The sequence below is a fragment of the Budorcas taxicolor genome, chromosome 1, assembly GCF_023091745.1.
Source record: "Budorcas taxicolor isolate Tak-1 chromosome 1, Takin1.1, whole genome shotgun sequence".
NCBI lineage: Eukaryota > Metazoa > Chordata > Mammalia > Artiodactyla > Bovidae > Budorcas > Budorcas taxicolor.
In genome coordinates this window covers 147,025,587-147,095,821 of record NC_068910.1, presented here as the reverse complement: position 1 = coordinate 147,095,821, position 70,235 = coordinate 147,025,587, and the positions used below count along the sequence as shown (strand labels likewise).

Here is a 70,235-nt window from a genome sequence, read left to right as displayed (position 1 = left end):
GGCAGAAGCTAGCCGAAGGAGGCTGGCTGACATCTGTTGACTGGGTCATTTCACCTACTTGGTTATTCTGCGCCTCTTCACTAGATGCTCTCTGGTGGGTGTTACCATGTAATACCAAGATCTGCACACTTGGGCCCATTTTCATGTGTCTGCTCACATCCTCTGCCCAGCCCTTATCTTCCAATCTTCTTCCTTACAGGCCGCTGACCAGTAAGCCAAGCCATCAATCACCGCCTATGCATTGTACATATTCTAACTTCAGGACACTTCTCTTTCCACACAAAGGGGATGATGAGATGTACCACCTGAAACACTACCTGTTTATTGGAGGGCTGCATCCCTGTTTTTCAAGGCCACCCTAGAGGAGGCTGTAGTGTGGCTAACATCACATTCAGTTTACACATGTATAGGAAGCTGGCCCATCTGTAACCCAAACTCAGGCTTTTTCTTCCTCCCCTGGCTGGCTGGCCAGGAGTCCCACCTGGGAGAGAGCTGAGGGCAGTGCACTGGGGCCACAGTGGTGGGCGCTGTGCAGCAGGCCTGTGGCTTCTGGTCCTGCCCCTGCTCAGCCCTGGCTGAGCCATCTCCACCTTACAGTGGACCGATGCTGGGCCTACCAGATCTTACAGCTCGGAGGGCCTGACAAGACCCAACTCACAGTGGGCAGTTCTGGCTGCTCGGCCTCATGCATGTTTGTTTTGTTTTATTGGTGGATGCATAGTTCTCTGCTGCAGAGAACATAGCCTTGCTAGTGAACCCAGGGGTCTCATTGTGAGTCTCCCTAGAGCTTGTCCCCAGCCCCACAAGGCCCCTTTTCCCACCACCAAGGACTTCAGCACTGCAGTGTCAGCTGGGTCACATGGCTCAGAGCTGCTTGTGTTGTTGGGTAACACAGGGCCACTTGCAGATACTAGTGTGGGGGGTGGGCACCTAAAGGGGGCTTCCCCTTCCTTCTCAGGTGAGGATCTGCAAGCTCAACGTGTTAAGTTCTTAGAAAGACAGAACCAGAAAGAAAATGAAGTTGCTCTTTTTTGGCCCATTGTGTGTTGGTTTGGATCATTGTATGCACGTGTCTCCCAACTAGTTCTGGCTTGCTTTAGGGCAGACTTAGGATCACAGCCCCTCTGCCCACCTAGCTCTGGGATCCTGGGCAAACCACATCACTTCTCTGGGCCTTAATGTTCCCCCTCTATAAACTGGGGATAACGTCAGAGCCCACCGTGGTGCTGTGAGCATTAAGAGAAAGAAAACACACAGGCCCCCAAATGGTGTCTGCACACAGAAAGCCCCTTTAAGGGCTGGCTAGCATTCTTCCCTGTGACCCTCTGACAAAAAGCCCACCCCTACCCCAGTGCTCAGTAAATCTATGCTAATGTGTTAGTGGGTGTCGATGAGTTCATGTAACCGTTGGATCATATGTGGTCAACATGGGTGTGTTTTAATAGGCTTGTTTACAGTGCTTCTAATGATGTGTGGATTCTTTAGGGGCTAGGGGGTTGTTCTCTCAAGCTGTAAACCCGGCACTGCTCTGCTCCACACTCGTCTCAGTGTTTCCAGCCCACCTGCTCCATAGCCTGCGGTCTCACGGACACCCTGAGCCCAGGACTGCAGGGTGTATGTGTATGTGGTTTGTGTGGTTTGTGCATGTGTGTATTGTTTGTATGTATGTGTGTGTGCTCTTTATGTGTGGTATGTATGCATGTGTCCTATAGTTAAGTCCCCAGAAGCAGGAAAAAGTCACAGACTGACCCTTCCTGGGAACAATCCTGGTGCCTTATCCACCTCTGAGGACACCGAGCCCCACCCTGCTCTCCCAACTTGACTGGAGACAGCATCTATGCATATTTTTATATACAAATATAATATTGTAATATTTGTATCTCAGCATCTAACCTAGGGCTCTGGCTAAAAGGTTGCTCAATTCTGTAGGTGCTTCTGTAATTCAATAGGTGAAAAAGCAGTCCTGGAATGGTCTATTCTGGGCAGTGCTGCAGTGCCCTCTAGTGGATTCTCTCTGAACTTCATGAACTCTGACGTGGTAACACTAATCCTTGAGCTGGAAAGCATAGAAGTTTGTCCTCAGAAGCCAGTCAGGCTTGGCCTCCATTACCGCTGGTCATTCTTCTGTCATGCAGAGAGCGAGGCTCAGCAGGAGCTGAGACTGTGTGGGTTGAGGCTGGGGTCACACTGGGGAGGGGGTTGAAGTCAGCCAACCAGATCTGAGCCCTCCAAGGGCAGGGGCAGAAGAAAGCCAGACCACAGCTTTCTTCCCAACCCTCTCTTCTCTTTCTCTTCTCAGGCAAAAATGACTGAACAGATGCCTTGATTCTGTTAGCTAAAAAAAAAAAAGGTATCTAAGGCAAGATGGCACACAAAGATAAAAATTCTCTCCTATCAGCCTAATACTTGACACCCACATCTAATCCATCAGCAAATCTTGTTGGTCCTGAACCCAAAACACATCCCAAACCCATCCCCACAGCCAGACCATTGCCCGAGCCACCATCGCCTCCAACTTGACTTATCCCCACAGCCTCCTGGCACATTGCCTGGGTTCTGCTCTTCCTCCCCTACAATCTAGACTCCATATAGTGCCAGGAAGTTCTTCTAAAATCATAAACCAGATCACATTGCCAGGCCTTTAAGAAGGCTTCACTTGTTCCTCATTTCACTTGAAATAAAACCCAAACGCCTCCCTGTGGCCTATGTGTAGAAAGATGTCATCACAGAGGGTGGGCCCAGGACCAAACGGTAGGAGTGGCAGAGCTTGAACTCTGACACAGGAAGGGAGGCATTTTCTAATAATCAAAGCCATTCGGGTTGCCTGCTCCACAAGGGGTAAGGTCCTGCTGGGGCCGTGCAGAGCTGGTTCTGAGAAGATTTCTGTACGAGGCTGACTGGGGGCTGCAGTGGGTCATCTCCTGCTGCCTTCCTGTCCCAGAATTTTCTATCTCTGGAAACAAGAAATGTGAGAAGGAAATCCCCGCTTTGTTGGTGGTGGCAAGATAAATAGAATCTGAACACAGGCAGTACCCGTTTAGGAAGGGTCAGCCTCTGCTTCTTCTGGAACACTTCCTCCCGAGAGGAGCACAGAACTTGATGGGCAGCCCTTTCTTCCTCTTCAGATGCTGGGCAGGCCAAGTCTGTCTGCCTCTTGGCAACTTCCTTGTCTCGGTCCCTCTTCTTCCCTTTGCAGAGTTCTGATCACTCCTCCAAAACCCTGCTGGAGATGATGCTGCATGTTGGGAGAATAGAGATGCAAGGTGTAAACTCTGTGTCAAGAAAGTTCACAGACTAGGGGATCTGGGCTGGCAAGGAGTTATAGCTCCTTGAGGATGATGCTGGACTAGGGTGGAGGGTGAGGGAAGGGCAGAGCACACATGAACTGGAGAGTGTCAAATCAACGCTGGCCGGCATCACTCACCCAGGGAGCCACATGGTCGTGGTATCTGGAGAGTCCAAGGGTGGTGTCCAGGCTTGGGTGGTTTTTAAAGATCCTCAGGTGTTTCTAAGATGAGTAAGGGTGCGGGTCTCTGATTTCACTGGGAAGAATTTCATCTTCAAGACACCTGGATTAGAATCCCAGTGTTGCCTCTTGACAGCTGTGCCTGTGGCATCTACCTCTGTAGTGCTGGAAATGATCAGCAGGAGGAACAGGAAGGAGGGAGGGATAGAGGAGACGAGCAGAGATTTCTTGGGCAGTGTGCCTGGCCAGAGATCACCAGGCTGCAGGCAGGTGTCTTTGCAAATGGCCACATCACACAGACACTGCTGCACTCCAGGCCCGGGCACAGTCGTGGGCACCCACACATTGCAGTTGCCATTTCTGGAGCATCTGCCACCAGACTTGTTATAGAAGGAACTAAGATGGCACCTTCACATAGGGAACACAGTGCGTCCATACATTCATGCGTGCAGGCTAAGTCGCTTCAGTTGTGTCTGACGCTTTGTGATGCTATGGACTCCTGCCAGGCTCCTCCGTCCATGTGATTCTCCAGGCAAGAATACTGGAGTGGATTGGCATGCCCTCCTTCAGGGGATCTTCCCGACCCAGGGATCAACCTGAATCTCTTATGTCTCCTGCACTGGCAGACAGGTTCTTTACCACTAGCATCACCTGGGAAGCCCAGACAACACAGTAAATCCTTGCAAAACGTTATGGAAGGGACCTTCCCTGGTGGTCCAGTGGTTAAGACTTTGCCTTTCAATGCACAGGGTGTGGGTTCAATCCCTGGTTGGGAAGCTAAGATCCTACAAGCCTTGCGGCCAAAACACCAAAGCATAAAACAGAAACAATATTATAACAAATTCAATAAAGACTTTAAAAATGGTCCATGTCAAAAAAATCTTTAAAAAACCCAAAAACATTATGGAAGGATTTTCACCACCACTCTGTGACATGGGTACCATGAGTATCCACTACAGAGAAAGAAATGGGTGCACCGGGTTAAGTGGTTTCTCTAAGATACCCGAAGTCAAGTCTTGGACTGAATTAGAATGCAGACCTGTCTCAGGCAAAAGCGTAGAATGAGTCTGCCTTACTCACTATCCAGCTTAAGAAATAAAATATCATAGACACAATTGAAGCCTCTGTAGTCCCCAACTGAACTCCTTAACCCTCTCCTCTACAACCATTCTCCTGAATTTGGTGTTTATCATTTTCATGCATCTTTGTATAACTTTACCATACATGCAAAAATTCATAAACATTACATGGTATTCTACTGCATGTTTTGAACCATTTAGTGTCATAGCAATGAAAACCTCTTGCTATTGGTGTTTTCTTCTCAAAATAGTTCTTGACATTTATCCATGTTGATTACATGTATCTCTAAATTATGTTTTATCATCACTTAAATTTTTGTTTTTTAAGTTGCGCTGGGTCTCCGTTGCTATGCCTGGACTTTCTCTAGTTGTGGGGAGCAAGGGCTTGTCTTCATTGCGGGGCTGGGTTTCTCGTTGCGGTGGTTTCTCTTGTTGCAGGGCACAGGCTCAGGGGTTCTGGTGCATGGGCTTTGTTGCTTTGCCGCATGTGGAATCTTCCCAGACTGGGGATCAAAGCCCTGTCCCCTTCACTGACAAGCGGACTCCTGTCCACTGTACCACCAGGGAAGTCCCCAAAATTTTTACTTATGTATTTTGAAATTTGAGATATAATTGACATATCACATTGTATTAGTTGCAGGTGTATGACAATGATTTGATGTTTGTCTGTATTGTGAAATGGTCACCACAATAAGTCCAAGTAACATCCATCACCACACAGAGTTATGGATGTTCTTCTTATGAAAATTTTAAAAAATTAATTTTTTGGCTGTGCTGGGTCTTTGTGGCGGCACTTGGGTTTTTTCTAGTCGCAGCAAGCAGGGGCTGCTCTGTAGTCGCACTGCGCGGGCGTCTCATTGCAGTGATCTCTCTTGCTGTGGAGCGCAAGCTTGAGGGCACGCGGGCCCAGTAGCTGCGGTGCTCGGGGTTAGTTGCTCAGAGGCATGTGAGATCTTCCCGGGTCAGAGATTGAACCCATATCCCCTGCATTGGCAGGCAGATTCTTAACCATGGGACCAGCCGGGAACTCCTGATGGAAACCTTTAACACCCACTCTTAGGGCAGCTTTCGAATGTGTAATCCAGTCTGATTAGCTGTCCTCATGCTGTATGCTCCATCTCCAGGACCTGCCTTATAACCTGGAGTCTGTCTCTTTCGACCACCTTCACCCACTTTGCCCACCCCTCACCTCCTTCCTCTGGCAACCACAGTCTGTTTTCTGTATCTATGAATTCTGCTTTTTTTTTTTTTTTAAATAAGATTTTCCATATGAGCAAGGTCACACAGTTCTGTCTGACAGTTCACTTAGTATAAGATCCTTAAGGTCTATCCGTGTTGTCACAAACAGGAGACTCTCCTTCTTCCTGGGGCTGAACACCACCCCATTGTGTATACTTGCCACATTGTCTTTATCCATCTGTCTGTCAGTGGACTCTTAGCTTGTTTTCATGTCTTGGGTATTGAAAATAATGCTGTGAACATGGGGATACAGATATGTTTTTGCATTTTTTAAATTTCATTTCTTTTGGATAAATACCCAGAATGACATGATTTGCTGGGTCATATGGTAGTTCTCGGAGAAGGCAATGGCACCCCACTCCAGTACTCTTGCCTGGAAAATCCCATGGACGGAGGAGCCTGGTAGGCTGCAGTCCATGGGGTCGCTAAGAGTCAGATAGACTGAGCGTCTTCCATTTTACTTTTCACTTTCATGCATTGGAGAAGGAAATGGCAACCCACTCCAGTACTCTTGCCTGGAGAACCCCAGGGACGGGGGAGCCTGGTGGGCTGCCGTCTATGGGGTCGCACAGAGTCGGACACGACTGAAGCGACTTAGCAGCAGCAGCAGCAGCATGGTAGTTCTCTGTATAGTTCTATTCTTAGTTTTCTGAGGTATCACCATACTGTTTTCCACAGTGGCTGCACTCATTTACATTTTTCTCTACATCAGCATTTTTATCTCGTTTTTTTTTTTTTGTAATTACCATTCTAACAGGTGTGAAGTGGTTTATCACTATGATGTTGATTTGCATTTGCCCAGTGATTAGTGATGTTGAACCTTTTCTTTCTTTTAAAAGTACAGGCATACTTCATTTTATTGAGCTTCACTTTAGTGCACCCTGTGGATAGAGCATTAAACATTTTTTTATTGGGGTATATTTGATGTGCAATATTATATATGTTTCAGGTGTACAACATAGTGATTCACAATTTTTAAAGGTTATACAGCATTTATCATTCTTACAAAATACTGGCTATATCCTCTGTGCTGTACAATATATCTTGGTAGCTTCTTTTATACATCATAGTTTATCTTCTTAATCCCTTACTCCTAATGTACCTTTCTGTTTCTTTTTTGTTGTATTCATTACTTTGTTTTATTTTTTAGATTCCACATGTTGGCAAGATCACACAGTATTTGTCTTTCTCTGTCTTATTTTAGTTAGCATATTACCCTCCAAGTCCGCCCACGTTGTTGCAAATGGCTGTGAGCCTTTTCGTGTGCCTATGGCCATCTGTGTGTCTTCTTTGGAAAAATGTCTACTCAGATCCTCTGCCCGTTTTTTCTATTGTTTTTACAGTCACTTTTTAAAAGTCATGATTCTGTTGATGGCCCCTTAGGTTGCTCTCAATTTTCCGCTATTATAGACAGTGCTACCACAGACATTTCTGTATGGGTGATCTTGTGCCGGCATGGGAGAGTTTCACAAGGGTGGGTGCACACGCAGGAGTGGAGCTCCTGGGCTCAGGGCATTGTGCTCTTCAATTCCTGTAGTCTATGTGCCAGCTATGTGCCCTATGCCCTCCCCCACATTTGGTGGAGCCAGATCTCACGTGTACAAGCCTACCATCCTATGCTGGGCTGAATAGCCTTTTGTGATAAAAACAACAGAACAGCCACACAGGGAATGCATCTAGGCCACGTTCTTGGCTGTTAAGTCCTCAGCAAAGCCTGGATGGAGGTCGCTAAGGCAAGCTGTGCCGTTATTAATTCAGGAAGAACATCCTGTTGGGAAACATGGAGTGAGAGACGTGGAGTGTGCTGGGACCTTGGACGTGCCTGTTGGCCATCTCCACCAGCAATCTGCTTCAAGGCACCATCTTTTTGTCTTGACCTTGTGTTTGAGGGAATAAACAGGGAGCTCAATCTTCTGGGTTTGCCTGGCATGATCCTAGTTCATGCCAGTTGTCCCAGCAAAAGTATTAATAGCATCTTCTTTGACTCTTCAAAGTGCTTAGCTTGGAAAGATAAATTACACGGTCACCCTAGCTATAAGAGCGACAATTCAGATCAATTTCCTACCCAAAGTGTTCTGATTTTTGCTACTCTGCTGGGATTGATGCAGAGATGATGGAGGACTTTGAGAGCCTGGGGGCTGTGAATCCTGGGGTCAGAGCCGCCACTGTTGCTGCAAAAACAAGATTGAAGATGGAGGTACAAGCCCTCAGAAACTTTCAGAGAGCTGACCACAGCCCCTTCCCCTGAGAAGGTCTGGTGTGCTCACTGAGGAGGCCTGGCCTTGCTTCCCAGGCACTGCCCATGGGACGGCCAGCTCAGCGGCAGGTGGTGCCGGGCAGCCTGGCAGGCCCTCCCCCTCCCAGGCTCCTCAAGATCGGAATCTGTTCCAGGCCACCAGACAGTGCTCCCTGCCAGCCCGTTCACAAAAACGGTTCCTGGACGTGCTTCGTGAGTTGTGGCCAAGCTCTTGTGACACCACCTCCTGGAATTACAAAGAGATCCTTTGTGGGCAGCCGGCTCCAGCTAACAGCTTGTGGATGGCTGGACTCCCCCTGGCACTTTCTTTACTAGACAGCCCCCTCACTCCTGTCCATTCACTTCCAGACAATCTGGGATCCTAGATGGATAATTGGGCCATCTGATCAACCTGAAGAGGTAGGTCAGGGCGGCCTTCCAGTGTTAAAGCTTCCGGAGGAAATGACAGGGCACAATGGGAGACCTGTGGTGGGAGACAGCTCAGGGCACCGGCATTCAGGGGTTCTCTTCCAGCACTGGGCCACCTCCCAGGCACAGGCCACCAGCTTAGCAGCATGCTCATGTGACAAAGGCTTATCCTTAGAAATAAGTCCACATGGGATTTCCAACCGAGCCGCCTCAGCAGCTGAGTCTCTTACTTTAAAGAATAGACCCACTGAGGATAACTCCTACCAGAGGCGTTTCCAGACACCTCTGGGGTTACCACCTCCATGAAGTCTTTGTTGAGCTGCCCCACCCCCACCTAGGCCCAGATAATAGTGTGCCCTCTTGCAATTGTGCCTCCCCCATGATCCGTGATGACTGTAGACACACACACACACATGCACACATGCCTATCACAGCAGAATTATTCCCCCAAGGACAGTGACAGGATCTCATTTAGTTCTGCATTCCCCTTTATGCACTAGGCGCTTAGTACAAGTTTCCTGAATGAAGAAATGAGTCAATCCTGCACCTAGAGGGCTTGATCCCGGAAGCTGACTGGATAGAGGAACTCAGATGATAGGTCAAGTCTGTTTTTCGTCTTCCTCATTTTTGTTTCTCAGTTTCTGCTGTGCGGACAGACTGTTTCCATGTTCGGGGAGGATGGTCACCAGCAAGCCCTAATTCTTAGCACTTCTGCTCTGGGAAAAGAAGGCAGCTCCATGGCCTTCCCATAGTCCCTCAACTACCCCTGGGCCCATGATGGGCGGGGGGCAGTCCTCTGACTGGAAAGCCCACTAGAATCCTATGGTTGCACTGGGGAGAGACAGCTCCCCAAAGTGAGGGGATGGAGGTGGTCCTGAAAAGACAGAGTTAATGGACATCCAGAGCACAGCACTGAAGCTTGAGGAATTCCTAGGAAGAGAGATTCAGAGCTAGAGGACTCTGGGAGCCTCTAATAACAACAGCCAAGGAGCTTAGGCCTGGCCAAGTTTTACAAGGACATCCTCTCTGCAAGCACAAGAAGTTGTTATACCTGCAGGTTCTGGACATCAGTCAACAGTGAGTGGATGATAACTGAGGGCCTGCTCAATACCAGACACCATGCAGGCCTGGTGGGGGGTGGGGCTCAGTGGTCAGCAAACCTGACACGTCCCCTACCTTCCCATGGCTGGCCATCTATTTGACGGCTATGTCCACTGAGTGGTCTCCACTGAGTCTCACCTCCTAGCAGGCTTTGATTCCAGGATGACTGGGGTGGGGCCAACTTCCCAACAGCTATCATTCTCAGAACTGGCCTTGACAGCACAGCCCCATTTTGTTCTGGCAACAGTGCTATCTGTAGATTTTAGGCCTCAGAGTCAGAAACAGGTTCTAACTCAAGAAAGAAAAAAAAAACAAACCACGAAAACAAAAGACAGGAGAGAGGAAATGCGAGGGTGGAAAGAGAGAGAGAGAACCGGAGAGTCAGTTCACCGAGATGAAGGAAACCGTGGACAGGCCTGCTTTAGGGTGGGCTGGGATGGAACCAGGACCTGCAGTGGCTGTATGTGGACTCTAGAGGGTGCTGCTCCACGGGCTCAGCATCAGCTACCTTCTGTCCCCGCGACTTCTCTCAGGCCTCCAATGCCCAGAACAAGGCTCTGACTGACCTGACCTGGGCCGATGCCCATCTCTGGGATGGGGGTCAGGTTCTGTGATTGGCAACCTTGCCCTGTGGAGTTGAGGAACGGCAGGTCACCCAAAGGAAGGGTGAGAGGGAGGGAAATGTATTGCGTGAGTGTGTGTTCAGTCATGTCCTACTCTTTGCAACCCCATGGACTGTATGTAGCCTGCCAGACTCCTCTGTCCATGGAATTTTACAGGCAAGAAAACTGGAGTGGATTGCTACACCCTCCTCCAGGGGATCTTCCTGACCCAGGGATCGAATCCGTGTCTCTTATGTCTCCTGCATTGGCAGGTAAGTTCTTTACCACTGAGCCACCTGGGAAGCCCAGGTGGTGTATTGGGGGTGGACAAAAACAGCAGCCATGTACCGTCTAGATGCTGTTATTATCTCCACCTTCTAGGCTTAGAGAGGTTAAAAGGCTTGCTCAAGGTCACAGTGGTGGTGAGTGACAGGACCTAAACCCAAACTTCTTGGCTGCAGAGCCCACACTCTTAATCTCTATACCATGGGTGGGGGATAGTGGGGGTACCTCACTTGATCAGAAACAGTAGTTTAACAGGATAACATAGTGGTGAAGAGTTTGTGGACCAGTTAGAAGGGAATCACAATCAAACAGGCCAGAGAGGAAGGACCAACTTACATCAAGGCAGGAGTTAAGACGGATGGGAGGACATGAATGACTGGAGAGCAGGAAGAGGAATGTTGAGGAGCTAAGACCTGTCACAGTTGATAACGAATGGGATGAAGGAAAAAAGGAAGAAGAGAAGTCTGTGCAGCCGCAGGTGTCCTGTGTGGGCACCTGGTGGACGGCACTGTCCTTCCTGGAGCAGAACGCAGAGGAGGAGGTAGGGGGTTGAGGGTGGTAGGGAGATGAGTCTAATTTTGGACATGTTGGAGTTGAAATGCCTGAAGAACACCCCAATGGAGATGTCCCGGAGCCCGTGGAGATGGGGTCTGAGTGTGGGAAAGAGCCGCTGGCATAGCTGGTGTCCCCCAAGGGTGCCAGGTAGCATAAGACTCCCAAAGGCAAGCCTGGGGGTTGCAGCATTTAGGAGCCATTCAGAATACTTCCCAGGGACTGGATTTAATGAGAAAACATCAGGGAAGGGCTCTCATTTGTTACTGCCCATCAGTGCGGTTCTTTCTGCCCCACCGCCTCTCCCCACCGTGCCTCACCCAGTCTGTAAGTCAGTCCTTACGTTCCAGTGTCCAGAGCATTTCCTGAGCAGAGCCTGATCTGGCCTGCCGAGTGCGCTTTGTGGCGCTGCAGCGCTTACTATATTATAGCAACTTAATCAGGTCAGTAAATACTTGCCCTGCTAGACCTGAGCTTCCATGCAGGCAGGAGCCGTGCCTGTCTCTCTGGGGTATCCTTGTAGGAGGTGGAGACACTCCCCGCCCTTTTCCAGGGATGTCTATTTACGTGGTTAGTTTCTGAGGCTCAGATGGGGACTGGGTTTCATGTATTAAAACTCACTCACATTCCTGTGGCCCTTCTCTCCCTTCCTTCACCTATGCCCCTGAATCCATGGACAGCCAGGCTATCCTGGGAGCTGGTGTCTTCTCCTCTCCTGTTTTTCTGCACAAGTACAGGGCCCCTGGGAGGGCTCTGCATTTGGGCCAGGGCCCCTGATAAGGCCCTGGTCTGGACTGTCAGGCTGAGGAGGTGCTCCATCGGCTCAGAGAGACACCGAATCTGGGATGTCTCATATACTCACTCAGCTAATATTAATAATAAAGAGGAACCTTGGTTTCTCACTTATTTTTATCCTCAGTGCCTTGGGAACTTTATGGAAAGGGAGGCTGATGGGAGGGCAAGACTTAGCCACCTACTGGACCCCTCACCTCATTTAATCAGGGAAAGAAGGAAGGCAGATCTGGAAAGACCAGAGCAGGCTTCTGGCCTCCAATCACAGCCGTTTATGATGCTCTGTCCCTGGGAAGACAGGAGACAGAGATGGCCAAGTCTTGTCCTACCGTCACTCCCCTTCCTATAAAGTTCCCAAGGTGGGGAGGATAAAAATAAGTGAGAAACCAACATGCCTCTTTATCATTAATATCAGCTGAGTCAGAGCATCGGTCTCGGAGCTCTGAATGCAATGCAAATCCTGGGCAGTGTTCTTGTGCGCAGTCCACACACCGTGCCAGACGACAGTGACATTACAACAGTCCCAGGCTTCATCCTGACGCATTTTTGAAAGGCCCCTGTCGGTCTGCCAGCAAGTAGTGGTGTAAATATCAAGAATGGGGTGTAAATATCAAGAACGGAGCAGGAGTCCAAAGGTCCGCAGGGCCGATTAGGTAGGTAGCATTTCCTTGGCCAATGAGTAGCCTCCAGCTCTGATAAAAGTCTCTCAAACTGCCTGTGTTCTGCGTTCAAAGTAACGCTACAAGCTGAGCATCCTGTTTTCTCCTTGTTCTACAACTTTTGCTCATTTAGCAGAGCATCCAGCACTAGCAATAATAATTAGCACTGACTAATAGTAGTAAGTGACCCTACCATTTATTGATGACTTATTGTGGGCTAGGTATTCCATTCAGGCTTTTACATGTTTCTCCTAGGAGGTCGGTGTTATTATTTTAGGAATATGGAAGTGGAGATTCAGAGAGAGGAAGAGACTTGCTCAGGTCACAGTGCTGAGGAGAGGTGGAGTCCGGTTCATAAGCCAAGTCTGGTGGACTCTGAAGCCCCGTTCTTTCGCCGCTGTACTGCTCTCCCTCCGGCTGGGAGCAATAGGTGCCGTGGGGACTCCGAGAGTAGCAGCAGGGACCCAGACAGGCCTGACGACACACATTCCCAGAAGGAGGAAGCTAGTGGGTCTGACCGGAGAGCGGTAGCTTTGGCAAACAGGGAGAAGCAAATGTCTCACCTGTCCAGTGACTGCAGAACTCGGGCAGGTCAGGGGCCATTTTCAGCTGGGCTGGAACTGGATGAAACTGGCCAGAGCCAGTATCAGGGCAGATACTGGGGAACGGGGACAAGCGGGGAGAAGGGGCTGGGGATTCCAGTGACCCCTCCCCACCTGGGGCAGGTACAGAAGACTTGCACTACCCAGAGACTCAAGGCAGGATCTGGCGAGGGCTTGAGCTCTGCAGAGGAAAGGAGAGCCCCTGGCGGGGGCCAGGGGGTGGAGAACCACTGACCCTGGTGGTCCCAAGTGGGCCTCTCTAGGGATCCTTTCATATCAGGTGGAGGTGAAGGGAAGAGGAGGGGAAATGCAAGACGCAAAGGCATTATCTTGTAAAGCAAATGTAACTGATCGACTTCTCTCCCTGAAACCTTAAAACCTATGGGGACTTCCTATCTTCCTTGGGGAGAACTCCAACCTCCTTCACATGGCTGCTGAAGTCCTCTGCAGTGGAGCACTGCTGACCCACCAGTGACTCCTGGGCTGTCACCACCCCCAACACCTACTTTATGACCTGGTGTTTCTCCTGACCTCCCTCCGACATTAGGCTCAACTTTTTATTTATTTATTGAACTTTTATTTTGTGTTGGGGTACAGCCCATTAACAACGTTGTGATAATTTCGGGTGAACAGCAAAGGGTCTCAGCCATGTACGTACATGGATCCATTCTCCCCTAAATCCCCCTTCTGGGAGCTTCTAAGACACATCAGTGCCAGGCCCTGCCCCCCGCTGAGATCCCTAGACATAGGCAGCCTTCATTTTTAAAAACTGCCCAGGTGATTCTGATGTGTGGAAGCTGAGAACGCCTACTGCTCAGCATTCTTGTCTGTCACCCTCTACTGGCCAGCTTCTCTTATTCACCAGGCCTTAGCCCTGTCTCAGCTCCATGCCTGCCTCCTTAGGAAAACTTCCCTCACTCCCATCATGGTGTTCTTGACAAGGTGGGCTGGGTGCATGTCTGTGCCTAGGCCCCCTACTGTCCTGGGCTTGTCCTGTGTTTCCTGGACACCTGCCTTCCCCCTCTGACCGTGACCTCCCTGCGGTCAGGGGACCTGATCTCAGTTGTTCCCTCACACCTGGCATGCAGTAGCTATTCAATAAATGGCTGAAATGATAAATATCAAGTCAAAATCTGCCTCCCTGAAAGTCACCCTTAGGGAATTCCCTGGCAGTCCAGTGGTTAGGACTCTGCACTTCCACTGCAGGGGGCGTGGGTTTCCATCTCTGGTCTGAGAACTAAGATCCTGCAAGCTGTAAGGTGCAGCCAAAAAAAAAGAGTCATCCTTAGTCCCTGATATTTCTTCCTTCCTAATTAAACAGAAAAGCCCCAGTCTTTTCCATTTTGTAACTTTCCCCAAACGGCTACGGGTATTGGTCTTTAGTTAGCACTTTTGGATCCCTCTGGGTCCTCGCTGTCCTCCTGAGCGGGGAGCTGGCTCTCTGTTCCTGCAAACATTAGTGTTTCCCCAAATAGCTCCTAGAAAAAGGAAGTGCAGTGTCTCCACAAGAAAAGACAGTTTGCAAACAGGAGCTCTGCGCAGGCAGGCTCAGTGGCAACTGAGGCATCCCTCTCTCTGGGAGATGTTTAAAGCACCTCCACTTAAGATCACAGAGGGATTTAGTCAATACTCCTCTATTTCCTCCTCCACCGTTCCTCGAGGGAAGCCAGAACTGAGCTCCTGTCAGAGAAGATACAGGCCGTAGAACAGCTTCAAGAAAGGGGAGGGGATGATCCAGGTTGGATTGGAAGAAGATGAAGGCCAGAAGCTGCCAACAGGGCGTTAATTGGCTTTGGAACAGCTGAGAACTTCACCCTGGTCCAAACACCCCGAGGCAATTTCCAATTTCCGAAAGCAACTGTGGAGGAAGAGGCCTGTACCTTTCTCGCCTCCTTGAATGGGCAGCTCGGAAGTGGGGGAAGGAGCCAGGAATCCACGGGGCATCCTTTTCCTCCACCAACTGCCCAGGGCCTGGACGGAAGCCAGGCTGCCCGTCTCCTGGGGCTTGGGAATGAGCCCGAGAATAAAGGAAGCTGCGGGCCCGGCTCCCATCCCGGAGGGGAGGTGCTGACGGCAGCCAGTGCCCGGCCCTGCGGGGATCAGAGGAGAGGAATGGCTGTTGCCAGAGCATTGCGTGTGGACAACTAAGCTTTGTTAGATTTCTGGCTCCATTGACTTTTCTTCTCTGAGATCAGTTTCCTCATCCAAACATGAGGGTGTTGTTGGGCCAGGAGTCAAAGGTTATTTCTAGGCTTGCCTTCTGGGGCTGGTGAGAAAACGGAGAAAGCAGAGAAAGAGAAAAGTGCGGGAGTGATTGTGACTCAATGCATGTCTGCAGATGACCACAGTTCTTGACAGGAAGCCCTGCTCATAAAGGAAGAGTGGAGAGTCTCCCCTACCTCTCGGATGAGACATCAGATGAGGAAACTGAAGCCCGTGGAGCTTTATTTACGTTTTTAAAATGTTTATTTATTTGGCTGCACCGGGTCTTAGTTGCGGCACTCGGGATCTGCATGTGAGCGCTTGTTGCAGCATGTGGGACCTAATTCCCTGATCAGGGATTGAACCCTGGCCCCTGCATTGGGGGCTTGGGGTCTTAGCCATTGGACTACCAGGGAAGTCCCCCAAGAAGTTTTAAAAGACTCACACATGATCACATGGTAGCCAGCAGAGGAACTTTGTCTACTACAGGGATGGCAGGTTGGTGGAACTTCCTATGCCAACTCTCAGAGATTGACGAGGGCAAGGGCCGTCTGCAGCATGGCACTGAGGAAACAGCCCATAGTTGATGAGCAACGTCTGCCATAGGCTTGGGAGGAGGAAGCGGCAATTGGAATCCCATATATTTGCCCTTCTTACTGGCTGATTCAGTAAATTGCTACTTCATGCAGGTCAGTGGTCCTTATACTGCAGATTCAGTGGAAAATAAGACAAGCCCTTGCTCTCAGGAAGCTAACGTTTTAGAAAGGGAGACAGACAATGCATACATAGACAAATGACTATGTAATATAATCTCAACTAGTGCTAAGTATAAGGAAAATAAAATAGTGCAATGGGAGAGACAGTGATGGTGTGGGGGAGGAGGGAGGAGATCAAAGTGGTCAGAAAGGTGATATTTAAGTGGAGACCTAAATTCTGAGAGGCAGCTCTGTAGGAGCTGGAAGAAGAAGAGATCCAGACAGAGGGAACAGCCAGCGCAAAGATCGTGAGGTGCTGCCTACAAGTGACAGAGAGAGATCAGATCTGAGGCTGCCTAGGTGGTACTGGAGGTCAGCGAAGGAGGTGGGAGTGGTGTTGTCAGCTGTCAGCTCCATGAGCCCATCTGAATGCTGACAGGCCTCCCAAACCTAGCCAGTCCAAAATGACATCCTCAGTCCCTATTCCCCCTTCCTGCCCCAACCACATTGCCCCTCCTCAAGTTTTTACTTCTCTTCCTATAAATGACCACCCATCCCATTGCTCAGACTACCATGCTGTACAAAGCCAGCCCTGTCACCATCACTTCTTGCCCTCCTCACTGGACTCTCTGCCTCCACGCTAGTTCTTAACTGAAACCCCCAAAGCACTCATCCCCCATCACTTATTTCCCCAAAGCCCTCTTCTCCTAGTTTTGTCTTTCTCACCACCATCCCCAAACCACAAACCCAGGAACACATATTTATCATTTTTTAAAAAGAGAATCTGGAGTTGGTTCCAGCCCCAATTCAATTCGCATACATTCTATTTTAATTATCCCAAAACTGACCGTGTGTCCAGGTTGGTTCTGGGGCATGAGTGTTAATTATTATATGGCACCTGCAGTTATTAGATATTTGCAGTGCTCCCGGCCCTGTGGTCAGAGCACCATCATAGCCCTGTGAGGGCAGTATGATCATTGTCCCACCTTCATTCCCATGGATACTTGGACTCAGAAAGGTTCAGCTTATCATAAGTCCCCCAGCTGGTAAATGACTGAGCTAGGATTTAGACTTAGCTCCCTCTGATGCCAAAGTCCAAGGTTTTGCTTCTACATTAATCTCCCTCCTGGAAACAAACCGGCAAAGAATGATGGGCCCAGAGAGAGGCATCTTGACCTCAGTCTGGACGTTCTCCCTTCACTCCAAATCAAAAGCTGGAGGAGCCTGCTCCTGGGTTCCTTGGTACTTCATCAGCCTGAAAAGATAAGAGGGCGAAGACTGTCTGCTCACTTAGCCCTGCAGAGATGAAAGCCCTCCTTATCTGGCCTGGCTCTCTATTCCTGTCCCTCCACCTGCCCTCTGCTCACGTCTGTTCTGTTGCCAGGTGGTCACTTCCTGCCCAAGGTTGCTGTAGCCAGTACTCAGGTGCCCTCCAGCCTGTCGGCCTCTTGATCAGGAGCCATTCCCGTGGGAACCATAGTGCCAACATCCGGTGAGGACGGGCCCTCCGTTACCTGCTGGCCCTGCAGCCTCTGCTATCGGGCCCGAGAACAAAGGAGCCTGGTGCCTGCCGCTAGGCAGGCTGTGTTTGTCCAGGGCGAGGCCTACCCTGGCACAGATGTTGAGCAAACAGGACTGCCGGCCTCACAGATCCGCCTTACGAGCAGGACTTCAGCTGGGAGGTGTTGCTGCCAGGCCACCTGCCGAAATGTTACCCTGTCCTACTGCAACCAGCACCCCAGGGCAGAGGGGGCTCTAGGGCCAGCCCTCCTGTCTCTGGGCCTCAGGCTTCCAGCTCTGCAATGGGAGAGTTGCACAAGGTGATCTCCAAGATCCTTTCTGTGACCTAGAACCTTGAACGATGTTTCTGGGAGTCTCGGGCTTGAGAACAGATTGAAGGGGTGAAATCTGGGAATCTCATGGCATCCTCCCCCACCCCTCACCCACACTCCAGCCCCATGTACCCTCACATGCCTCTGGCCAGTAGGACTAACCTCTCTAGAGCAATGTCCCTGAGCACTGGATCCATGGATCAGTTTACACTAACGGAACTTTTAGGACTGGATCTAGGATACTTTATGGTCAAAGGATTAAGTGTGACCATTTTGCTTCTGAGGCAGCTCAGAATCTGATCTCTTATTCTCTGTCCTGAGAAATCTCATGGTATCTGGAGGAGGTTCAGAGGGACGGATGTTTCTCCAGTTAGGACAGTGAGAGGCTGCATGGTGATAGTGACTCTCGGACTTTAGAGCGGACTTTGGAATGCTTATTTGAAATGCAGACTGTTGGGCTCCATATCCCCAGAAATTCTGAGTCCCAACATCCAAGGTGGATGGGTGGCTTAGAATTCTGAGTTTTTAGCAGGCACCTAAGTGATCCTAAGGTGTCTGATGAAGTAGAATGAGTGAGTCTGAAAGCTATATAATCCTTAAAAAAAAAAAAAAAAAAAAGAGCTACAGACTCTGATTCAAATCCCATCCTGCTACTTATGAGCACTGTGACTTGGGGCAAATCACTAAGCCTTTCTAGATGTCAGTTTCGTTTGTAAAATGGGGCTATAATAACATCTACATCTTAGTAAACTAGACTGATTTTTTTTCAGAGTGTTTTTGCACTTTGCAAACTTTTGTTGAGCAAATGGGGTAGGAGTCTATTTGCCCAGTTCAGAAACCTGGGGATTCTTCTTAATGTCTCTATCTACCCCATGCTTCTCAACCACCCAATCACAATTCCCCTGAGCTCTGTGTCCTAAAATATCTTAGACCTACCCACTTCTCTCCATCCCCACAGCCACTACTCTGGTCCAAGCCACCACCTTCCTCTGCCTGCCCACTGCACAGCTTCCTCACTGACCTCCCTGATTCCACCCTTGCCTCTTCTCATTCTTCCTTCCCAGAGAAGCCATGTTAACCTGATGAAGTAATGCCCCTGCTTCAGACCCTAGCTCTTAGGAAGGCCTTCTGAGTCCAAAAAAAAAAGAAAATCCTCTGCTCCCCACAGCTACTCCCAAGCTTCCTTTTGGCTCCCCTCAGCCTCCAACTCTATATTTAAGATACTCTGAACTTCTTTCCATTTCCTCCAATGAATATTAGTTTCTCTTGCCCCTGGGACTTCACACAAAGCGTGTTTGCTTTGCTTGAGACTGCCCTCCCCGGTCCCCAAACACACATTCTTCGCCTACTATTCATCTTTCATATTGCGACTTGAATGTCATTTTCTCAGGGCCAGACATAGCCATGCCTCTCGCATGGGCTCCAGCAACTCCGTCCTTCCTCCATAACTGTTACACTCTGCGGTGATGACTTCATGCCTGCCTCCACCACTGTATTAGCTGCAAGAGAACACAAACCTCTGTCTTATCCATTGCTGTATCGCCAGAAAACTCTAGTCAGTCTTTGGCTCAAAGAATGATGAAATACACGAATGAATAAACAAGTGAGAAGGTCCTGGTCACAGGATGTGTCGCAGAGGACGCCCACCTGGTAGTGCGTAAGCCGCGATTAGGTTGGGTCGGGACGTGCCTGTAAATACAGCCACATGGGGGCGGCCTCAGGCACGCACAGACCACACGGGGGCGCCCCCGGCTCGTTTTACGTGAATGGCACCTCGGACTCAGGTTCGGTTACTAATCGTCACTGGGGACAGGAGGCGGGCTTCTCCTTCTGATGGACAGTATCGCTCCGCCCAATCTAATTCATCTTTTCTTTGGCCCCGCCCACCCCAGGCCTCAGAGAACCTGAGGGTGGGCGTGACGGAACCGCTGCCAACTGAACTCCGGCGGAGAGCTGTTGAGGCCGAACCAGCGCGCCTGGCGGTCTGTGAGTGGGCGGCGGGTGGCTAGGGGCGGGGACTCCGCGATGACAGGCAGGCGGACAGCCCCGCCCCTCTCATCCAGAGCGGCCGCGCCAGCGCTAGGGACAGCAGAAGTGAGTACGTGAGCGGCGCAGCAAGAACCCAGCTCGAACCCCGGACGGCGCGCGCACCCGGAGTCTCAGATCCCAGTCGGGCCCGCAGGAGACCGCTGGATTACTGTGCACACCGAACTACCACCACTCGCTCCCTCCCGCCCCGGCCCGCCTCCCCGAGTTCTCTGGCTCCGAGCTTTCCAAGCGCCCGGGATCCTCCTGGACCTGTCCGTCCAGATTCCCCCAGGACCAACCTGCCCGCTTACCCCAGGATCGCCCGGCTCAGGGCGCCGCCTGGGTCCCGGAGCCGACTGCCTGGATTGCACCCTCTCCTTGCCTGGATCTCCTGGGACCGTGCGCGAGCCTTCTCGCGCCTGCCGAGCGGATCCTCCTGCGGGTACCCGCAGCCCCGCCGGCGCGGCCCGGCGCGGCCCGGCTCGGCTCCCGGAGCCAGTCCCGGCCATGGCCCGAGCCCGCCCGCCGCCGCCGCCGCTGCCGCCGGGGCTCCTGCCGCTGCTCTCTCCGTTGCTGCTGCTGCCCCTGCTGCTGCCCGCCGGCTGCCGGGCGCTGGAAGGTGAGCGGCGTCGGGGAAGTGCGTCCAAGGGTTAAGGTGTCCGGGTCGCCCGAGCGGGGGCCGGGGGTGAGTCCGCGGTGTCGGTCCGATGCGGTCCAGGCGCACTTCGGAGGAGGCTCGGTCACCCGCACCCTCTCCAGAGGCTGGAGCTGGGGTGGCGGGGACGCCTTGGGCGCCGCCTCGTAGGTTCCAGCTGCCGGCTGTCTGCCAGTTGTGGGATCGCAGGCAGCTCGACCTGGGTGAGCGTCCCTGAAAAGTCATGGCCCGGCGGTGAGCTTCTGTAGGAGTGCCAGGCACTCAGAATAGAGGAGCGGCGTCCTCCGCACCTCCTGGTTGCAGGGAAGTGTGCGCGACCCCCACCAGGCAAGGCCGGGGCTCTGAGGCTGCTGCTGGGCTCCCCGGGTTGAGGGGCCGCGTCGGCGAGGAACCTCTTGGAGTTAACCGGGAGAGTGAGTGCGTGCACGCCGCTTTGTCAGGGGATGGCTGCTGGGATGGTGAGGCGGGAGCCTGTTATTGTTGACGGTTTACCGAGCGCCAACTACCCACAAGGTGCTGTGTGCACCGCCGTTGCACACTGCTCCGGCGCTCCCCCTCTGCCTTCTTGCAGGACCCCCACCCCCAGTGCTGGGGTCTCCACCGAACTCCAGAGGTTGTGGGGTTTGTCTCAGGTAGAGCTAGAGCTGATGCCTTACCCATTATCCAGTGGAAAAGGCCAGGCTTCTCCGTGGGTTGTGTGAAACCTGCAGAGAGGGCTGCTGGGGGGGGGGGGGGGGTGGGTGGGGTTGCTCCAACTTCCACAGGACTGTGCCTGGATGAACAGCCTAAGTGGTTTTGGCCCCCGTGGGAGAGCTCACATAATCCACTTGACACAAGCCTGCGGGGACAGAGGCACTGACACCGGGCAAACAATAGACAGACAGACAGATACACATACATACACACACGGTTTTCTAAAATTTTTGGAGCCATTAAATGAGGGAATAAAAACCTTCCTGGATGTGGAGGAAAGGACACCACAGACTGGGGGAAACTGAGATGACAGGCAGTACTTCTATTTGGTATCTTTAACCGATCTAGTCACTTTCTTAGTTTAAGAACAAAAACATGAATTCTGTGTGACTTGGTTTGTTCTCATGTTCACAGTCGGTAAACTTGAAGGTTGGAAAGAAAAAAGAACAGAGTTACGAGAGAAAGGCATCTTCTGGTGCTTTTTCATTTTCTCCAGGAGGAAAAAAAAACATTCTTCTGAATCCCCATCGTCTTTTTTATCTCTGAGCCCATTGGTGCTGACAGACTGATTCACACGGGTGGACACATGCAAATCCAGACAGACACACCGAGGTCGCACCCACACTTGGCGCACACTCACCCACATGTGTGTGATAGGATCACAGGCGTGAGAAACCAGTGTGGAGCTTTGTTGTTGATCGCCTCAAGGGTGTGAGCCTGCTGGAGTTCCCAGGTCTGTGTCTTAGCCTAGGAGAGCCGACACCGGCACACGCGCTTACGGGGCTGTGTGTGCCAGGCCCCAGAGCCCTTGTTGTGGGGTGCGGTGGACGCTGATGCTGAGAGTGGGGCGAAGGGGGGGTGGTTTGGGTCAGGTGAGCAAGGGCTACCTGAAAAGGCTCACCTCCTTCCTTCCTTCTTCCCTCCCTGTGTCCCTTCTTCCTGTTTCCCTTCCTTTATTTCTCCTTTTCACTCTTCACAATCTGCTGGTCCCTTTAGACCCTAGCTGGCAGGTCCTAGCTGGGAGCTGGCATCTGGCTTTCCAGGCCCAGGACATGAGGGGCAGACCAGGAGGCAGAAGCCTGGTGAGCTGCAGCAGCCCAGGAAAGAGAGGGCAGTGGGGCTGTGGCCCCTCCTCTGTCCTTTCCTCCCTCAGCTGTGAAGTGGGGTCTGGGGCTCTTCCCTGACTGCGTGGGTGGTAGCTGGGAGGCCAGGCCAGTGTGGGGCGCTCCTAAGAAGGTGGCAGTGCCTCCCAAGTGTGGCTTTCATTAATTCCTTCATGTTTGCCATATATCAGAATTTAGGGTTTTCAGTTAGTGTGAGAATGAAAGAAAGAAGAGAGATGATGGCTCAGGCGCTGACCCCAGCCCAGTGGTCCCCCTACCCACCTTCCTGCCCTCCCTCACTGTGACCTGGGATAGTAGTGGAACCCACCTCCTAGGGGGTGTTATGAAGATTGAATCCTTAATGTGTGTCAAGTGCTTAGCATATAGCTATTGTTATTCAAGGATTAACTGTTGTTATTATTATTACCCTAGGGTCTGCTCCTTGGGGAGCACCAGAAAGTGAAACTGGTGTATACACTTGCCCTGCAGGAGCGAGCTTAGAGGAAGCAATGATGGGGGGAGGAGAAGCTGGTCTGGGGAAGTTGCTATCCCCCCTCCGCCAACCTCCATTTCTCTCCAGCTTTGGGAGGGAAAGGATGGGGTAGGAGACTTGACCTTGACTCCTGCCTGTACCCCATCCTTATTCAGGAACTTGAATGGGGGATGGGTAGATTTGGGGGTCCTGGGCTAGGCCAGAGGGCAGGGCTAGGTGGGACACCCAGCACCGAAAATCTCTTCAGCATCCCCAAGCTTTATGGGTGGAGGATCTCACCCCTTTACTCCAGCCTTCCCTTTGGTTTTGCTAGTATTTGGTTTGCCCTTGGCCTCTGGGGTCATTATATTTAGGCCAGGTTCTTAAGCTGTGGGTGCTGTCCCTCATGGTCTCATTGGTTAGATGCCAACTAGCACCTAGTTGGTCTTCCATCTACACACTTGGGGTTCACCAAGGTTTTGCCTCCAAATATTTCAGTTTTCCATGAGGATAGAGCCAGGGTCCTTGCTTGTCCTCCTTGGTTAAATACCTTTCCTTGCCCTTTAATTGATTCCCCCGCCCCCAACATGCGTACAAATTGCCCTCGAATTTACCCTCAGTCACGGGGAAACAGGGCCACCTGGTTGCTCACTCCTCTTTCGTATCATGTTCCCCAGTCCCCCAAGCCAAGATCATTCTCCCCTTAGGGATCATGAGTGGAGTCCAGTAGGTGAGCGGACTAGGAACGGGGTGTGGGATGAAGAAGGATGTCCAGACCACACGGTCCTTATACCTCAGGTAGGATGGGGAGGTCCCTGCTAGGAAGAGACCGTTTGGAGAAAAGAGAAACAGTTACCAGATGTAAGAGGTGGGGGCTGGTCGGCCTTCTCCCAGGCAAGCCCTGTTGCTGCAGCGGCAGACTCTCCCTGGGGAGGGAGGCGTGTGTGAGTCCACCTCTTTCTCAGCGGCAGTGACCACTGAGGAGGTGGCAGCTGAAAAGTGACAGCGGGCTCGGGTTTCTGTGGCTTTCCCATGTGTTTGAGTAGCCTCTGGTGCCCCTCACCCGTCTGTCTTGAGCTGGCACCTCAGAGCTGCGACGAGGGACAGTGGCGGGTACTCGAGGGAACCAGCTTGCCCGTCACCGTCTTCCCTTTAACCAGAACTGCCGCCGCCGCCGCCGCCACTGTGGCCTCAGCGGCAGCAAGCTAGCCCAAAGCTGCCATGGGCAAGGCCTCTGCCACCCGGCCTTCCACTAATTAAACAGCATGAAGAGGCTGAATCACTAGGCCTGCATAGTTTGAAAATTGTAGCCCTGCCTGTTGTGCTGAGTCAAACTGGTTTGTCGGGATTGGGCAGCTGGGGGTGGTGGGGAGGGAGACTGGGTACAGCTGGGCACCTGATGGGGTGGGAGCGGCCCCTGCCCCGAGGGCTGGCCCTGGCACCCGTCTCCTGTCGCCTCTCTGCCCTTAGACTCCTGGTCAGACTGGCTGCGGCCAGGATCCCAGGGAAGCCCTTAAAGGCGAGCTGTGCATCCGCCCTCTGGCTGGCTGGCAGGGCCACGACTGGGGTGGGGGCCATTAGTCCTCTTAGTGTTAGTCGCTTTAGTCGTGTCCGACTCTTTGCGACCCCAGGGGATCTTCCCAATCCAAGGGTCGAACCCGGGTTTCTTGCATTGCAGGGTGGGGACCGTGGATGAGCACTGAGGCATTTGGGCTCCTGCCTCTTGCTTCCGCCTCCCTTCTCCTCCCTCTCAGGTTTATTTAATTATAAATCCCCGTGATCTGAGGGGAAGAATGAAAAACAAAATGTGTTCCCTGTTCTGAGATGCGCCCCTCCTCTCTGACCCAGACCTGAGGGCCTTGGGGCCGTGGCAGGGGGAGGGAGAGGAGGTCCTCCAGGTCCTGTGGCAGTGTCTGTTTTAGATCCCTTCCTCCTGGCTGACCATTTGGGTGTGCAGGTTGGTACATGCATGTGCACAGGCTGAGACGCAGGGGAGGGGCGGGAGGGGAGAAGACAGGACAGATCGCTCAGGTTGGTTGTCTGAGGTAGGGATCCCAGGCGGGAGAGGGGGACCGACTCTGGACGAGTCTTCCCTTTCTCTTTGCAGGCAGCGTCCCAGGGCGTGCCTCCTTGCTCAGACCCTGTGTGTCTGTCCTCCTGGCCCTGCACATTCTGTTGCCCCAGTCCAGGAGTGTGACCTTTCCTGCCGCCTCACAGTCCGTGGTCTGGAGTTAGGGCTGGTTGGTCCTTGCTCCTGTTCTCTAGATTGTTTTTTATTCTCTGGGTCTCACTGGCACACCTGCTCGCAGGGTGGGGTGCTTTGTGTGACTTGGGGCTTGGGGATGCTGTGGGATCTGGTAACTCCATAAAGTCATGTGCCCCTGGCCCTTCACTAGGGCAGGTGCCAGGCTCCCGTATGGCCCAGTGAGGCCCTCAGACACATGCTGGTTGCCCATGATGTTCTCCTCCTGGGCCCCCAACTTATGCGTGTACGTGTTGCCCGAAGCTCCTGAGGCTACCTGCCTTCATCCTAGCACCCTCACCCTACCACGGCCCCGGAGCTGGGGACGGTACCATGGTGCTAGCAGGGAAGTGGCCTGCTGCTTGGGCAAGGGTTGTACCTGGGGAGGCTGCACCCTGCCACACCCAGAAGCATCTTCATGCCCCTGCCCCAACCCCAGCCTCGTGACCTGTGACAGCTCCTGCCTGGGCCAGGGCCACAGGAAACTGGTCTGGGGCTTGTTCCTTCCCTGTGCCTCTGGTCAAGGCTGCCCCAGTCTCTCTGCTTTCTCAGCAGAAGAGTGCCCTCTCCCAACTCTTATCCATTTCACTTGAAAACTCACCTCACAGAAAGAACAGGCTTGCAGAATGTGTGTGTGTGTGTGGCCTGTGCATGGAGAATGCAACTCCGAGGCTTTACGCCACCTCTAGATATTGATACGCATACTGTGTCTGCATGCTCCTGTGGAACGTTTCAGTGCAAGTGGGCATCTGCGCGTGTGCAGCTGATGCTAGTTGTATATGACTGTGTAAGAGCATGTCACGGCGTCTGTACAGGCAAACTGGTGTTTGTGTTTGCACTTGACTACACTTAAGACTGTGACGTGTGGCTGGCAATAGCGTGCGGCTGGGTGTGTAGGGAGAACGCACTGTTGGCTGCACACGCCCTCGCGGATGCATATGTCTCAGGAAATCTGCACATATGAAGGCTGAGAGAGTGAGTCTTTGCCTAAGGCATGCCGAATCTGTGTGTAGGAAAGATTCATTGTATATGGATGTCTCAGGAAGACTGATCTGTTTGGACCAGATGCGTCCGTGTGTCTGTGAAAGGCAGACTGTGTGTGAAAGCGTGTGTGTGTCTGCGGGTGGCTGTGGCTTTGTGTGTTTTTGTCCACCATATGTGGGACTGGTCGCTCTTTAGCCCCAGTGGTGGGAAGGAGCCCAGCTACTGAGAACTCGGTGAAGTGTGTGCCTCTGTGTGCACAAGCGAGAGCCATACAGCTGCTGCCACGTGGCCATTCACGTTGGCCCCATGAAACCCGAAAGGGGTGCTGCTTTCCTTCTGAGCACTGGAGCCCCAGTCCCAGAGAGTTCCAGAAAGGCCCGGTGGCCACTTCCTCTGCTTTCCTGCCGGGGGAGCCAGGGGTGGTCTGCCCAACGGAGCCTGTATCTGCAAGTGTCCACCGCCCTCTGGTTCCCCTCCAGCAGCCACATGGCGGGACAGATGGGGGTGGGCGTGAGGTGGGCAGCTGGGGAGTTTGGAGACTGCCCCTTCATTCCTCTTTTGTCCTTGTCCCCTGTACCTGTATCCTTCACCCCAGCAAGTGTGTACTTACACACACACACACCCTACACATAGGAAAGGTGGGCTCTGGAGAGGTGAGCCTCTCCTCGGCAACACCACAGACAGATTCACACACAACCCCCCTCCCACGTTCTTCCTGTGGCTGGGACACAGGCACCTCAGGGTCTCCCTCCTGCAGAAGGGAGTAGGCCCTTCCCCTCCCCCAGAGAGCAAGCCCCTCCCCAGCAGGGTGACCGAGCCCTTCCTCAGGCACACATGACTCGAAATCTAAGTCCTCTCCTCATTAATGGGAAAAATGTGCCGAGATTGAGCGATGGCCAAGGCTGAGCGATGGCCAAGGGCCGAGCCCCTCGCCCCTCCCCCTCTCGCTCCCCAGAAATTAAACAGAAATGAAGAGCCTCCCCTCACCAACCTCCCCCCTCCGCCCCCCTCCCCAGCGCCCCCTCCCTCCCGCCTCTCAGAGCCAGCGCAGGGCTTGTTTTAAACTGTGGAGGAATCTGGCTTGGAGGGGGGAGGGGGCTGAATATTTGGGTTTAAACAGTTCCAGATGGGTTTGGCACAGGCTGAGCAGAAGGAAGTGAGGGAGAGGGAGGAGGGAGGCAGCTCGAGGGAGCGGTGGGAGCCCTGGCCGGCTCGGTGGCGGGCGGCGGGCAGCGGGCAGCGGGCAGACCAGCAGGCGGACTGGCTGGGGGGAGGGGGTGCACTTGGCTCGCGGCTCCCAGGGGCTCCCAGGGACCGCAGCTCTCCGGGCTGCTGGCTGGGGAAGAGGCTACTTGGCAACTCCCTCTCCGTGTCTGTCTCCTTAGGCCTCCTTGTCTCTCCATCTCGCTCTTTTGTAGTCCACCGCCGGCCATCCCGGCTGTCTGGTCCTAGTCCACCGCCCCGCACATCCCTCGAGCTTGGGTGCCGCCCACCATCCGCCCGCTCCGCCCCTCCCTGCCTGTCTCTGGGCCCTTGCTTCTTCTGCCCACCCCCTCTTCTCTCCCCGACCCCTCCACCCCGGCGCTGAACGTGGTGTCTGTCTGTCTGTCTGCCAGAGGGGCCTGTCAGGCCACCGACGACGAAGCTGGGATGGCTCACCCCTCAGCCTGGCCCTCCAGGGGCCAGCTGCTTCTGCAGGAAGGAGGAGGGAGCCGTGCTTCCCAAGTGAATGGCTGCTGCTGGCGGGCCCCCTTTGCTTCACATGAGGGCCTGGGCCCACAGCTGCCCGGTCCACCATCCCCAGCTCAGAGCCAGACTGCAGGAAACTGGCGAAGACCATAAGCCGGGAGTCTGTAGGGTTTGGATCTTTCCCTTCTCCAAGTACCTCCAGCCTGCCCCTACTGTTGATGTAGAGGCCCCAGGAGTTCTGGGGCAATCCTGCCCCATTCCAGCTTGGAGTTGAAGGGAGAACCACTGGCTGTCTTCCAGCCTATGAGAAAAGACTCAGGACCTCTTTCCCACTCCTAGGTATAATGTTGGGGTTTCACTGCTGAGAGAAGAGTTATTAAGCCAAAACCCAGATCCAGTTCCTAGGGGAGCAAGTTTATGTCAGAAGCATTAATAGACCCATCCTATGGCCAAGCAAAGGAAACAGACAAAAAACCCGAAGCTTAGAATGGGATTGGTGCTGCAACAAAGCCCCTGACCCTGGATACACAGAGGAAGGCATCTAACACTAACTTGGGAGTTCAGGGTAGGCTTCTCAGAGGAGGTGACAGCTTGGTTGAGACAAAGTACACACAGGAGCTTTCCAGGCTTTCTGTTTCCTCTCTACAGAAGGGCATATTGCCGTCACAGTACCCGGGTTAAGAGATTGGTTGTAGAGTCAGACTTGAATTTGAGACACGTTTCAAAACTTTTCACCTCAAATTCTAGCAGTTACCTTAGGTCCTATATATGCTGTACTTGAGCTTCCCTGGTGGCTTAGACAGTATAGAATCTGCCTACTATGCAGGAGACCCAAGTTCGATCCCTGGGTTGGGAAGATCCCCTGGAGAAGGGAATGGCTGCCCACTCCAGTATTCTTGCCTGGAGAATCCCATGGACAGGGGAGCCGGGTGGGCTACAGTCCGTGGGATGGCAGAGTCGGGCACAACTGCGCGACTAATACCTTCATTTTTTTTTCACATACTGTATCCAGGCATCAGTTTTCTCATCTGTGAAAGGGATACACCAACAGTACTTTTATCCAAGGATTGCAGGAACAACGGAACTAGCTCTAGAGGAGTTGGCTGGGCCTTGGTGGTCCTCACCCCATTCTCAAAGAGCATTCCTGTCCTGTCTGCCCGAGGTGGTTGTGTAGGAGGCTGGGTGGGTGTGGGCTCTGGCCTCCGACTGTTCTCCCGTTCCCCTGAGCTTGCGTGGGACTGCGGGGCTGCGCCTTTGTGTTGTGAATGGAGTCAGGGGAGGCCTGGGCAACAGGGTCTGAAGCACACGGCCCTTTGTTCCAGGATAAAGCCCCTGCCAGCCCCTTTGTGTAGAGATTAGCAGAGCCTGTAGGTGTGTGAACCGGCCCTGGCTTCTGCCTCATTAACCCAGACCTGGGGTCAGCAACTAACACCCACTCCCAGCTGGCCCGACAAGACATCTTTGAGGCTGTGACATCTCTGGGAGTGGCTGCAGGGTCTCCTCTGAGCCAGGGGAGCTGAGAGCTTTGGGAACCTGGGAGTACCTGGTGGGAACTGATGTCTGACATCCTGGACTTTCCTGGGCAACCTCCTTTCTCCTTATCCTAAGCTTGGCCCCTGGCCTTTTTTCTCTTGTTGCTTCCACAGAGACCCTTATGGATACAAAATGGGTGACATCTGAGTTGGCATGGACCTCTCATCCAGAAAGTGGGGTAAGACCGCCTCTCCATTTCTCCTGAGTGTTGCTTGCCAATTAGCCCCTTTGCCTCAGCAGGGCTGCCTCTGTCCCCTACTTGTCAGTTTCCCCACCTGTGGCATCCTCATCGTCTGCACCTGTCACCTTCCTCTTTGCCTGCTGGTCCATCTCTGAAAGTGTTTTCATCTCTGACCCTTTAGGCTGCCTCTGTCCTTCCTCCGACATATACACCACCTTTGTCCCATTCTCCCTCTGCCCACCCCTCAGCCTGTCTTCAGCCCATTCCCATCCCTTTCTACCTGGCAGCCCTTTGCATGTCTGTCGTCTCCCTCCTTCCTGGGTCCTTGGGAAGAGCACTGGCTTGGGAACAAGGAAGCTTTGGTTCCAGATCTCTGACTTGCTGTGACTTTGAGCAAGACAGTTTATCTTTCTGGGCCTCCATTTCTTGAATGTTACATTCCTATAGTCCTTGACATATCTGACGTGTTCTAATCGACCTCCCTCGATGGCCTTCACAACTGTACTAAGTTTTGGAACACTGGGTTTGAGTGACATTACAGACCTTCAAGTCATCAGACCTGATTCTGTGACCTTGGGCAAGTCCCTGCCTTTGTGAGTCTTGGCTTCCTCTTCTCTGGAGTGGGAACAACAGATGCATCTTCTTAAGGAACTGTGAAGGTTAAATGTGATGGTAATAGTGGTAATCAGTGTTTATTGGACCTATTTAATTCCTCACAGCCTCATTTACTTTCAATCAGTCCCATTTTATAGACAATGAAACTGAGGCATAATGATAATAAGTAATATAGCTGATACTTACAAAGTACTTATCAGGTGCCCCATTCTAAGCGCTTTATTCAGTTAGAGTCATTTATTCCTTAAATATCTTTGTTCTTACCATGTTCCAGATGGGGAAAGGGAGGCCAGGGAGGTTAGGTGACTTAACCTGTAGTCACACAGCAAACAGAGAACTGAGACTGGAGCCCACTAGTCTATATGCTCAGCCACTGCACCACGGAAGCATCTCTGTGAAGTAAATGTAACAGGTCAGATCTGGGCTTGTGATAAACACCTGGCAAATGCTGGTCTCACTGTCTGTCTTTCTCTCTTGCGCAGTGGGAAGAGGTGAGCGGCTATGATGAAGCCATGAACCCCATCCGTACGTACCAGGTGTGTAACGTGCGGGAGTCCAGCCAGAACAACTGGCTTCGCACAGGGTTCATCTGGCGGCGAGATGTGCAGCGGGTCTACGTGGAGCTCAAGTTCACTGTGCGGGACTGCAATAGCATTCCCAACATCCCTGGCTCCTGCAAGGAGACCTTTAACCTCTTCTACTATGAGGCTGACAGTGACGTGGCCTCAGCCTCCTCCCCCTTCTGGATGGAGAACCCCTATGTGAAGGTGGACACCATCGCACCCGATGAGAGCTTCTCCCGGCTCGATACTGGCCGTGTCAACACCAAGGTGCGCAGCTTTGGGCCGCTCTCCAAGGCTGGCTTCTACTTGGCCTTCCAGGACCAGGGCGCCTGCATGTCGCTCATCTCCGTGCGTGCATTCTACAAGAAGTGTGCGTCCACCACCGCAGGCTTTGCACTCTTCCCTGAGACCCTCACTGGGGCTGAGCCCACTTCACTGGTCATCGCCCCCGGCACCTGCATCGCCAACGCCGTGGAGGTGTCCGTGCCCCTCAAGCTCTACTGCAACGGTGATGGGGAGTGGATGGTGCCTGTGGGTGCTTGTACCTGTGCCACCGGCCACGAGCCAGCCGCCAAGGAGTCCCAGTGCCGCCGTGAGTGAGGACTGGCCTGGGGGGAGGGATGGAGGATAGGCCTGGGCCACCACTGCCCACTGCCCCCTACCCACCACTTTCCTGCCTGCCAGATCTGGGGCAGAGGGAGGAAAGGGAAGAGGGGTATCAGGTGCCAAAAATGTTGTACAAGAAGGGAGATGAGAGAAAATGAGGAGAGACACCAGGATCGTAAGAGAAATAATGAAACTAAAGAGAGAGGAAGGAAACCATGGGGAATCCTTGACAAAGAGGCACCTGGAGAACATGCTTAGAGCCATGTGAGGCTGGCAGAGATGCCTGCTTGTCCAGGCCCAAGTGTATGTGTCACCTGGAAATATTGGGTGGGCCTTGGAGCTCCAGACACCTCATGCTTGGCCATTTAACCTGAGGATCTCGTCTGCATCTTAAGACGCTACATTTATAGTACAGAGATCAGAGGCCCAGTCTCTGGACTTCTGAGTTCTGACTCTGCCACTTACCACCTGTGAGACCTTGGGCAAGTCACTGAACTCTTGAACCCTGATTTCCTTATTATGTGCAAAATGGGGGCATTAGTGGTGATTCCTTCATGGAGCTGTAATGGGGCTGAACTGAGTCAATGCATGGGTGCCCTTGGAACAGTGCCCGGCACATGGGGAAGCAGAGCACCATGTAAGTATCTGCTGTGACTTGCAGGAGTACTGGGATGAAGGGGACAGGGATTGTTTTGTCCTTGATTGATACACAAGAGCAGGCTTCCCAGGTGGCACAGTAGTAAAGAATCCACCTGCCAATGCAGAAGACATGGGTTCGATCCCTGGGTTGGGAAGATCCCCTGGAAATGCCAGCTCACTCCAGTATTCTTGCTGGGGAAATCCCATGGACAGAGGAGCCTGGTGGGCTACAGTCCATGGGGTCGCAGAGTCAGACACGACTGAGCGACTGAGCACGTGCACACGCAGGCATGCAACAAGGAGGGTAGGGGGCCTCCCTCTGGTGGCTCGCCAAGACTCCTAAGACCTCACAGTACTAGACTTTCCAGCTATAACCCCCGTTCACGAGAGGTTCTCTCACCTGAGCCTCACCACAGTCTTGTATGGGAGATTTCAGTTACCTCTTCTGTTTAGCCAATAAGGAGGCTCAGAGAGGTTCTGCTCTCCAGGCCTCATGGTGGGGAATGTGGGCACTGGGACCACAGCCTCATTCAGCTGCTGTTACATGCGTGTCAAGGTGCTGAGGGCCTTGTCTGCCCTCCTGGTGCTTGCAGCCTGAAGTGCCAGAGGGTGGGAGCCAGCTCTTCGCACAGGCCTTGGTGTGGGGGGGCTGGTGGCCCAACCTGGCTGTGAGACTTCATGTCTGTGCTGTCATGGGAAGGTGAACAGTGCCTTGCCCGGCGCCTCTCCACTTCAGTATGGGAACCTGCCCCCAGACTTCCTCCTCCTAAGTGGAGAAAGGGGGTGGGGGTGATGAGCCTGACAGCCTAAAGAGGGGCTAACACTCTGCAGGTCCCTGGCAGGAAATGCATGCTGGTTCCCATGGCAACCAGGCTGGCCTGGCCCCTGCCCCCTCTCCCACTGGCTCAAAAGAGCTTGGATGGAATATCACCTTAGTCAGGGGAGATTAAACCCCAGAGAAGGCATAGCCCCAACTCCAGGCATCCCACGCTCAGGATAACCTTCTAGAAAGCAGTTGTGTATGGACAGGGTGACCATATGTGTTAGTGTGTCCAGGGCAGCCCTGGTTTACACCCATCAAGCTATTGTGATTATTGTGACCCCTTTTACTCTCAAAGCAGTCCAGTTTGAGTAATAAATCATATGGCCATCATAGATATAGGGGATCTCCAGAAACCCAAGTCCAAATAGAGGTGCCAGGTGTTCAGGCACCGAGCTCTGGGCTCCCTCTTGCGATTGGGGTTCCCCTTGTGGACACTTTGAGGCCTCTGAACTCCAGGTGACCTCAGCCTTCCTGCCTGGTTTCTTTCTCTCCTTTTCTCACCCTTTCTCAGCCCCTACCCCTGCCCCAGGGCAGAAAGGAGCTGCTGCCCTGCTCCTGGTGGGCGGGGAGAGAGGTGGGCCGTTAGAGTCCTCAGAGTCCCCACCGCTGGTTGTTCTGGAGTGTTCTTGAGGTTCTTTAGGAGTAATTGTCCTTGAGTTTCAGGGAGGGGTGGGGGCATCCCAGCAGAGTAGAGGATGCTGCCAGCCTGCTAGTGGTCTCTTCCCATCCCCCTCCACTTCCTCCTCCTCCCTCTCTCTTCCCTGCCTCGACAAGTCCAGGCTGTCCAGGTGATGGAGCTGACGTCTTCTTCCATGAGGCCCCAGGGGTGGGGGTGGGGGAGGGGTGGGGAGGAATCCGCTGACGTGGGGTTTGCCTTTTGTAGCTGCAGTCAGAGTTAGGCAATACTAGCATGGGCCGCACAGTCTGGGAGGTGGAGGGCCAAGACCTGTGCTGGGGAAGGGCCAGACCCCATGGACTGTAGCCCACCAGGCTCCATTCCCATGGAGGTGTGGAGGGTTGTGTCTGCAGGAAAGGGAGCTGAGACTTCCATCCTCTTCTCCCCCACAGCCTGTCCCCCCGGGAGCTACAAGGCAAAGCAGGGAGAAGGGCCCTGCCTCCCCTGTCCACCCAATAGCCGCACCACTTCACCAGCCGCTGGCATCTGCACCTGCCATAACAACTTCTACCGCGCAGACTCCGACTCCGCAGACAGTGCCTGTACCAGTGAGTGGTGGCGCATCTTCGTGTTCTCCTCTGCAGGCCAGGCTGGGGATGCCTAAACAGTCTCTATGAATATCTCCACTTTCCAGATGGGGACACTGAGGCTCAGGGTGGGGGTTAGATGTTGTGCTCAACCATGGCGCAGGTAGGACGTGACCAGCCCCTGAGCCAGAATCCAGGTGAACTGAAAGGCTTAGCCCTCCACCAATACTTAATAAGCATCTGCTAGCTCCTAGCCAGGTATCAGGAACTGTCTAGGACCCTCCAGTTTACTGCTGGTTCTTCTGTCTAGGACTGCTGCTATTCTTTTGGTCCAGCTCCAGCCAGAGAGGGGGCCTCACATCCCTGGGGCAGCCTGGTATTCTGCTTTCTCTCTACTCTGGCCTTTGGTGCCAGGCATTGCCAGGCGCCAGGAATGATGCAGTCAACTGTCCTAGGAACTTGCAACCTGGTGGGAGAAACAGATGTGGAAACAGATAACAACAGTATAATGTGCTAAATGCAAAGCTGGAGGGATGCCCAGGAATGGTTACGGGAGTACAGAGGATGGGGAGAGGAGGAATCAAGGAAGGTTTCCAAGAGGAGGTGACCTCTCAAGTTGAGCCTTAAAGGCCAAATAGGAGTGTGCCCAAATAGGAGTGTGAAGAGGCATAGGAAGGGTATTCTGCATATGAAAGCAGAGGCAAAAGCAGAGGTAGGAAGCAGCTTGGAGAACACAGGCACTCTGGGCAGAGGGTGGTCCCGGGACCCCAGCTCACTGCTCTCCCCCTCATCTTCCCCACAGCTGTGCCATCTCCGCCCCGGGGTGTGATCTCTAATGTGAATGAGACCTCACTGATCCTTGAGTGGAGTGAGCCCCGGGACCTGGGTGGCCGGGACGACCTCCTCTACAATGTCATCTGCAAGAAGTGCCATGGGGGCCCAGGGACCATGACCTGCTCACGCTGTGATGACAACGTGGAGTTTGTGCCTCGGCAGCTGGGCCTGACCGAGCGCCGGGTGCAGGTCAGCCACCTGCTGGCCCACACGCGCTACACCTTCGAGGTGCAGGCGGTCAACGGCGTCTCCGGCAAGAGCCCTCTGCCCCCCCGCTACGCGGCTGTGAATATCACCACCAACCAGGCTGGTGAGGAGGGCACACGGGAGGGTAGGGCCTGGTTCATCTTCCCCCACCCAGAGCGGAATTGTCTGGGGCCTGCCCATGGACCACCGGGGGGCCCGTGGGAACTGGGTCCTTGGGGAGGATGCCAGAGCCTGAGAAGCCCGTGCTGAGCCCCACCCCTTCCCCAGCCCCCTCGGAAGTGCCGACACTGCGCCTGCACAGCAGCTCCGGGAGCAGCCTGACCCTGTCCTGGGCACCCCCAGAGCGGCCCAACGGAGTCATCCTGGACTACGAGATGAAGTACTTTGAGAAGGTCAGAGCCCCACGGGGCAGGAAGAAGCCCTGGGCAAGAAAATTGCCCCAGATAGTGTCGGGGGCCCCTGGGAGAGAAGCTTTGGGCACTGAGGAGGCTGGGCAGGGACCAAGGGACGTCAGGACCCACTGAGACTCAGCGTCCTCCTGGCGTTGCAGAGTGAGGGCATCGCCTCCACCGTGACCAGCCAGAAGAACTCCGTGCAGCTGGACGGGCTGCGGCCCGACGCCCGCTACGTGGTCCAGGTCCGTGCCCGCACGGTAGCTGGCTATGGGCAATACAGCCACCCAGCTGAGTTTGAGACCACAAGCGAGAGAGGTACATGTCCCCCCACACCTGTCCCCGCACCGCCCACGCTTGCCACCCCTCCATTCACCTGTGCCTCCCCCTCGTCTCTAGGCTCCGGTGCCCAGCAGCTCCAGGAGCAACTCCCCCTCATCGTGGGCTCAGCCACGGCTGGGCTGGTGTTCGTAGTGGCTGTGGTGGTCATCGCTGTCGTCTGCCTCAGGTACTGATGGGCTCGGAGTCCACTGGAGCATTCCTTTAGTGCCCTTGAAACCTCTCAGCACATGCGTGATCATCACCCACATTAGACCTGGAACCACAGCCTTCCTAGGCCCAGGGTGTCATTGCTGAAGAGGCCCTTTCCAATCCACACCCATGTCTTCATTTGTCCCCTCCCTGTCCCCAGATTCCCTCCGGGATCATGTCCATGGAGCCTCTTGCCCACAGACCCAGAGGCAGCTGTAACCACTGACCATGGGACCAGGCACTGGGCCATCCCCTGTGCACTCTGCCCCTCCTATGAGCCCAAGGATTCCCTGAACCGAGGGAGCCTGGACTTGTCTCAGGCCTCCCTTCTCCCCTTCCCCCTAGGAAGCAGCGGCACAGCTCTGATTCGGAGTATACGGAGAAGCTGCAGCAATACAGTGAGTCTGTCTCTTCATTCCCACCTCCCAAAGCTCCCTTGGTCCCTGCAGGGCTTGGGGATATCCTCTTCCCTGGCTGGGACTTCATTCCTTTAACTCCTCCCCTGGCTGCTCCGTCCTGCTTCCAATTAAGTGCCATTTCCTGAGCCCCTACCTCACTCCTGCTAGCCCCAGATATGAGTGAGATGTGACCCCTGTCCTAGGGGTAGTTAGTCTTGTGAGAAAGACAACATACGCACACACAGGAAACAATGAGAGAACAATTCAGTGTTAAGTCGGGGGTTCCTGCTACAGAGGGCAGTGAGAGTTCAGAAGAGAGGAAGGCTTTCTGGAGGAGGTAGCCTTGGGCTGAGCTGAGACAGGTGAGATTTAGCGGGGTTTAGAGAGGTGGAAGGGGGAGCATTCTGGGCTAGAGGAGTCTCTGGAAGGTAGTGGGTGAGGTGGAGAGAATGCCCAACTGTGGGGGCAGTGAGAAGACTGGTTTGACAGCTGCTGGGAAGCCAGGCTGGGTAGTTGCGACCAGTCCTTGAAGGGTCGTGAAAGGCAGGCAGAGGAGTTTGGACTTGACTGCACCATAGGTAATCTGAAAGGCTCTCAAGCTGGGGAGCAATACAATGAAAGCATTGTTGTAGAAAGACAGGTATGCGGGCTAGATAGGTGAGAAAAGTCCAGAGGCAGAGAGCCCAGCTGGGCGGCTATCGCAGTAGTCTGGGTGTTGACGGCCTGGCAAGGTCAGGGGCAGAGGGAATGAGGGGAGGGATGGGTCTGAAACAGGCTTTGACGTGATGAGAGATGAGGGAGAAAGGAGAATACTAGGTGTCTAGGCTTTATGGTTGCTAGTTCTCACCAAGGGGACAGTGGAGGGTGGGGACAGGGGAGCTCTAGCTTCATCAGAAAGGAATACAGAGCAGGCTTAGCAGGGAGGTTGGGAATGTGCTCCTATGGGGCCAGGGGATAGGGAGGAAGACTGGGGCAGGATCTGGGTGGCAGAGTTCCCTCACTGTCCTCAGCCCAAGGATCTGGCTCCCTCTCATGTCCACCTTTTCTTCCTGTAGTTGCTCCTGGAATGAAGGTTTATATTGACCCCTTTACCTATGAAGACCCTAATGAGGCTGTGCGGGAATTTGCTAAGGAAATTGATGTGTCCTGCGTCAAGATAGAGGAGGTGATTGGAGCTGGTGAGTCTGTTGGGGCACACAGTGGGGAGGAGAGGCTGACGGTTACCCCTGGGGGAGGGTGGAGGCCAGTTAGGTACACAAATAGCTTAGTACCTGTGCCCTATGCTGTGCAGGGGAGTTTGGAGAAGTGTGCCGGGGTCGGCTGAAACAGCCCGGCCGCCGGGAGGTGTTTGTGGCTATCAAGACCCTGAAGGTGGGTTACACGGAGAGGCAGCGGCGGGACTTCCTCAGCGAGGCCTCCATCATGGGTCAGTTTGACCACCCCAACATAATCCGGCTGGAGGGCGTGGTCACCAAAAGTCGGCCAGTCATGATCCTCACTGAGTTCATGGAGAACTGCGCCCTGGACTCCTTCCTTCGGGTAAGAACCCCCTTCCACTCCCTAGACAGCTAGGTTGGGTAAGCCACTCGCTCCCACAAGTCAGACAGACCCTATACAAGCCCAGATATTTGCTGAGGTGGCCCAGTGCAGGGAGAGAGCAGGACCTTCAGAGCCAAGAAGACCAGCGTTCTCATCCTGACTCTGCCCCACTGCTGCCTGTGTGACCTCAGGCTTTACTTAACCTCTCTGAGTCTCAGCTGCCTTGGTTGTAAAATAGAAGTGGGTCCTCACAGGGGTTAATCGGTGATATATACAGATGCTGGCCACACAGGAGGGCAGCTCCTTACTCTCACTGCACAGTGGATGTGGTCAGAGGGGTAGACGAGGCGTGGTCTTGAAGGACCTGGGAAGGTGGGCAGGCAGGCAGGTCCTGGACGGAGCCAGGGCCAGGCAGCAGGGGATGGGCCGCCTCCTGAGCCTCCTAACTGTCTCCAGCTCAACGATGGACAGTTCACAGTCATCCAGCTGGTGGGCATGTTGCGAGGCATTGCTGCCGGCATGAAGTACCTGTCCGAGATGAACTACGTCCACCGTGACCTGGCTGCCCGCAACATCCTCGTCAACAGCAACCTGGTCTGCAAAGTCTCAGACTTCGGCCTCTCCCGCTTCTTGGAGGATGACCCCTCTGATCCCACCTACACCAGCTCCCTGGTACAGGAAGCAGCTGGGAGGGAGACTGGGGGCGGGGCCAACCAGGCAGGGGCTCGGGGCTGGGGACCAGCCCCGAGACATAGGGTGAAGGGCGTGTGCCCCCCTCACCAGGGCGGGAAGATCCCCATCCGCTGGACCGCCCCAGAGGCTATAGCCTATCGGAAGTTCACCTCTGCTAGTGACGTCTGGAGCTATGGCATCGTCATGTGGGAGGTCATGAGCTACGGCGAGCGACCCTACTGGGACATGAGCAACCAGGATGTGAGTTGGACCTGCCAGAGCACTCGGGTGGGTGGGAGCTGCTGGGGAGCCAAGTGGTGGCTCACTCCAGGGTTCCTGGCTCTTGGCTCAGGTCATCAATGCCGTGGAGCAGGATTACCGGCTGCCCCCACCCATGGACTGCCCCACAGCACTGCACCAGCTCATGCTGGACTGCTGGGTGCGGGACCGGAACCTCAGGCCCAAATTCTCCCAAATCGTCAACACCCTGGACAAGCTCATTCGTAATGCCGCCAGCCTTAAGGTCATCGCCAGTGCCCAGTCTGGGTCAGTACCTCAGCCTCTGCTCCCGAGCCAGCAGCCCTAACCTGCTTCCCCCAACATCAGGACTCATCAGGTCCCTTCTTCTTCCCACAGCATGTCACAACCCCTCCTGGACCGCACGGTCCCCGACTACACCACCTTCACAACAGTTGGTGACTGGCTAGACGCCATCAAGATGGGGCGGTACAAGGAGAGCTTTGTCAGTGCGGGGTTTGCATCCTTTGACCTGGTGGCCCAGATGACTGCAGAGTGAGTGTGCCTCACATTTGGAGGGCTGGGGCTGGGGACTCCGAGCTGGGCCCGACTGGTGGGCAGGAGGGGAGGCACTGACGCTGCCCTTGGCCCCTCTGCAGAGACCTGCTCCGGATCGGGGTCACCTTGGCGGGCCACCAGAAGAAGATCCTCAGCAGTATCCAGGACATGCGGCTGCAGATGAACCAGACGCTGCCTGTGCAGGTCTGACACCCGACTCCCACTGGGTGCGTGCCCCACCAAGGACCGTACAGGAACTTCGACCAGCCGACTGGACTTTTGGACTTTTGGATGCCCAGCCTTAGGCTGTGGCCCAGAAGATGGAAGATTGGGAAAGGCCCAAGCTGGGACTTCTCCTCCAGGCCTGTGCTCCCTCCCCAGGAAGTGTGCCCCAAACCTCTTCATATTGAAGATGGATTAGGAGAGGGGGTGACGACCCCTCCCCAGCCCCTCGGGGCCCAGGCCTTCCTCCTCGCTGGTGGGGGGATCCCCACCACCTCAGACTTGGCTGTTCATCAGTGCTGGAGGTCCTGGCATGGTCAGGTGGGGGATAAGCCTGGGTTCCAGGGCCCAGCCCTGGCAGGGGTCTGGCCCCCCAGGTAGGCAGAGAGCAGTCCCTCCATCAGGAACTGGAGGAGGGAACCCTGGGAATGGGGAAACGTAAGCCCCCTGCCGGAAGCCAGCTGGCACCTCCACTTTGCACAGGGACTTGTTCTGGGGGCTGAGGGCCCTGCCCCACCCCCGCCCTTGGTGCTGTCATAAAAGGGCAAGCAGGGGCCAGCTGAGGAGCAGCCCTTTGCCCCCCAGAGACTGACTCTCAGAGCCAGAGGTCGGATGTGTGTGTGTGTGTCTGAGTGTGTGTGTGTGTGTGTGTGTGTGTGAGCATATGTGTGCATGCACTGGCCTGCACAGAGAGCATGGGTGAGTGTGTAAAGGCTTGGCCCTGTGCCCTGCCGTGGGGCCAGTTGGGCCGTCAGCGGAATAAAGGCAATAAGATGATTCTCTTGCCCCGCCTCATTCCACCTCTCAAATTCATGGCCTCTCAGCCCTGGCCCTTCAGAATTCCCAAGAGTCATTGGGAGGCCAAATGCAGGCTTCTCCAGGCTCAACTTCCTTTTTGTGTTTCAGCCTTATTGCACCTAACTTCTTGGAAGTGGGGTGATAACAGTATAGAGCAAACTGCCCCAGAGCTCCTTCCTGCTAAGGCCCAGCCATTCCCATTCCAGGGGCTGTCTGGGCAGACACTTGCTTCTGGATGGTGTTTTATATACTGAGCCCTTTCACACTCGTTGTCTAGAAGGAGCTGGGGGTAGAGGGAGTTGATCAGCACCCAGGGTCACAGGGCCCAGGACAAAGAGGATGGGACCGCACTGGTGTTCAGATGCAGAGGGCAGTCCTTTTCAGCAAGTGTCTGTGGAGAAGTATGGCTACTCTTTACTGAACAATTCCCATATTCCTGGCATTGGGCTAAAATGCTCCATTTATACATGGATCTTATTTAATCTCACAACAACTGAGCCAGGGAAGGAAGTATTTTTATCTCTTTTTTACAGAGGAGGAAGGGGAGAGGTTAAGTAACTTGCCCAAAGTCGCTGAGCCAGTAAGTGAGGCCCGAGGCTGGGATTCCCACCCTGAGACTGCCTGCACACTTGAAAGGTTCAGAGGATAAATAACCAGAACCAGGGAGAGGGTTAGGAAAACAGCTTCTGGAAATAAATGTCAAAGGAGAAAGGGGGTGGAGTGGGAATGGGGACTCAGAGGCCCCTTAGATGCAGAAACGTATGTGTGTGTTGCGGGGGGGAGGGTGCGAATGCAGTGACTTTCCCAGTGTCAGAAGGAGGGAACCTTGGGCAGTAAACCTTTGTGGCGCATAGAACAGGTTTCCAAGGAACCTGCCGATCCCAAATTAGAGTCTGGCTGGACCCGGTAGGGAGTGTAGGCAAAGCCTTGTGGATCTCCTGGTTCACACGGAGCACTTCTTTGCAGGCAGGGCAGAGCTTCGTAGCAGAATTCTAAGTGGGGGCGGTAGCTAGGGTTTGGCGATGCTGAAGGGCTGCAGGCAACGGGCAGCTATTTCAGGTGCAGGGGGCCAGACCCCTGGAGGCAGACCAGGCCGGCGAGAGTAGAGTTGGTCCAAGGCGGAGGTTGAGGCTCTCGACCCGCCAGCCCAAAGCCTGACAGGCAGAGGGGCAGAGGCCGCTCCGCCCCTCGCCGCGCGCTCACGCGCTGGGGCTGCACCCTTAGAGCGGCTCTTTAGTATTCCCCCCACGGAGCCCAGCGGCGCTGCAGAGGCTGCCCGGGGGAGGGGGGCCCCGCGAGGCTCAGGCCCCGGGCGGTGGGACGGGAAGCCTCGGGGATCCGGGAGCCGCTGGGACGGAGCCCTCCTCTCTTCCCTAGCTGGGAACTCTGCCGAGGGCGGGAGCTAGAGAGGACAAGGTGGGGGACCCAGGCCGCCTTGGACCCAGGCGCCGCCGCTGTCATCGGCGCAAGGTGTGGCGAGCGGCCAGAGGAGGGGAGGCGGTGTTGAGTGGCGTCCTGCGCCGCATTCCCGGGCTGAGGGCTCAGATAAAGGGGAGGGGGTGTTCCAAGCTCCTGCTCAAGTGTCCCCTTCCTACTCTCGAGGCCCCGGGATGGGGGAAGGTCCGTGGCCCGCGTCTCCTGGAGTGACCCCCTCACTTATTCCTTCACTGTAATCATTTTAGCGGGACTCTGGGATGGGGGCTTGGCCCGAAGAGGTAGGGCATCGCCCCAGTGGGTAGGCAGAGAGGGCGGGACCGTGGGCTTCGAACGCCGAGGGAGGGGTTGGGGTCTGGGAGCCGCACAGTGAGGGGGCACTTGGTGGGTGCGCTCCAGGACGATTTCAAGCGGGCATAAAGTACTCTGTTGAATGTGCCTTGTGCAGCACAGGACACATACCTCCCTTCACTTGTGTCCGGATTTGTTACTCTCCTGCAAACACACCATGTCCCCAAGTCACGTCCTTACCCGTGTTCTTACGTCCCGTTACAATACTCTGCCTGGCTCCACCTCCCAGCCCACACACCCTAAGAGCTTCCCAAGATAGAGAAGAGGTGGGGGAAGGGATGCAAAGAAGGGAGAACAAAAGCCGTCCCCTTCGTTGAAGGCTCCTCCCCCCCGTGCATTCCTACCTGGGCCGCGTAACCCTACTAACAACCTGTGTCTCACTGGGGTCTGAGATGAGTCCTCAGTCCTTGAGCAGTGATGTAGAGGGGCGGGGCGTGGTTAGGGCATAGGAAGTATGAGAATACTCAGGAGGAGCCTGGCTTTCCTGGGGGCAGGAGAAGAATGAGAGGTAGTGAGGTCTTGATCTGGTTAGAGTCTTCCTTAGTTAATTACACACTCCTGGGGGCAGAACATTCGATCTCCCAAGCTAGTGCTTGAAAAGGGAAGCCAGAGGGCTGAGGGTGGGGAGAGTGTTGAGCCTAGAGTTGGGGCCGCTTCCCCTCACCTCCCTCATCCCATCTGCCCCAGAGAGGCAGTTGCAGCCCCAAATGGCCCATGTCATGCCCCTCTCTGTGCCTGAGTGCAGAGAGTAGGGACAGGTAAAGACAGTAAGCTACTCTAGACTGTACTCAGCCCCCCACAGTATCCCCCTCCTCCACAGTGGCCCCAGGGAGAGGGTCCTGGACAAGGAACTATTAGATCTAAGCCTGGGTGGCCAGACCCTGAATTCAAATCTGGAGATCTGGGGTGCCTGGGGCAGGGCAGCTGCAGATTTAGAGTACAGGCAGACCTGGGGTCAGAGCCCAGCTTTTTGCTCTTTGACCTTGGGCAGGTTGACTTCTCTATGCCTCCATGTCCTCATCTGTAGAAAGGTGTAGTGATCATTTCTACCTCATGAAATTGTTGCAAACATGAAATCAGTTAATACATGTAAAATGTGTGCCAGGATCATAGTAAGTACTCAAAAATGTCAGCTACTATTTTTATTAGTATGGCGTTTGAATAAAATATAAGAACAGATAGGAAAATGCCGAGTAGTGCTTGGTGCATAGCTGGGATCCAATAAACTAAGGCACGGGGTGCGGAAATCCACCAACCCCATTCTAGCCACGGGAATGATTGGCATTTTGCTGCAGGCTTAGCCCAGGCTGGCCCACTTCCTGGGATAGTTCTACTGGGGCCCAAGTGGTTTGAAAGCAATGAGAGTGAGGGTGCTGAAGCTTGCTAAGGGGTAGAGAATGCAGCAAGTGGCTGAGGGACCGTGGTTTCTGCATGTGACCCCTTAGTACACTGATCCTGGGTGTGTTTGGGGCAGGGAGGGGATTCTTTCCCTCCAATATTCATTCATTCTTCAAATATTTACTGGATATTTGTTGTGTGTCAGGCACTGTGCTGGGCACCAAGATACTGTGATGAACAAGAACAAAGACAGATGCTGCTTCAAAGAGCTTAGTCTAATAGGGGTATAGATGCTCTTCAAATAATAATGCAAAAAAAAATGTATATAATTACAAGTCAAGGTAAATGTTACTGGTGCAGGATCAAATTCCAGCTCTAGTGACCTGAACTAATCTAGTGCAAAGCTGAGCATCCTCTAATGCCCCGCAGAGGAAGCCGGGGCCCTCATTACTCTCCAGGTCCCTTTATTTAGCTTTTTGGTATCTGACTCTGAGTATATCTTCATTCACTCTGTCCCTGCCTCACTTCATTTATTCAACATACCTTCACTGGTCCCTTCCACATGCCAGCCTGAGTGTATGGAGCTGAGGGTGTGGGGATGAACTGGTTACAGCTCCCACTCCCTTAAGGTGTGGGGGACACAGCTCACAGGGGGACACTGATATATAAACCAACTAATACAATGTGGTGCATAAGTACTACAGCTAGGTAAGCACTCGGGGCTGGAGGAAGGGACCCAGGCTTGAATTAAGCCTTGAAGAGGGGCAGGGAGGCAAAGAGGAGGGACAGAGCTGCTTGCATGTCAGACCCACCCCCAGACCCACTTGTTTGCAGTTAGCAAGAGGGGAGCAGGGAGCAGTATTTACAAAGGTCCTGGGCTAGGTAAGAAAGGGCACAGAGGCCATTCCAAGTCAGGATGAGGAAGGAACAGGGCCATGGACAGATGACACTGACCAAGGCTTCCCCCTTTGCCACGACTCCTCCTCCATCAGGCCATCCATTTCTCACAGCCCAGAGGGCTGGCTATTCTCAGGCATGTGGTCCCAGCAGGTCTACAACTCAGGCACCCTCTCCTCTCCTACTTCTGTAGCCCTCTGCTCTGCCTGTTCCCTGCTACACACAGCACATCTGTCTACAGCATTTCTGAGCACCTGTTGTCTTCTATCCCCATTCTACAGGAGAGATGATGTGGCTTGGGTGAAGTCGCAGAGCCAGTCAATGGCAAAGCCTGGATCTGAATCAGACTTCACCCATCCACGATTCTGTGTTCTTCCCACTACATCAAGATCCCTTGGCAGGGGGCCTAAGGGAACCTAGAAGTGCACTTGGACCACTTCAGAGTGACACTCTTCCCCCCAACCCCGCCCTGGAGGGGGGTCTGCACTCGTGGGCAAGGGCTGCCTCAGTGTTCCTTCTTCAGAGAAGGGAGGGAAAGAAAGAGGAGGAGAGCTGGGCCCCCAGGTGCTGAAGGCCCTTGTCAGGAGCACAGTCCAAGAGTGGGATAGGGTTCCACCTTGGGGGGCGGGTATGACAGGCAAGCAGCTCTGTCCCTCCACTTTGCCTCCCTGCCCCTCTCTGTTTCTCATTAATTATTCCTGTCTCATGGAGCAGGAATGAAAACAGACTCGAGATCTGGCTGGAGGCCTGCTGTGACATCAGCCCCAAGGTGGCTGCCCTGACCCTGACTATTGGGGGCTGGGGAAGACCCTCTTCCCCACTTTGTCTTGGCCTGACGGGGAGAAGGAGAAAGGCAGGAGACAACCCTGCCTGAACCCCTCTCCCTTTCCTGGGCATTGAACTTGGGGCATGTGAATGAAAGAGGTGGCATTTGCCTGAGGGGACCAGGAAGGGTGTATCTGCGGGACCGTGGTGGGTGGGTACAGGAGGCTGCTGTCCCCTGAAGCCCCTGCTTCCCACAAGCCTACCACTCCTTCCACTCAGCCACCCCAGCACTGCTCCCAGGCACGTTCCTCCCACATCCTCTCCACCTGCTTTTGAAGTCACCACTGCACTCTTCCCTTGTCGTACCTTCCTCCCAGCCTCACCTCCCTTGGCCTTTCTGAGCCTCAGGTTCACAGTTAGGCTTCTTCTCGGTCTTGGCACCTGGCCAACCAGACTCTTCTTGGCTCCAGCCTCTTGGCTTTCACACCGAGATGCTGACCTCTCACCTGCAGTGACCTCCTCCTCCTTTCTAATTGGCCTCCACTTAGTACAGCACACTGGACTATGCTATGATCCTGGTTATATCACTTAACCATCTCCTCCAGACTGCAAGTCTGATACCCCGGGCTCCCACCACTTCCTCCTGTTCTGCCTAGTTTCAAAATCTTTGGTCCCCAAACCTCTTCTTCTCCCTACCAGGGGGCCTTCTGGTGTCTACTTCTCTCCCAGCCCAACCTGGACTATTCGCACTCCTAAACAATCCCACCATGATCTCTCTGAGCAACATTTTTCTTGTTTTGCTCATTTCCAATAAAATTCCCTCTGCAGCAGCTGTGTAGACTTTTCTATGCTACTTGAGCCCATACTTGCACCTTCTTCCATTCTTACCTCCTGCTGCTGCTACTGCTAAGTCACTTCAGTCGTGTCCGACTCTGTGTGACCCCATAGATGGCAGCCCACCAGGCTCCCCCGTCCCTGGGATTCTCCAGGCAAGAACCCTGGAGTGGGTTGCCATTTCCTTCTCCAATGCATGAAAGTGAAAAGTGAAAGGGAAGTCACTCAGTCGTGTCCGACTCTTCGCAACCCCATGGACCGCAGCCTACCAGGCTCCTCTGTCCATGGAATTTTCCAGGCAAGAGTCCTGGAGTGGGGTGCCATCGTCTTCTCCGTCTTACCGCCTACTTGACTAAAATAATGCATTCTTGCCAGGCACTGAGTCGCAGGCAATGGAGATTAGTGTGCTGCCTTCAAGAAGCCTCCAGCAGGGGAATATAAAGGCAAGTGATAGAGTGATATAGGGATATTCCAGGTATCACTGCTGAATTTTGAAGGGGAGAATGACATCATGAGCACAGTGTCTGGGAAGTGAAGTGAGGCCAGTGTGGGATGGATTGGAGGACACAGAGATGGTGGCAGGTAGACAGGGGAGGAGGCCACAGTCTAGGTGGAGGATAGTAAGTCCTGGATGGAGACGGGGTGAGGAGGTGCTGCAGAGATGACGAGGAGAAGATAGGCGTGAGGGATAGGTGCAAAGGTAAGTAGCAACACGCCTAGTGACTGACTGGGTATGGAAGGGGAGACACAGTAGATGTCTGAGCCTGGGGGATTCTGAGCACTGGGGAATCAGGCATCCTTTGGTACCATTTATGGATTCAGGAGTACAGGAAGAAGAACAGGATATGAGAAGGAGAACAATAGGCTCAGTCTGAAGCTTTCAAAGAGAGGTGCCCAGTAAGCCATTGAATATATGGATCTGGAACTCAGGAGAGAGGTCTGAGTTGGAGTACCAGGCACAGCGTGGAGTCCAGGGATGAAGTTCAGATCATGGGCAGGAATGCCCAGGAGAGTTGTACAGAGAAGAGAAAAGAGGTTGAGGTGGGTATGTGGGGAATGTCCCCTCACTGCTCCTAGGCATCCTTCATGCCTCTCTGAGAGCTCTTATCACATGAATTATCTGTTTGTCTTTTCTCCCTGGACGTGGGCTCCTTGAAGGAGGCAACACATCCTTACGACTCATATTTCCCAGGAAGATATACATGGGTCTGGTGCAAGATAGAAGCTCATTAATGCCTGAAGGATGGAAGAATGATTATAGTAGTATGTTGCTGCTGCTGCTAAGTCGCGTCAGTCACGTCCGACTCTGTGCGACCCCAGAGACGGCAGCCCACCAGGCTCCTCCATCCCTGGGATTCTCCAGGCAAGAACACTGGAGTGGGTTGCCATTTCCTTCTCCAATGCATGAAAGTGAAAAGTGAAAGTGAAGTCGCTCAGTCACGTCCGACTCTTAAGAGACCCCATGAACTGCAGCCTACCAGGCTCTTCTGTTCATGGGATTTTCAAGGCAAGAGTACTGGAGTGGGTCACCAGTGCCCTCTCCAAGTAGTATGTTGAGGGCTTACTATGTGCCAGGCACCTTTCTAAGTGCTCTACATTTAGTAATTCATTTAATCTTCAGGACAACTTAACATTTCCAACTCTCAATGGAAATGTACTCTTGCCATTTCCATATTACACATGGGAAAACTTGACTAAGAAAAGTTAAATAACTTGTTTGAGATCAAGTGGAAATAAGAGTTTAGATGTGAATCCAGGTAGTCTAAGTCCAAAGTTGATGCATTTTACTCCCACACTCTTCTGCTTCTCAAATAAAATCTTGTAATAAAATCAACTACTCTTGATTGCCATTACTGAATGCTTACTGTGCCAGGTACTGTGCTAAGAACATTATTAGGTTATTTAATTTATTTCTATATAAGTGAATGAATAGATAAATGTTTTGATGGATGGAGTAAAATATGTAGTATATATATACACACACATACATGAAACAAGTGGATGAATTATGGATTAATGAATCAATGAGTAAAGGAAAAAATAAGTGGCAAGTAAGTGGCAGGACGGATAGATGGATAGATAAGTGAATGTCTGTATGAATGAATAGTTGAATAAATGGATGACAGGTAGGTGAATGGATAAATGGATATATGGATGAATTAATAGTAGGATGAATGGAAGGATAGGCAGCAGGTGTATGGATGAGAGAATGCATGGATGGATGGGCGGATGAATGAATACGTGAAGAGATGAAAAAATAGGTGAGTTGGTGAGTGGATAGAAGGATAGAAGGAGAAATGGAAAGATGAATGGATACAAAAGCATAGATGAGAAGATTGTTAGGCAGATGAATGGGTGAATGGATGGATGAGTAGATAAATGAGTGGATGAATGGAAAGACAGATTAATGGTAGCATGAATGGATAAGACAATGGGCCTATGGATGAAAGGATACATGAATGGATAGGTAATTAGATGATTAGATGGCTGGATGATTGGATGGTTGGATGGATGAGTGGATGTTTAGATGGTTGGCTGGATAAAGGAATGGATTCTTGTATTTGGGGCTATAAAAGAGAATAAGAAAACCCACAAATTATAGCCTTTATCCTTTTCCCTCCATGTAGCTATGACTTCTCTTAGCCATTTCTTCCACATTGGCGTGTGGAATGTATCTTGTCCTTACCCACCCTCTGCAAACCCACAGCCAGTCCCCAAAGTTTGGTCCTAAACACCTCCCCACACCCCCCAGTACAAAGACATCTTGGAATGAATTCCAGCAATCCTGATTCCTTTTCTGGTCTTCTGCCTTGATGTCCAGGGAAAGCACCTTCCAAATAACCAGCCTAGAAAGAAGGTGAGTGGTGGTTGAGGGGGAGGATGGGGGTGATGGGTGCTCCCCGCTCCATCCCCTGTGTGGTCTCTTTAATAGGCCTAACCCAGAGCCCCATGACACAAGCAGATGCTAGGATGGAAGGCTGAGATTAAAGTGGGAAACTAACAAGCATCTCAGAAGGTGTTAGGGGCACAGTGTTAGGGAGAAAGGAGTGTTCTCTGGGGCTGGCAGGACAGCCATATCTATTCTTAGGTAGAGAAGGTGTTTTCAGAATAGCAGTCAGGTCAGGCAGGCTAGAAGGAATGAGGCAGGCTCCATCTCTGAAGGCATTCAGTTAGAAGTCTTTAGCTCTACCACAGGGGAATTAATGGCAGCCGCTTCAGATGGTCGCTGAGAAAATGAAACAAGATGATGCAAAGAAAATGTGTAGCACACAGTAACAGATGCTTCCTAGGAGCAATAATGTGTGAAGGTTTCAGTTTTTCTGGGGAAGATAAGCTGGCTCCCTGCTCTGTATCTGTTTAAGAAGAAGTATAGTTTTGGGGGGATAATTGATGTCATGGGTATAAGGTCCCCGTGGCCTCGGGGGAACCAGCGTAGCATCTTGGGAACCTCCTGGTGAAGCCTTCTCCTGCCTTCTGCCCCCTCTAGCTCAGGTCCTTGGGAATCTTCAAGGCTTGAGCAGTGGCATCGGGGTACAGGTGGGAGTGGATCTAGTCATGGAACCTCTGAGGAAGCCAGACCAGCCCCACAGACCCCGAGCCTCCCTCTCTGGGTCAGGCGCCAGCAGGCAGGGCACCCTGCTCCATGCTGAACAAAAAAGAGCTGCTTGTTGTGAAGGATGAGTCATGGGGGCCCTCGAATGGCCTGGGGAAGAAAGAAGGGGAGAGAATTCCCCCTCCGATCCAGGAATGGGCCTTCTCCCACAGCCCGTGAGTGTGTGGGGTGCATGTTGATCAAAGGAAGCGAGAAACTGAGATTTATACCTTTTCCCTTTCCCACTGTTCTTCCTTTCCCTTCTCTTGTCTCATCTTATCTCCACCACGTTGACATGTTTTCAGGTGGAAGAACAGAGGCTGAGCATCTTACCTTGGGTTTTACAGAGGGCTCTAATATTGAATAGCTGAACTCGACTCAGCTGGGGGCACTTTCTGCTCCTAAACTAGGCTTGTGCTGGGCAGAATATAGGAAAGGAGGAGAAGTGAATGATTATGTCTTGTGCTAGACTTGATGTATTTTCACACCCACCGCAACTCTCTGAGGTTATGAGGAACACGTTATTACCCCATTTTATAGTCTCAGGGAAGTAACTCACCCGAGGTCACATGCCCACTGAAGTTAGAGCCTGTATTTGAACCCTGGGTACCTGACACTTGACAAGGGTGGCACTTAGAGAGGGGCCCTGAAGACAGGGGTTGGGAGAGGAGGCAGGACGCTCCAGCGGCAGGGGGAATACTGGAGTGTTTTTCTGTTTGGCTTAGCACCAGGGCTGTGGCTTGACATGCCTCTCTGTGCTGTGAGCCTAGTTCTGCATATGCAAAACGAAGATGCGCCAACAGGGCTGTACCCAAACCAGCCCCCACCCGAGGGCTCAGGAAATGACACACCTGAGCTGCAGAACAGATTGTTGGACCCATCTCCAGGATCATCTCCCAGGATAGGGGCTTGCAGATGGCTGATCAGCAGCCCCTATGAGGGCCAGGTGTCCTGGGCTGAAGAGTGGCCTCCAGGCCGACCCAGACCCAGCAGTGTGGTGCGGTGGACAACTCAGCCTCGGCGGTGGCCAGGGCTCACGTCCTGCTGTGATCTTAGACACATTACTAAACATCTCTGGGCCTCAAACTCCTTTTTTTTATAAACAAAGGAAGAAAATCTTTTCTGCCTACCTCTGGGTATAGGGCCTGGAGGAAGAGACCTTCTATGTCGTGGGGGTCTGACTCTGGGTCAGAGCAAAGTCTTTGGAAAGGTGAGGGTTGAACTGGATCTCCGTTTGACCTTTCTGCTGGTGAGGGCTGTTAGGAAGCATGAACCAGCACCCCGGGGGGCTGCCTAAGATTTTTTTCACAAGGCTGGCTGTGTACAGGGCCAGCTTCCTCGATACCCTTGCTGCACTGCCTGAAACACAGAGCTTTTCTGCTCCAGGGGACTAGGAGAATGTGTTCGAGGCAGGCAGGGGTGGCTAGTAAGATGGAGATTTGCATCTAGTTTGGCAGCTAAGTTCTACTGAGGGCAGGGCTGGGCTCTGGGCTCAGCTCTAGAACATCCTCTGCTCCCAGCCCAGGTGGGGTGACCCAGGCCCCAGGAAGGACAGATGGTAGAGCCCTAGCGCCCACATTCTCAGGCTTGAGGCAGAGGTCTGAGTGACCAGCCTCCCTCTGGGGGCCACAAGTTGTGTGGAGGCTGGGAGTGCCCAGAGAAGGGGTGTTAGGGTCCAGGGGTCAGTGTGTGTGTGGGTTCATTCCTTCTTCCACACAGGCCTTGGCTGAGGCAGCCACTCAGGCAGAAGGGAGACTGGGGGAGGGTAGAGCTTTGCAAAGGAGGAGGCAGGAATTCTGGTTGGAAATCATTCAAATGAGGCTATGAAACCAGAACCCTGTCTCAGAACAAATTGGCCAGATTTGGCCTGAGGGGAAGGGGGGTTACCAGGGGAGGGGAGGAGGTTGGGCCCCGAATGAGGGGGGAGGGGCTGGACAGGATTCGGATGTGTGTTCCCAGGAGGAGCCCAGGCCAGAGCTGTGATGGGGAGAAGGGGCAGCCGTCCCCTGGGCGGCTTGCTGTGACACAGGAGGGAGAAGCCAGGCGCTCCAGCCACCCCTGCGCCTTTCCTGAAGGGGACAGGGCTAGGCCACATTGCCACTCTCTAGCATGGCTTAGCTGTGACTCTTCCGCCTCCCTGCCCTGTCCCTGCTCCTGTTCTACTTCAGAAGCAGAGGAGCCCCTGTGACTCCCCGTCTTACCAAGCATTCATTCAAAATTTGTTTTCCTTTTTAAGCCTTCTGCTCTCTGCTAAGCCTGAGGGTACACGGATGAACTTGGCTGAGCCCCAGCCGGGCGCGAAGGAGTAGATTGCTTAAGGCTTTGAGGTGTGACTTAAAAAACAGATTCTCATTCCTTGTCCTAACTGGGGAGGTGTCTTGGGGGTGCCCCTCACAGAGCAGAGCTGCCCTGGGAGGTCTGGGGAAGGGCCTTTCCTCCCCAGTCAGAGCCAGGACCAGGCATGGGTCAAAAAGAAGGGGAGGGGTGGGCAACGGGGGGGTTCACTGCAGGGCCAGGCGGGGCACACAGTGAGGAAAAACCAAGGCCTTCAGAGACCCATCAAAGAGCTGCTGTGTGAAAGAGGCAACCTTGGAGGGGTCACCCGGGTTCACACCGCCTGGAGAGGCACGAAGGCCTCGTCTGACGGGGGTGGGGTGGGGGAGCGGCTAGGGGACGGGCCGAGGGAGGGAGCAGCCGGCTGGCGGGACAGTAGGTTGCTCTTCTAGCGCCAGCTTCCTGTCCTGCAGGGAGCACTCTTCTCAGGAGAGGTCCTGGCAGTCGGGACTGTCGTGGACTGGGTGTCTGGACCCCTTCTCCAGGAGGAAGCAAGGTTCCTCAACCCCCAACTCCCATACCTCCTGGTCCAGAGTCAAGGGCCAAAATCAAGTCTGAGAACAGGATGGAAGGAGGACTTGGACTCAACCCCTGATCCAGCCCCCTTTCTGCCCTGACCCTCTGCTAGCCTGATCCCCACCCTGGGGTCTGTCTGCTGGCTGCTCCTCTGACACTGCCCCTATCAGGCTGGCCTCTACCTTTGTCGATCTTTCTGTCCCTATCTCCTCCCTCCCTGTGACTCAAGTCCCAGGCTGTGGAGAGGGAACCAGAGACTGATGGGGATCCCTGTCCCCATTCCTACCTGAGCCCACTCACCTTCTAGAGACCTTGCTCTCCGCCACCTCCAGTGTGGGGGTCTCAGAGGCCTCTCTGTGCTGCCCGCCCCCTCCCAGAGCCAACAAGAGGCACCGGATGCCTTCCTGTTTTGCCCTCAGTGTAGATTCTGGGGGTCTTCACTGACCTGCCCCCTCAGAGTGTGGGTAACCCCTCCACCTCAGCGACCTCTCAAAATTCTCTGTTTCCCACTCATCCCAGTGTGGACTCCCAGAGTCCTCCTCCGTGAACTCCCCAACGGGAGTCCTTGAAGAAAGGTACTTCTGAGGGAACTTGGAGGGGGACGGGGTGGGGCTGGGGAGTCATGGCTCAGGATGGGGGGCCTCGGCTTCTGGCTCCTCCTCTGGGGAATCAGGCTGGGCCCGGACCTCTCCTCTCAACCCCTCCTCTCGACTGAGGGGGCTGCTGTGGCGGGTGTGTGAGCTGGAGGGGGACGGGGGGGGGCAGGGGAGGTGGGGGAACCGCTCTTGTGTTGTTCTTGGCTTGGAGCCCCCCACCCCAGGGAAATCCTGACTCTGTGGAAAACTGAGCAGGCAGTCAGGCAGGGGAGGAGGAGCTGGAAGAGGAAGAGGAGGAGAAGGGGGGAGGAGGACAAGGGGCTCAGGGTGAGGTGGGGGCAGGGGCTCCTCTCATAAATCAATCCCACCAGCTCTCAGGCCTGACAAAAACCAGAGACCCAGGGTCCTTTGGGGGCTGGGGCCAGGGAGGGGGGTGCAAGCCATCTGAGGCGCTGTGGAGGAGAAAAGGCCAAAATGAGGGACAGCATCCTGCTCAGAGGCCCTGCCTCAGGCCCCCCAAAACAACAGGTGTGTGTGTGTGTGTGTGTGTGTGTGTGTGTGTGAAGGAGGGGGTCTGAGAAAACAAGTTACAAGTACAGGAGCTGAACCAGGGTGGCTGTGACAGATTGATGGGTGTGGGGGTTTCCTTCTGGTCAGCTATTCAGAACATTTTTATTGCCCTGAGTTCTGGCCTGGTTCAGCTCCCGAGGAACGGTGTGATTTCAGACAAGCGTTTGACCTCTCCAGGCCCCTCAGTCTCGTCAGATGTGAGAGAGTGTGTGATGGGCATGGGAAGTGGGCTGGCCCCACTCTGCCAAGCCCTGACACTGCACCCCAGCTTGTCTCGGTGCCGTTGTGTGGAGCGAAGAATATTGCTCAGGAGCTGGCACAACAATAGTTAAAGAGTCAAGGTGCTGCTGCTTGATAGCTGTGATCTTGGGCTGGACACATAACCTCTCAGAGCCTCAGTTTCTGCATCTGTCAGATGGGCCTAATAAAGCCTCCCTGGCGGGGGCCGTTACACCAGTGAGTGAAACAATGCATGTTAAGTGTTTGGGATGGCAGCTTCTTCCTTAAAAGCTGTTGTTTATTTCGTGTCCACCTCTTGAGTGTCTGCAAGTTTTAGCCTTCCAAAGATAACTATCAAGTGGCCCCAGCTCCAAACCTGTGACACAGAAACCCTTGCAATCTGCCCCCCTCAGTATTTCCAAGGACTCCTGAGATTTCTGTGCTTCTCCCCACGCCATCCTGACATGGCTGGTGCCCTCCTGACCCCTTGCTGCACTCAGGACACAGGGACTCAGGGCTGTGCCTCGTGGGCCATTACCAAAGGTCTCAGCTCTGGCAGGACGATGCCACCAGCACGATGTAGCCAAGCACGTGCCCTTGAGCATCAGCTGCTGTCCTACGCTTTAGTCCTGCTGGTCACCGGCCTATTCCTGCAAAGAAACAATGCCATTTTCTCAGTCCTTCCTCCCTAGGTACTCCTCTCAATGTCCTGTTTCTGGCCCTTACTCCATCCCCATTCAGATCCCTGTGTTTTGTTTAAATATTTATTTGACTGCACCGGGTCTTTAGTTGCAGCATTTGAACTCTTAGTTGCGGCATGTGGGATCTAGTTCCCTGACCAGGGATTAAACCTGGGCCCCCTGCATTGGGAATGCAGTTTCTGAGCCACTGGACCACCAGGGAAGTACCCCCTGTGGTCACTGTCAGAGCCCCTGGGGATCTCTTTGGGCTGCCCTCCAGTCCCAACTAGACCTGGGCCTTATCCGGTTCAACTAGATCCCTGATATGGTACATGGAGACATTGCAACCAGCAAAAGGGGCCAACTTTTGACGTACAGTACGTGCTTCTGTGAGAATGCCGAGGGACAGCAGTATGTTTATATCTTAGAAAGTAGTATTTTCTTTGCAACTATATTATATGATTATTCCCCAGGAAAATCACTTTGGCCAACCCGTCTTCTACCCTCAGCTCCCCTCCTCACTCCCAGGCTCACCTTCTTCTCCAGGTGGCAGGACCCTTTCATCAGGGGAAACCCACAAAGTGTGTTTTTGGATGGTTAGGGAGTGGGGAGACAATGGTCCAGGCCACTCCAGGTTTCTACTCTTGAGTCTGAACAGACACACTGGACTGGGCCAAGCCAGGGCTCAGCTTGGGGAGAATTGGGAGGGGAGAGGGTTCCCCTTTCTCCGGAGGCCCTGTCTTCCTCTGGGATGTCATACCCTAATTCAGCCCCCAGGGTCCACGCCCCAAGATAGGAGAACCATGATGGAATCAGAGGCCTAAGAAGGCCTGAACTTCACTGAATGGCTCTTGTAGGGACCAGACCTCCGATGTCTGAAGGTGTGGACTCTCCATGGTGAAGGAAGCCTGGAGGTGAGGGGCTGGCTTATAGGCTCTCAGAGAGAACCTTGACAAATCTGTCTTCTCTACTGGAGGAAGGGGTCAGTACAGGCATGCTGTGGGAGCACTTTGGCCCGCTGGGCCCGCTGCTCTTGACAGGCCTCATCTTCACATGAGTCGCCCCTGAGCTCTAAGGAGTCTAGCCAGCTCAGGTAGGAATGTCTTGAGAGACCACTTCTCAGACAGCAGGGTCCCCACTCTGCAGCCTGCATAACGAGCAGGCAACCAGGCTGTGCTTGACCATTCCCAAGGACTGGGCAACTCACAAGGTAGCCTCTTCCATGTTGGTGGTTGAGATGATTGAGAAGTTAGAAATGGAGTGTCTGACAAGCCTTCAAGGCTGGTCCCTCTGTGGAAGTAAAGAGGGATCAGCACAGCTGGGATGTCTCTGTGAGGGAGGGAGATAAGGCAGGCTGCTTGTTTAGGGTGAGGCCTAGATCCTGGGGAAAATGTTTAGGCGTGGGAAGTAAGGGCGGAGAAGGCAATGGCACCCCACTTCAGTATTCTTGCCTGGAAAATCCCATGGACGGAGGAGCCTGGTAGGCTGCAGTCCATGGGGTCGCTGAGAGTTGGACACGACTCAGTGACTTCACTTTCACTTTTCACCTTCATGCACTGGAGAAGGAAATGGCAGCCCACTCCAGAGTTTTTGCCTGGAGAATCCCAGGGACGGCGGAGCCTGGTGGGCTGCCGTCTATGGGGTTGCACAGAGTCGGACACGACTGAAGCGACTTAGCAGCAGCAGCAGCAGGGAAGTAGGGGACAGGGTTTGAGTCTTTGCTCAAATAATGAGGGAGTTCTTCTTTTCCTGGGGCCTCAGTTTCCCTAACTGCAAACTTTATGGGCTGGGCCTGCGGACTTCTAAGGGCTCTGCCCCTGGCAACGGATGCTCTTCCACAAGTCTATGAATAGTTAGCGAAGAGGGATCAGGTCTTGGTCCATGGGGGCTGGGCTGGCGCAAGATGCTCAGAGAATGGGCCTTGTGTGGGTCTGGACAAGGTTCCCTTTCATTTTGTGAGGCCTTGGCAGCAGCCCAGGGCCCACAGACTCTCTCTCCCGCCAAGGTCAACCTGACCCTGACCTGGGGGGCACCACTGCCTGGGGCAGTTGAGGTCAGGAGTTGGTGACTTGGGAGAAGGAGCCCAGTGCAGAGGTCCAGACTCCTGTCCTCTGGCTAGGCTGAGAGTCTGAGCAACTGTAGTTCTGTGTCTGGAGTTCCTGACACCTACCCAGGGCTCCACCCCACCCCCGCTGCAATCTTGGTGGTCCTTGGAAAGACCTCCACTGGTCTTGGCGTCAGAGAAGCTTGGTATGGATTCCAGGCCTGTCACTTACTGGCCCAGTGACCTTGGGCAATTCACTGCCCTTCCTCATCTACAAGTCAGGGTTGCTTATGCTACTTTGGAGGTTGCTGGGGAGAAAAGACACCTGAGCAAGCGTCACACTCATCCATGGAGTGTGGCTGTATCCTTACTGGAAGCCCAGCTGATCGGAGACAGTGACAAGGAACCAGAACCAGATTGGACTCGCTTCCCGCTGCCTCGGCCCTCTGCCTCATGGTCTGTTTGTCCATCAGAGCACTGGGGGCTTCCAATTCTCAGGCCCTAAAATCTGTACAATTTAAAGTAGTCAAAACAAACCCTTCACTCAATTTATGCAGAAAGGGAACAAGCTCCTGGCCGGGCCTAATGGGTTCCAGGTGTGCAGTGTGCCCTGCAGCGGCTGAAGCAGCTACGGGGGCTGCGGCTGTGACTCTGCCTGGCTGGCTGGGGGTTCAACCGGGCCAGACCTTTCCAACCTGGCCCTCCAGCCTGTGAAGAATGTAGAGTGGGGTCAGGCCTACCCAGTGTGGTGGGACAGCTCACCTTGTGCTCAGGAGCCTAGAGTTCAGAGCCAGGAGGTGCACACATGGGCATCTCCCAGACTGCTTCCCCACCTCTCCCCAGCACCCCCCAGCACCGCCCCTCTGCTGCCCCAGTCAATGCTGAACACCTCAGGTGAGTCTGGCCTTGACTTCAAGAGGTTCTGGGGTTGTCGAGATGACTTTCACAGACCTGTAAAACTTCTTCTCACAAGAGGTCAACCATGGGAGTGACCTCCCAAAGAGGCTCAGGGAACCGGGTGGGAGCCCAGGGGACAGGAATGAGGTTTCTTTTATTACCATTATATATTAGTCATCATGTTATATAATCAGAGTGACAGTCATTATTTATTAATGGTGAGCCATGGGGCCAGGCACTATATTCAGTGCTTTCCATGCATGAGCTCAAGCACGGCCATACATGTCTAGGCTCTTCTCTCCTGGAACAGAAAGGGGACAGGAGGGTCAAGGGTCCCAAGAGCCTTGCCTGAGGATCACTTGGTCAGGAACCTGCTGAAGTGGGGTGTGAGCCCAAGGCTGTCTGACCTGAAGGCAAGGCCCGTCCCACTCTACCATACTTTTCACAGGCTGGTCCAGTCTGACCCTAAGGTGTCAGGGAGAGTGCAAGAGTGCACAAGCGTAAGTGTGTATGCAGGACTTGTGTAGGCAGGACCCGGTTAGAAGGTTCAGTTCAGTTCAGTTCAGTTGCTCAGTCGTGTCCAACTCTTTGTGACCCCATGGACCACAGCATGCCAGGCCTCCCTGTCCATCACCAACTCCCAGAGTTCACCCAAACTCATGTACATTGAGCCAGTGACGCCATCCAACTATCTCATCCTCTGTTGTCCCCTTCTCCTCCTGCCCTCAATCTTTCCCAGCATCAGGGTCTTTTCAAATGAGTCAGCTCTTCGCATCAGGTGGCCAAAGTATTGGAGTTTCAGCCTCAACATCAGTCCTTCCAATGAACACCCAGGACTGATTTCCTTTAGGATGGACTGGTTGGATCTCCTTGCAGTCCAAGGGACTCTCAAGAGTCTTCTCCAACACCACAGTTCAAAAGCATCAATTCTTTGGCACTCAGCTTTCATTATAGTCCAACTCTCACATCCATACATGACCACTGGAAAAACCATAGCTTTGACTAGATGTACCTTTGTTGGCAAAGTAATGTCTCTGCTTTTGAATATGCTATCTAGGTTGGTCATAACTTTCCTTCCAAGGAGTAAGCGGCTTTTAATTTCATGGCTGCAATCACCATCTGCAGTGATTTTGGAGACCCCCAAAATAAAGTCTCCCACTGTTTCCAGTTTCCCCATCTATTTGCCATGAAGTTATGGGACCAGATGCCATGACCTTAGTTTTCTGAATGTTGAGCTTTAAGCCAATTTTTTCACTCTCCTCTTTCACTTTCATCAAGAGGCTCTTTAGTTCTTCGCTTTCTGCCATAAATGTGGTATCATCTGCATATCTGAGGTTATTGATATTTCTCCCAGCAATCTTGATTCCAGCTTGTGCTTCATCCAGCCCAGCATTTCTCATGATGTACTCTGCATAGAAGTTAAATAAGCAGGGTGACAATATACAGCCTTGATGTACTCCTTTTCCTATTTGGAGCCAGGTTAGAAGGTAGTGCAGGAATTTTTCCCTAGAGTGATGCCAGAAGCTTACAACCCCGTCAGCTGGGCACACTGTCCCCTTGTCCAGACCCAGCCCATCCCTGCCCCCAGCTGCCTCACCCCCTCACCTCTGGACTGGAAGTGAAGTGAAGTCGCTCAGTCGTGTCCGATTCTTTGCGACCCGTGGACTGTAGCCCACCAAGCTCCTCCGTCCATGGGATTCTCCAGGCACCCCCTCAATGTGAGCTGGGCAGCAGAGGAGACGCTCAGTATTGGGGCCACTGTGTAATCATTCCACTCCCAGCCATACCAGCTGGGCCCTCAGGGACAGACTGCGTAGTCACTGCTGGGGAAGGACTGGAGACCCACCCTAGGACTGCAGGTCCTCTGGGGGCATGACTATCTCAGTCCTCCTGTTTGGGTAATTATTAGTAATAATAATTTTGAGTTTCTATTGTCTTAATAATCTTCCCATACAAATAGACCTCTTTTTGTTATAACTTCTCAAAACACCTTGTACTTTCCTTCCTAACACCAATTTGTAATTTTAAATTTATTTACATGTCTCTTTGGTTAATTCTGTCTTCTGGCTAGACTGCAAGCTCCAAAGGGTAGTCTACTTTCTGCCATTGCCCCAGTGCCCGGCACAATGCTGGCACATAGTCCACACTTGACAAATTTTTGTTGAAGATATTTATGGATGAATGAGTGAATTGGAGGTAGTGGAAAGCTAAGAATAGGTGAAGGAGGCTAGGAAGGGAGAGAAGTATGAGGATGCAGCTTTGGAGTCTGTCTATGGAGCTGGGTGGGATGGCATTGTTGGTGGCCCCTGAGAAGCCAAGTGTGGCTCTGGGTTGTGGTGGCTAAACTCTAGGGTATCATCACCTGCCTGTACTCAAACTGTTTGTCCCCTGCCGCACTCCTCCCGGGGCAGGAAATCAGGAGGAATCTGTGGATGCAAGCCTCTCTTACATCTCCAAACCCTCAGAACCCAGAAAGGTCACCAGCCAAAGTTTCCCCGCCTTCCACAGGCACTCAAAAGGGAATTCTTGAAGGACCTCAGTATTTGGGCCACTCAGGGAGGTATGGAGAGCCAATCAAGACTAGAGTCACAGGAAGGGACTTTTCCCAGCCTGTGTCCCATTCCCCTGTGTCCCTAGAGCTGTTGAGCTCTAGCCCTCAATCCCCACTCCTTAGCCCCAATATTCTGGGAGTGTGGAAAGGGAAGCTTTTAGGAAGATCTGGGTTGAAAACCAGCTCTGGCAAGTTCTAGATGGGAGACCTTGAGCACCCTTAGCTTCCCCATCTCCAGAAGGGAGGTGATAATCTCCACTATTAGTGTTGCTGAAGATCGTGTGTGCAGAGTTATTCCAGTGTGTGACATCAAGGAGGCACTCTGTGAAGGGCAATTCCCAGACTCTCATTCTTGCTCTGCCACCAACGAGCCATGTGATCTTGGGGAGGACACACCACCTCTTGGGCTCAGCTGCATCTGTCAAACAGGAGGGTTGGATCAGATCATCTTGAAGGCCCCTTCCAGCTCTAACTTGCTTGGTTCTATTCTGAGCAGGGAGCCCCACCTCTGGGGCAGGGGCAACAGGAACATTCTTTCAGCTCAGATTCAACCCAGGCACATGCCTGCCCAGCCCCATCCTGCACATTTAGCCTGGAGCTGTTGCCACGTTGGCCGCGCCCTTGGCACCAGGCTGTTCCCCGACCCCGCCCCCCTTGCCAAGGCCACAGGTGGGTGGCTCCATTCCTGTCCGGTGGTAGGACAGGAGGACAGAGGAAGAGGATAGGGGAGAAGAGGGAAGGGTAACCTGGCTGAAGGAATGTAGTGAGGGCTAGGGCAGGGCCTTGAACCCTGTGGAGTTCATTCCAGCGCTATCACTTTCTAGTCGTGTGGGTCCTTGGGCAATTGGCTATAACTTCTCAGAAGCCTGTTTCCTCATTTAGGAACCAATAAAAACAACAATTTCTACAACCCCGTTGGATTGCTGTGAGATTAAATAAGAATACATGTCAAGTGACTGGTATTCTGGAGTTTTGTTCTCCGGGGTGGGGGTGGGGGTGTGGAAGGCTCACACAACCTTTCCTCAGCCCCTGGGGAGGGGGAAGTTTCTTGAAGGCATATGCGGGCGCTGGGGCGACTTTCCAGTGGGCCTGCGGATCTCACCCCGCAGGCTGAGCCCCCTCCCCCTAGGCTGGCAGCTTGGGGGCCGGGGCCGGGGAGCCCCAGCCCGCAGCTCAGGGGGGTAGGCTGCGGCCAGAGCCAGCCCCCTAACCCCCACCCGCACCGCCTCTGCCTCCGTGCTAGCGTCTTTGATCTGCAACCTTCAGGGGGATTAAGAGCCTGAGAGCCCCTCTCCCCGGGGTCCCCCGCTCCCCGCCGCCGCCCTCCCTCCGGGCTGACCTCCCAGTCGGCGGCCGGGGCTAGGGGCTGGCTCCGCCGCCGGTGGTCCCCGCTCCTGCCCGCCGCGCCTCCGGGCAGGCCACTGGGATTACAGGGGCAGCGGCCGCGGCGGGCGGCTTCCGGGAGCTCTGGGGTAGGGGGGTGCCGGGGCCCTGGGGGGGCGGGACGAGTGGAGGGGGCTGGGGACGGGGTGGGTAAGGGCCCCGGCGCCTCCCGGCCATTTTGGCCGGGGAATCGGAGTAAAGTGTTTAAAAAGAAAAACTCTCCGGAGGAGGACGTAACCTTTTCTTAACATCTGGGGCTCAATTAGCTAATGACAGCAAAGCCTTCTCCGGTGTCGCTGACCCCTCTGCAGCAGCCCCGCTCCCCCACCCCTGGTATTTATACAGCTGCGGCCCCTCGCTGGGACGCGGGGCAGGGGGCTTGACTGGGTTATCTCGGCGGAGATCCGCCGCCCACCCCAAAAAAAGAGAAAGAAAAGGCTTAGCGCACGGTCCCGCCCACCACCCTGCAGCCCTCCTCGTCGCCGCTGGCTCTCTTCCCTTCCCTCTCGCAGCTCTGGTCGCTGCCTCCGCCTTCTTCCTCCGGCCTCCTCGAGTCTCTGTGCTTTGCCGCTTCTGCCCATTTCCTCACTCCTCCTCTCTCTCTCCCCTTTCGTGTCCGCCACCCCCTTGCCTGGTTGTCTCTCTTTTCGCCCCTCTTTCTCTGTCTTTTCTCTCCCCAGCGGCTTCCCCACTCTTTCTAACTCTGAATAGCTCCCTTGTTCCCCTCTGGGTTCCTGTCTCCCTCTTATTCTCCTGCTTCCTCCCCACCTTTGTCTGTCCCTGTCTCAATCGCTGAATGCCTCTCTGTCCTCCAAGAGGTGCGTCCTGCCCTGGCTGCCAGGCAGACACTCCTGAGGGGAGCGGGCCTGCTGCTGGGCCCGCTCTGGGCCAAGCATCTTTCCCACTGCAGAGCTGCGCAGGCCTAGGGCTGGACGCTTGCTGACTTACCTGGATCCCGGGTGTGGGGAGTGTGGGAGGGCCGTTTTAAAGGCGCTAGCTCTTCTTGGTTAGAGCCAGAGGGAATCCCTAGAGGCTTCTCAAGATGCCTGGCCACTCCAGCTTCTGGAATCTCACCCTCCCTGCCACTTGCTCACTGCCACCCAACCCCAACACCCCCAACACAGTCGGTATTCTGAATTCAGATGCTAGTGCAGACACACACTTTCCTCTTTGTCTTCCTTCAGCACAGTTAAAACAAGCAGGAATCTTTTAAAATAATCCACCAACACTAAGGAAAAAAAGTGGTAAGTGCAGAAACTAAAAATAGCACAAAAGAGACCTGCCCAGAGACAGCAGTAGGGTAGCAAAGAAGAGAATAAGGTTTGGAATTAGGCTAGATTCAATTCGGAACTCCATTGTTTAAACAATTCTGTAATCCTGGGCGAATCACTTGAGCCTCAGTTCCCTCACCTGTAAAATGGGGATAATAATAATTTTTAAACAATAATGAAATTCTTTGCCTAGAAAACTGCCTATAGTCAGTGCAAGGCGAAGTTCTTTCTTTAGGACATTTGCTTTTTATTTTCTTGGAGAAAATCTTGCAGTCTATGGTTTTTCCAAGAGAATAACATTTTCCAGGAATTCTACTTCCTTTTATAAATACACTTGAAACTCTCGCACCCCTTGCTGACTCCTCTGTATGAGAGAAGGCTTCAAATCCCTTTCAGGGAAGAGCTCAGGTGGTTAGCGTTTGCAAACACCCGAGTGGGCGTTTGCAAACACCCGAGTCTGAGCCCTAGGGTTGACTCTGGGTAGGACCCTCGGCTTACAGAATCCTGGATGCAGAGCCGGGTGCCTCGCGTACAGGATCATGAATCTCCACGAGAACCAACCGAAAAGGGTACTACTAGCCTGTTTTATATCCGGGGAGACGGAAAAGCAATTTTCTAAGTACCACTGCTATCTCGGAGTAGAAACTAGACTGGATCCCAGGGGTCTATCCTCTAGAGCCCAGGAGGAGGTCTCCCCACCGGCAGAAGAGGGAAAGGTGCGGGGACCCTTTGGGCAGGCCGCGCGGGGCAGAGAGGCACAGCTGGCACTCTTTCTGGGAAGCACTGGTAGGTGGGCTCCACCCTCCGACCCGGAGCCGCCGGCCCTGGGTGCAGGGGGGAGGGGGAGACTCTGGGAAGAGTGTTGAGCCCCGGCCGCCGACGCTGGACTGGCTGCCCGCGCGCCGGGCTCGCTGCCGGCACCGGATGGAGAGTCCCGAGAAGGCTTAATTTGCAGGAAGACATTCTCATCAGATCTCGGCTCCGGCAGCGGAGCGCTGCTGCCGGGGGTCGGACGGGGCTCCTCTCAGCACCCCTCCCCCGGGCCCCGGCTGGGCGAGAAACAGAGCTGGTGGTAAAAGAAACTGGAGCCGCGGCGCCGGGGCGGCCGCGAGGGGTTGGGGCCTTGGAGGGCCTGGCTGCCTCTTGCCAAGGTCAATCAAGCCGTCCCCGGCTCGGGAGGCGCGCGCTGAATGCGCCGGGCGGCGAGGGGCGAAGGGCCGGAGGTGGGGGGCCAGGGTGGGGCAGGGATCCGGCCCGGATGGACGCTTCCCGCCCCATCTCGGGGCAGGTACTCTGGCTTCCCGGGCCCCGGGGAGGATGGAGTTCTGGTGCGCGGGCCAGAGGCTGGGACCCAGGCTGCGGGGTCTGACCCCCTCAGGCGGAAATAGAGTCTAATTAGAGACGTTTTTATGCTAATATGCACCTGGCTAAGCTTTTCTAGGGCGGAGAAAGTGTGTCGTGTAGAAGGGAAGAAGTTCCGGAGAGAGCAAAGTTCCGGAAGCACTTGATTCCATGATAAAAGGCTCCACGGCTCTACTCACCCGGCTGAGTGGCCTCGGGGAAGTTACTTGAAGATGCTATTGGGCTTCAGTTTTCTATTCTGAAAAAAGGGACACGGGTCAAGTTTCTGCCCAGGCTGGTCATTCTCAGCAACAAAGTGGAAGTCCAGCCCTCAGGTTGCTGTGGAGGCCGGAGAGGGGACGAGTTTTGGGAGGTGTGAGGTATATGGCAGAGGGCAGAATCTTGGGCGTTGCAGAGCATCCCGAGTCATAAAAACCAGAGACACATTTCCAAGGGCCTGTGGCTGACTGTCCCCACTGTTAGCCACTTGTCAAACTAGTCCACAAGTCAAAGTGATGGGCCCAGGGGAAGGAAACTAAACAAGGGTCCCCTGATTGATGGCAGCAGGTCAGAAGGAAGAGGGTCGGTGGTAAAAGAAGATGGGAGATGGGGCTGGGCAGCAGGGAGGAGAAGTGGGTGTTTTATGGTAGGACCCGCTTGAGCTTAAATATAAGTTTGGGGTGGAGGGGAGAGATGGATTGAAGATGCCAAGGAGAGAAAGGGCAGTTGACTGATGGGGTCATGTCCTGGAGCAGGTGGAAGGGTGGGAGCTAGACCACAAGTGGGAAGGAACTGGAGACACTTTGGGGTGGCAGGTGGTGGGAGGAGGAGAGGCTGTTTGACCTGGAGGGAACACACTTCACTGGCCTTACTAAGCTCAGTGGTGGAGGAGGCCTCAATGTGGTCATCTAGTGGAGAAGGCAATGGCAACCCATTCCAGTACTCTTGCCTGGAAAATCCGATGGACAGAGGCGCATGGTAGGCTGCAGACCATGGGGTCGCGAAGAGTCAGACATGACTGAGCGACTTCACTTTCACTTTTCACTTTCATGCATTGGAGAAGGAAATGGCAACCCACTCCAGTGTTCTTGCCTGGAGAATCCCAGGGACAGGGGAGCCTGGTGAGCTGCCGTCTCTGGGGTTGCACAGAGTTGGACACGACTGAAGCGACTTAGCAGCAGCAGCAGCAGCAGCAGCAGTGAGGAGTAAGAGTGGACATGGGAAGAATTTACCTTGGAGACGGAATTGGGAGTAGGGTGGGCAGGATGGAAGTGCTGATGAGCAAGGATGCTGCTGAGGTTAGAGTACAAGGATTTGAAAGCAAAGTAAAAGAAATATTTGAGGAGAGAGGAGAGCACTGGCATTTACTGAGATCACCGTATGTCCTTCCATTCATTGTTTCATTTAATTCCCTACCACACAGTGCAGTAGGTGTTATTAATCCCCTTTTATAGATGGGGAAATGGAGGCTGAGAGTGATGATGATCTTTGCCCAGGGTCACATAGCTGGTAAGAGATGAAGGCCTGATTTGAACCCTGGTCTTTCTGCCTCAGAACGGATGCTGCTCCCATTTTGCTCCACAGGGCAGGAGTTCTGACCCTGAGGCCTCAGCGGTCCTTCCTTCCCCAGGTGTGGCCATCCTGGGGCACTGACCCATTTGGCTGGCAGGAAGGGCTGGGCTTTTGACTCGTGCGGTCTGTCCTGAGCTTGCAGGAAACTTCCACCCCGCTGAGATGAGCAGTGGGTGGGGGGGCGGGGGTCGGAAAGAGTGGGCCTTTTCCCCCCTACATGAGACTGAACCATATATATTTTTCTGCAAAACACCATTTTATCTTAGTATTTCTGTATATACACCTGTTTTAAAGTTGTGTACTCCTCCTTTGTATGGTTATTCGGTTTATTATTTACTTTTTTCTTACCACTGGACGTTTATATTGTTTCCACAGTGTTGCAGTCAGAGTGCTTTAGTGCACAGCCATCTTTGTAAGAATATCTTTGAGCAGAAAGAGTTTTTCCCACAGGATGGATTCCTAGAAGTGGCATCAATGGATCAGGGATATGCTTGTTTTAAGTTCTTATGAATAGTACTAAACATCCCTCCAAAGAGGCTGTATCAATTTACAGTCTCTCCATCAAAGTATGAGCGTCCCCATTCTTTCACAGGCTTGCCACTGAGTATCATATAATATATATACATATTTGCCAATCTAGTGAGCAAAATAGAGTCTTTCACTTTCGTTTTCATGTCTATTTCCCTGACTCTCTGCAGCTCAATCAGAGGCCCTTAGCTGAAGAAGGCATTGTTTGTGAAAACCTGAAGACAAGCTCAAAAATGAGTAGCAGAGATGTAGGGCAGCGCTGAGGAAGAGCTTAACATCAGTGAATGCTGTCAGGACCTAGATAAGGGAGGCAGCTCAGCTCCTTTCTCTGAGCATGTTCCTGTACTCCGGGTGGGTCAGATGCCTCCTGAGCACTGAGTGAGGGCTGGCTTGGTGGTGTTTAGTCGCTCGGTCATGTCGACTCATTGCGACCCCACGCACTGTAGTCCACTAAGCTCCTCTGTCCATGGGATTTCCCAGGCAAGAATACTGGAGTGGGTTGCCATTTCCTTCCTCCAGGGAATCTTCCTCACCTAGGGATCAAGCCTGCATCTCCTGCATTGCAGGTAGATTCTTTACCACTGAGCCACCTAGGAAGCCTGAGGGCTGGCTGCCAGGGTACAAGCTACAGGAACAAGCTAATAGGCTGCACGGGCAGAGGAAGGCTGGTTTCAGGGAAGGCCCAGGAATGAGTTCAGCTTCCTGAAAGAGCCAGGGAAGATGAGGGTCACCAGGTTCTGAGTGCTCAATGGAAACTGGGAGGTCCATAGGCTGAAGAGATGGAAAGAGAATAGGACTTCAGATTCTTGACTTAGTGGGGGAGGGAAGAGGTGGGGAATGGTGGGAGCACCCCTCCACCCCAGACACATACACCTATGTACATACCTATCCCTAGGGTATTCATAACATAGTTGACATTTTTGAGTACTAATTATATGACATTGACTTGTGTTTCCATTTATTGAATGACTTTGTCCTGCAATAATTCTATGAGATAGGTATAATTATTATCCCCATTTTAGAGATGAGGACATTGGAGGCATAGAGTTAAGTTGCTTTCCCAAGTTTGTGATGCTTGAAAGTGGCTAAGCTATAATTCAGACTTAGGTTATGGGGCTTCCGAGGCCAAGCTTCCAGCCATTATACACATGGCTTTTCACAGTCTTCCTCAGCCAGTATAATAATAATAACTACCATTAACTGAGAGTAAACCAGAAACACTATATTTTTGTCTCTAATACTTACAACAAGTCTATGTAAAAGAAGGTGTTATCCTTAATCTAAAGTTGAGAAAAGTGAAGTTCAGATAAGCTGAGTACCTTGGCTAAGATCACCCAGCTAAAAAAGAACGAGAGTCAGAATTTGCACTCAGATTTGTATGAATCTGAAGCCCCAGCCTCTTCCATGTCACCACAGACCTTCATGACATAAGGAGAGGAGAAATGCCACAACACAGAGTGGTCAGGACTGGAAGGGGCCTCTGAAACCAAATTCTCTTTCATTATAGACATAGAAAGGGGGCATTCCCTGTTGGTCCAATGATTAGGACTTGGCACTTCAAATGCTGGGGCCTGGGTTCAAAAAAAAAAAAAAAGTCATTTAGATGGAGAAAGAGAGGTACAGAGTTGTTACATGTCCAAGGTTACTCAGTGAATCTCAGAACCAGGCACTTCTCCAGGGCTCCTGCTGTTTAGAGGGACTGAAATTTTTGCCTCATCTCTACATGTGAGTGCAGCCAGGAGAGGAAGCTATATGTATGTGTGTATGTGGGTAGGGCGGGCAAAGGGGCTGTCTGCCAATCCCTCCCTCGTCAGCGGGACTGACTGGGAAGCAGAGTGGTTGTTTGGAAGAGGAATCTAGGGAAGTCATCCTTTCCCTGGAACCTCTTCTCCCCCACATTCTCCTCTTAGCACGTACACACACACACACATATCTGCCCCCAACTTAAGCACAGCATGAGCTGGTATCCTTGGATGGAGCTTCTTTTGAAGGCTATCTAGAGCCTCTCACCATCTTGGTTGACCCAAGGACAGCCATTTCACATTATAAGGCTCCCTGATAATACATTGTCCTTTCCAAGGGTACATTTGAAAATGCAGATTACCCTGGGACCTAGCAACACAGTAAAAAGGACATGTCAGTCATTCACACCTTCCTGTGAATGATTCTCAGAATCCCTAAATTCTCTGAATGTTTTTTAAATTTGGATTTAAATTTCGTTAAAATATGAAAATAATTTAGCAGTTATAAAGATAGAACTCTTCGAAGTTAAACATTTTTATGGTCTAGGACTTCTGTTCCTTAAGTTGGGACGGCACAAACAGGGTCTGTGAGCTGCTGGGAGCTCATAGGTGGGATCTATGAGAATTCCTTTTGAGAGGTATGTTCATACGCAGTTGGAAGACTAAGAATCCACCTGCCAATGCAGGAGACACAGGCTTGATCCCTGGGTCAGGAAGAACCCCTGGAGGAGGAAATGGCAGCCCACTCCAGTATCCTTGCTTGGAAAATCCCATGGACAGAGAAGCCTGGCAGGCTACAGTCCATGGGGTCACAGAGATTCAGACACAACTTAGTGACTAAACAACAAGAAGAAGCAAGGATTAGACAGGTGGAAGCTCTGTTATGACAGGCCTTCCAGCCCTGGACCATCTCTGCCGATGCACTGGGAGCCCAGAGATCTGGGTTCTAGTCTTGATTACTTAACTACTTGGGGCCTCGGTTCCTCCAGGTATAAAATTCATACACTCTTCACCACTTTTCTAGCATTCTCTCTGCCAGGCATGTGCTGGTTGCCAAGAAGGATAGGATGTGAATGACGTTCAAGTTTGTGAGGTCCAGGCAAACTGGTGAAGGCAGAGTCTGGCCCCCTCCTGTGTGAGAGTTCAATTCAAAGGGTAGACAAAGGCCATAGGGATCTAGCAGATGAAGAAGTTGCTTCTTCTTGCCCAGCTCAGGTGGTCTTTGTAGGTAAACTGGCTTTGAGCTGGACCTTTGGTCAGGACCACATCGGGTGAGGGCCCTGGCCCTATGGGCAGAGAGGATGGGTGAAGTGGGCTGGGTTGGATGGGCTTGTGGACATTGCTGGGGTGTGAAGCAAGTTTAGGGGACAAGATCTCAGAGGTCATCTCATCCAACTCTCTAGGGCACAAGGCAACATCATGAGGCCCAAATTGGTTCAAGAACCTCCCCCTAATCAAACAGCCAGTTGGACTGTGCACACAGCAAGAAGCTGAGCAAGAATTTTTCAATCTGAAGCTGAGTTCCCAGTCTCAAGAATGTTTTCAGGGAGTAAAGTCCAGCCCATGCTGGCAGCCCCCTTGTCTACTACACACCCCATGAAGCCTGCCAGAGGCTCCAACGACCCACCTCTCTTCCACCCCCAGGGCTTCTGAGACACACTGGCCCACACACCTGGGGGGCATTTAAATTTTATTTCTACTCAACAAAACAGCCACATCCTGGTGGAAACCAAGGTGGAGGGAAGTCTTTAGGTCACCCTTCCGAAACCCTAGTCCATGGGCTGCAGTCACTCAGGCTGGATATAGGTGTAAAAACCAGAACCCGCAAAACGCCTTCCCAGACCCCAGCTTGCTTGCCAAACTTCCCAAGCTGGGAATAGCCTTCAGTCAACAGGGGCTCTGGGGCACAGACAGCCAGTCTCCCCACTTGGCCCTGGGAGCTTTTCCCTCTCCTTGGGCAGGGAGGGCTCTCAGGCCATGCCTACCCCTTTGGGTTGGAGGAAATCCTCCCCTCCCACAGACTTCTTGGGGTCTGCTGCCACCCAGTCTATCTGGACAGAGAAGTGGTTTGTTAGCCCCAGGACTAACAGGGCAATGCTGAGGTGGTCAGAATCAGGATGGGCCCCAAACGACCCAAAGTCTGTGATCACTCTCTCAGGAAAGATGAGGAAAGAAGATGCTAGTGAGGGTGTCCATCACAAAGGACAGCTGTGAAACCCAGATTTACCAGGTCTAGCCTATGACCGCCATGACCACCTCCACCGCCTCCATCTCCAGCATCACCACGGTCTCCATCTCCACCACCACCATCTCCTCCGTCTACACCACCCCCATCTTCATCCCCATAACCACAAGCACCTTCACATTCACCTCAGCAACATCTGCATCACTGCGTACCATCTCCACTCTAACCACCAGCTCCACCTTCACCACTATTATCAACGTCATCATCATCTCAGCCAGGACCTCTGGCTCCACTACCATCATCACCGGCAGTTTCTCCACAGTTGCCGTACTCACCTCTGCTAATATCACTGCCCTTGTCACCAGTACCATCTCCATCCGCCTCTCCACCACCTCTCTCATCTCTCC

General features: G+C 53.3%; 1 protein-coding gene across 1 annotated transcript; it reads left to right on the top strand.

The window, feature by feature from the left end:
* Positions 1–20,306: 20,306 nt before the first annotated feature.
* Positions 20,307–39,378, top strand: EPHB3 (EPH receptor B3). The gene is made up of 16 exons (XM_052635411.1): positions 20,307–20,418; positions 29,284–29,348; positions 30,449–31,121; positions 33,666–33,821; positions 34,603–34,944; positions 35,109–35,233; positions 35,392–35,551; positions 35,633–35,741; positions 36,110–36,162; positions 37,218–37,340; positions 37,454–37,701; positions 38,158–38,373; positions 38,485–38,634; positions 38,726–38,919; positions 39,010–39,165; positions 39,270–39,378. The coding sequence occupies exons 1-16, from the start codon at positions 20,307–20,309 to the stop codon at positions 39,376–39,378; spliced, it is 2,991 nt and encodes a 996-aa protein (XP_052491371.1).
* The last annotated feature ends 30,857 nt before the right edge of the window (positions 39,379–70,235 follow it).

What these genes read in the sequence shown, in the direction of transcription:
- EPHB3 (XM_052635411.1), top strand. Translation starts at nt 20,307, where the DNA reads ATGGCCCGAGCCCGCCCGCCGCCGCCGCCGCTGCCGCCGGGGCTCCTG. An exon ending in CCTCTCATCCAGAAAGTGGG is followed by an intron (nt 29,349 to 30,448) that starts GTAAGACCGCCT and finishes TCTCTTGCGCAG; the next exon opens with TGGGAAGAGGTGAGCGGCTA. An exon ending in ATCGCTGTCGTCTGCCTCAG is followed by an intron (nt 35,742 to 36,109) that starts GTACTGATGGGC and finishes CCTTCCCCCTAG; the next exon opens with GAAGCAGCGGCACAGCTCTG.